The 71797-nt window shown below is 45.9% G+C and overlaps 5 protein-coding genes across 5 annotated transcripts in view; 4 read left to right on the top strand and 1 right to left on the bottom strand.

Moving 5' to 3' along the window:
• commd3 (COMM domain containing 3) overlaps positions 1–4264 on the top strand; it is a gene marked incomplete at its 5' end in the record, with an annotated part of 9042 nt that extends 4778 nt beyond the window's left edge. Inside the window, 7 exons of the mRNA XM_084457159.1 lie at positions 162–273; positions 656–719; positions 818–852; positions 1996–2056; positions 2143–2199; positions 2288–2350; positions 4037–4264. Coding sequence (XP_084313285.1) covers positions 162–273; positions 656–719; positions 818–852; positions 1996–2056; positions 2143–2199; positions 2288–2350; positions 4037–4096 — 452 coding nt within the window. The 3' untranslated portion in view covers positions 4097–4264. The remainder of the gene's footprint in view (positions 1–161; positions 274–655; positions 720–817; positions 853–1995; positions 2057–2142; positions 2200–2287; positions 2351–4036) is intronic.
• Positions 4265–5233: 969 nt separating this feature from the next.
• On the top strand, positions 5234–14029 carry bmi1a (bmi1 polycomb ring finger oncogene 1a). Its single transcript, XM_084461534.1, has 10 exons — positions 5234–5551; positions 9255–9385; positions 9760–9856; positions 10027–10082; positions 10535–10585; positions 10724–10832; positions 11531–11570; positions 11974–12072; positions 12378–12458; positions 12816–14029. The coding sequence occupies exons 2-10, from the start codon at positions 9268–9270 to the stop codon at positions 13119–13121; spliced, it is 957 nt and encodes a 318-aa protein (XP_084317660.1). The 5' UTR covers positions 5234–5551; positions 9255–9267; the 3' UTR covers positions 13122–14029.
• Positions 14030–19020: 4991 nt separating this feature from the next.
• spag6 (sperm associated antigen 6) lies at positions 19021–24583 on the top strand (the record flags this gene model as incomplete). The annotated part of the gene is made up of 11 exons (XM_084459505.1): positions 19021–19045; positions 19221–19316; positions 19485–19651; positions 21937–22120; positions 22262–22467; positions 22644–22817; positions 23008–23160; positions 23278–23469; positions 23699–23815; positions 24040–24185; positions 24538–24583. The coding sequence occupies 11 exons, from the start codon at positions 19021–19023 to the stop codon at positions 24581–24583; spliced, it is 1506 nt and encodes a 501-aa protein (XP_084315631.1).
• Positions 24584–30820: 6237 nt separating this feature from the next.
• Positions 30821–69464, bottom strand: pip4k2aa (phosphatidylinositol-5-phosphate 4-kinase, type II, alpha a; the record flags this gene model as incomplete). The annotated part of the gene is made up of 10 exons (XM_084461464.1): positions 30821–30909; positions 31071–31174; positions 31557–31797; positions 32138–32251; positions 43497–43535; positions 44130–44276; positions 47430–47582; positions 52042–52138; positions 52674–52771; positions 69321–69464. The coding sequence occupies 10 exons, from the start codon at positions 69462–69464 to the stop codon at positions 30829–30831; spliced, it is 1218 nt and encodes a 405-aa protein (XP_084317590.1). The 3' UTR covers positions 30821–30828.
• A 2293-nt stretch (positions 69465–71757) lies between these two features.
• armc3 (armadillo repeat containing 3) overlaps positions 71758–71797 on the top strand; it is a gene marked incomplete at both ends in the record, with an annotated part of 12266 nt that continues 12226 nt past the window's right edge. The window contains one exon of the mRNA XM_084451135.1: positions 71758–71797. This exon is cut by the window's right edge and continues 8 nt beyond it. Coding sequence (XP_084307261.1) covers positions 71758–71797 — 40 coding nt within the window.

Here is a 71797-nt window from a genome sequence, read left to right as displayed (position 1 = left end):
TTAGCCCAAGAGAGAGAGAGAGAATCTTTTTCTCTCTGCCTGAATGTGCTTGCTTACTGTAGGTAGTGGAGTTATTATAATAATCAGGCTTGGGTAGTAGAATTATTATACACACTTAGGAGAATGGACCTGCATAATTAGATTGTTTTCTTTGATCATAGATCAACCTGAGTTGAAGCATGTTGACCTTGCCCTGCTGAAACAGTGTCACCTGTCAGCTACCACCTGCATACTGGAGGCGGTTAAACAGAATGCTGACAAATCAACAGTGAGGTAAACGCAGTTTTGACAGTGCTGCCCATTTCTAAACCAGAATTGAAACTATTATTGCCATGGCCGCTTTTTTATGACTTTGTAACATTAACAACCATCAGAATCAATGACCATCAGAATCATCTCAGGCCAGTTTCATTGTGGAAAATCTGCACAGGTCATGCTGACATAACCAAACCCAATTCTTCATCAGATGCAAACAATAGAGAAAATGTCTATTTTAAAATTTCAAATAGCATTAAAAAAATCTTATACATGTATTAGGCTATAAATTAGGCCTACAATTAAGAGTTGCCTTTTCCAAAAGCTACATGTCATGTATTGCCAGCAATATACTAAAAGTATAACATAGACTGTGAAATTCTGTTTTTCTGCACTATAGCTCCTGCCTTGATGATGTTAGATTTGAGGCAGACAGAACTGACGTGTTCTGCAACTTATTCCAGGTGAGGCGATGCTGAGCCAACAATATCATTGTTTGCCTTGGCATAAGTATTTCAATTCATGAGCAGCCATTGCACCCATGCACTTTCTCTGTCCCTAGAAACATAAAGGTGACCTGGAAACTCTATTGTCAAGGTAAGTGAGGAAGAAAAAGTTAAACTTAAAGAGTTTTCCCCCCTTTACCAAGGGACAAGAATGCAGGATTTAGGGCTTTATTGATCTCAAGTTAAACACACATCTGTTAAGTTGCTCCCCACGCACCACACATTTAAATTTCATGTAACTCAATCAATCACATTGCAACTATATTTGTATTTTGTGTATTAAATAACTGAATTGATATGTGTTACAATACCTTCCCTATGCATTGAAACATGCCACAGCTTTCACAAGATGAGTTAATGTTAAATTCAGAAACTATGTATGTGACCTTTCTTTTAGGTTTGGTCTGTAAAGTTTAATTAAATAATATATTGAACAGTTGATGGCCGGGTTTCCCGATAAAGAACCTTCTTAAGCAACCCTTTGCATGGGAGTTAAGAAGTAGCCTACTTTGGAGTTAAGTGCTTCTTAACTCGTTCGGGAAACCCGGCCGATATCAGTAGAAGCACAAAGATTGAGATGGAGATGCTTCAAAACATAAGAAACTGTGAGGTATTTGGCATCGTGTTTTTTTTTTTTTTTTTAATTTGGGAACAAGTAGGCCTATTCATGTCTTTGTAGGCCAATTATCTATTTATTTGCAAAAGGCAATTTACCAACATTTCTGTCAGTATTTTGTCCGTCATTTGTGATAATTTAACTTAATGAGTGCCAGTGCATGTGCGACTTGACAATTTGGTTCAAACAAACAATTTAAATTGGTTTATTTTCCCTACAGGGAAGCTCTTTTACGAGTAGCATGTGTTTGTAACGCATTGATAGAAGCAGTTATTACATTGTAATTATCACGCTGATCGTCATCTTTGTTATTATGTTGACAGACAAATTTAAGAGAACAGTAATCCGTCGTTCTTTCCCCGTTATGCCCAATCTGTGAAATGGAGTACATGAACGATCAAGTAGGCTAGGGTAGAGCTCTGGAATTTAAAATGAATATTTTTGATGATCGATTAACCCTATAGGCTTTGTTTAAAAAACAAGTGCTTGTATATGCTGACTGAAAGTTTTAAGCATTTGGCATTCATTGAAGGGTCTTTATTTTCATTGAAGGGTCTGTATTTTCATTGAAGGGTCTGTATTTCCATTGAAGGGTCTGTGTTTTCATTGCACTTTCAGCATAGGAAGATGTCCACCTCATATCAATGACGTATCTTGGCGTCTAGAGTACCGCATCAAGGTATGTTGGATAATGTGGTAAACTGAAAATAAAACTAGACTTTGGTTATGGCAACACAGGCTACGAACATGTTTTCTCCATTGCAGAACGGGCATGTACATAAGGTCAACGAGCCTTCCTATCTGATTTCACTGAACGTTGAGGTGTGTGATTCATTTCAAAGAACATCTTAGTTTTGAAAATGTTTGGTATTAGCCTAGGCTACTTGTCTCATGGTCTTCTTCCTTACAGAATGGCGATATGAGAGTGTCATCGGAGGACGTTAACTTTAGTTGTACAATGGAACAATTGCAGGTAAAGTATTGTTAAGGTCTGCAGTGGGTTTGAAGACCAGAATGTATAACTAAGACAACTCCATAGACCTTTACCTCCTAATGCCAAATTATAGGCTACAATGGGATGCGAATCCTATCGTGACACTCTTTTACAGTAGCATACTTTAAGCGGCCATCTCTAGCTACTAGGCTATACACAACGTTGAGAGTTCGAACGCATTGATAGCCTATAAGTTGCTCGGCTGTCCGATTGAAGGAAGCGAATAGAAGCCTTAAAATTCGTGCAAATCACTATATAGCTTATATTTCAGGTTGACTGAAAATCTGAAATGTTAGAAAAAACTGCAACAACTTCATCAAAATCAATGCAAATCATTAGGAGGTAAAGGTCTGGAACGCACAACGAAGAAGGTTCGTTCGACGTCTTGTCAAATAGCTTAAACGTTGTATTTTTAATGATATAGAAAAATAAAACTTTATTTATTTAATTATTTGAATAAAGCTTCAGTTGGAGGACTCGGTTTTGTCACTCGGCTCATAAGGAATTTAAGATACTAACCAATACAACCCCTCTACCTGATCGGTTTTATAACGTGTATGCCTATGTCAATTTTACAGCTGTAGCCTACATGAAGTGAAATAAACTTGTGAGAGTTGCACTTGTGGCGGAGGCATCCTCCTGTCACTCATGTTCTTGGTGAAAGTCTTGTGTTAGGCTTTATGGGCTACGTAGCCTTATGCTAAATAAAATCCTTCCACCATGAAGAATTCAAAGGCAGTGTGACTTTCCAGTGAACCGGCCGTGTTTGTCAAATCTTCTGGTTCCTCTTTTTTTTTTTTTTTTTTTACATAGGCTATCTCAGTTTGTCTCGGCGCAAATGAATGAATTAGACATAAAGGGTCTTCTGGGTAGAGATGGGGCTACATTAGGCGATAGGATGTATCTCTATGCGCTACACCGTGTGACCCCTACCTCTTCGCTATCGTGTCGGATGAATATGCGCTACACCGTGTGACCCCTACCTCTTTGCTATCGGGTCGGATGAAAATGAACAGCTGCATTCCATTTTAATTCAAATGATTCTCATTGTAATCGCCGAAGCCTAAAGATGAATAACCACATGTGACCGTTTTGATTTTTTGGGGAGAGCATAATCAATAGCAGATGTATAGTCTACAAACCATCCAAATTATATTTTGTGAATGATATATAACCTACATCACTTGCAAGAAGGCTACACGATGGCTTCTATGATGTGCATTTAACCCTCGTCTGGTGTAAAAGTCAGAAGTCACTGAGATTCTAAAACGTTAACACACCTGTAAATGTAAAAGTGACTAATATGGTTGTCCGCCTGAGCCTCCACGTGTAGCCTACCTGCCTTCTCCATTAGGCTTAATAGATCTCAATCTTTCCACGTTGATTATTTTCAGAGTAGAATCTAATAGTGTATAGTCTACCCTGGCGAGAGTTGTCATGTCTTTGTGAATTCTGTAAACGCCTTATAGGCTATGTTATGTTAATTGTATTCTAAAGAAAGCCAACGTTGTTATGATTGTAGGCTATCCACTTCTAGCCTACTTTTGGAATTCTAAAGTTATGTGCCCCTGCGCTCGTCATTGTGACTTCTCTGTTGGATCGATGTCTACATGCTGGACTGTCCCCTCCGTGTGTTTAAGTGGACCGATGTGACCTTGCTTTCAGGATTTGGTGGGGAAGATGAAAGACGCGGCCAAGAGTCTGGAGAAAGCTACGCAGTTGTGATCTCGCGCTTGAAGCGTCTCGCCAGAACAGTCCGGTTTCGGAAGTGGTTCCCTTCGCCTCTGCTCCCTCACACCTCTGCTCTGCCGCAGACACCGTGTTCACCCGTTCACCCATTGGGCGTTTATATTTCCCAGGCTTTTTGTATTAGAAAAAGTAATTTCAGTCAAGTCATCCATCTGACAATTATATGCAATAAAATTATTATTGGAATAATGTGACGTAGGCTATTGCTTGCATCTTTTGTGCGAAGTGGGCTACGCATACGAACCATATTAGTCTTTGAGGTCCTAATGGTAGGCTAGACGGTAGCCTATTCAATAGTTTATAGACTGACCATCACATTGCAATAGTTTTTGTTTCACATGCTAATGCCTACCTACAGGTGTCCTGTCTAAAGGGGTGTAGCGGTGGGCTGATCCGTGACGCTTAACGGGAATGTGACACATGGAGTAGGCTAAATAACGCATTGACGAATCTTGCAATGCGAGCCAGTATTCTGGTGGATTAGGCTGCCGATCCTACACAGTAGCCTAGTTACAGTCTACACAGTATGGGTGGGCAGGCACATCGACGCTTATTCTATGTCAAAGCATCGTCCCAGTCAAACCAATACTATAAAATAGTTAAAATTCCTAAACATTCAAGACGCCCCTTCATTTTCAACTAGGCGATAGTGTTTTGGGTCGAATAGGCTACTCGGTGAGCATCGATGCACTTGCCTACAGACTAACGTTACTTTTCAAACTGGCTATTGCACAAAACAAGCCGTCAAAGTATGTAGGCAATCACAGTGACGCATTTTGGCAAGCTGGCGGTTCTGGAGATGGACGGATGAAGAGCAACGGCACTGGTTCGGGTAGAATGGCATTGTTCACCAAGCCTCGATGTTGCAGTTGGCGCCAGTGTTGCAACACCCTATGCTGTAGGCTAGTAGCATCAAAGTGTTAGAGACATAGCTTGGTATGGCCACGAAATGGTATTGTTTGTGTCATGATGCAAGGCACGGTGAATTGGCCAGATTCGAATACACCGACACTAATTTCCAGGCCACCCTTAAGGAATGAGACCACGTGACCAGAGCGGGGCGGTCGAACTACAAGCCATTTTGGGGACGGTGTCAGTTTCCATAGAGCACACAGTGCTGCATTTTTCAAGGGGCCGATTTTGGAGGCAAAGTTATCGGTGTCGAAATCCAAACGTTCGGAACGCACAGCCACAAGTCTGGAATCTACGGCAAGGATAGACATTACGCGGGCACAAAGTGAAAACAGAAGGAAAATACGAGTTTTAAGCATCTGAAATGAGCTCCGCTTTGCCTTGCGCTCTCTGCAATTGACAGCGTCTGCAGCTTGTTTCAAGATGGCGGCTCCGCTCGTATTCATTTTCTGCTGATCGCCTCCTAACTTTCATTGTCTATCAGTCTCCAGTCTCACAGTTCACCAGCCGATCCATTGGGCAAGTAATATTCGATATCTCATCTTACCAAAGGATGAATTACGTAGCCTATGGGTCTTTGGGCTCGTATTTGTGTTGTTTGTACAGTGGACCGAGTCCATGGTAGATGCGAGGCTTTGACAGTGGCTCGCGCTCACCGACGTGGAGCCCGTCCTCGCTCTGCTTTGTAAAATATCTTCCCTTCTCGCACACACATTGTTATTGCACTTTGAGGAAATGCATATCGCGTTCTTCACAATTTAATGTAATCAACCGGCATGTCTTGTTTTGGAGTCTGTTAAGTTGGCATTGTTTAGATTTCCTTAAAGTCAGTGATCTCAATCGAACACGACCGAGATTTGTGAGATGTTCACGGTGTCCACTGCTATAATGGTCCCTCTTATTGACATAGTTCCTCACAGTGTCCTCATTTTATAGAAATATGATCTATTGGATGTTTGTAACAGGTCAATGTTTTTGTTTTACGCATACGTCGCCAAGTGTTGGGTTTATTAACTTAAGTTCACAGTTGGTGGATTGGTCCTCTGTGCACGGAGAGTGATAAACACTTTCAATTATTCACCAATATTCCATTGCCTTAAGATGGTAGGCTAGGCTAGACACTGGACGAGAGACTCCTTCGAAAAATAAAGTGCGTACGCTAATAATCTTGGCACACGGTAGGCTAATGTGGAGTTCAACCAGTTTGTGCAATGTGTGGTTTTAGGCACGTTGTATTAGCTCGTAGTCCAACCATCCATAGACTAGATCATCCTACATGCCCCATAGAATTCGAATGACCTGGCTAGACTTGGTGGTCTCATCCCAACTTTGCTCTCATCCTAAATTTGCCTACATGTCAAAGCACAGATATCAGCAAGCGCGGGTTTAAAAGATGATTTTTTTCCCCCATCCACGTTGAAGCAGCAATTGGACCGCATCTTGTTGCCACAAGACTGCGTTCGCCTGTTAAGAACACTGGATCATGGTTTAATTTACCAACACCGAATAGCCTATTCCAAAAGTGGTGTAGGCTAGGCTACTGGGAAAATGCCTTTGTTTGGTCCGTTGCACCGTTATGACAGTGAGTTATGCGGGATGTCGTTGAGCTGTTGTCTACAGATGTTGAGCTAGCAGCCTCAGACATTCACAAAATGCGAATTTACAACGCCGGTAGGCTATAGCCTAACCTGGTCTCTTTCTCTGATGAAGTCTCTGACTTGGAGGAATTCAGTTATAGTAGCCATAGGCTGTCCACCATTTTTCCAAGTTATCGGCTAATTTCGAACATGACTAGCGAGCGAGACCTTACTCATGCGGTTTGTCCTACCCATCAAATCCTGATTGATTATTAATTTATCTGCCTAGAGTGGGCGATCTGCTGTGAGAGAGGCAGTAGCTTATTTGTGCCTTGTTATAGGCTAGGCTATTTAAACAAGTTTCACCCAGAAGGAGGATACGACAATAGCCTATGATTAAGGTTATTTGGGGAAAATATTAAGTAAATGATTCCTCTCCTACTTGAAACAGACCTGTAAATAACCGAAGTCACCTCGATCCCTCATGCCTTCGTGTTAAATTGTGTTAAACCGATCGCTCAAGTGCCATTAACAGAAAATATAAAATCGTTGTGCTGTCAAAATAACTTTGTCTTCTTACTTGGGGTAGTGAAAATAATGGGAGCATAGACCTAACGTTATTTGGCATCATTTGGTGTATAAAGGTCAAATTGACTGGCTGATTGTCCATGCCCCGTGTTGATTCGTGATATCTATTAGGAAAAGTGCCCATTGCGATCTCTGCTGTTCAACCTTATAGTAGCCTAGGCTAGAGCAACAACAGTTGTGCAAACACTATAGCCCATCGATTGATGGGGTAACTTAGCTGTTTTTGCTACACATGATGCGTGACACTGCGACTTTACTGATGTCAATTCCCCTTTCAGCAGCTTTCTTCAGGTGGCAGTCAGGACAAGATCAGACAGACAGGCAGACAGATAAGCAGATAGATATTTAGATGGATGTGTCAACAGAATGTAGGCTGTTTAATGTAGTTTGGCTTTAAGGTCATTAAATTAGGCATTTCCATGCAAATTCTCTTCATTATCACGTTTAGAATAGCATCGATGCGGTCATTCAGCATAGCGCACCGTTACTATGTAGCCTAGATGATGAGCAGGTCGTTTGGTTTTTGTTATGCTTTTCATTATTCATGCCAGTAAAGGCAAACGGCATGCAACATGAACCATTTCGGTGTGTTTTAGAGAATGCACTGCAGTGACAACATTACGCACACGAGGTTGTCAAGGCTATGCTATAAGAGTAGGCTAGGCTGTGCCGACGTGCTTACAAAAATAATAATCTGCTATGTGATGACTTATTTCCTAAGTTTCCTTCTTGCAGTCTGGGTTTCAACTCGGGCAGCAGTCTCACGTTCCGCTGCTTTTTGGCTCTTTGGCTCAGGTCACCAGTCGTTATAGCCGAAAGCCTAGATTTGTGGTGTTTGTTTTTTTGTCGTGCGCTTTGGTCAGATTATTATAGGCCTATTGCTTCAATTTACAGAGAATGAAACTGGCGTAGACTAATCTTTAGAGGTCGAGCCATGTTAGTGCACTATGCAGATAACTTATGCTGGTTTTGCAGCATGCATAGCCTACGGAAACGGCACGCGCATCAGAAAACGTAAGGTTCGGCTATAGCCCCCCTTTTCGCTTATTTTAACCTGTGCGCACGAGATGACGTTACGGCACACCAAAGAAGATGAACCGCTTGCGTTTGTGTGGAAATCCTCCTCCTCGAAGGAAATCCTACCATTATTTTCGAGCGAGATGTTTTTTACAAAATGGCAGCCATGCTGTCGGGACTGGCGGTACCCTCTTCGCTATGCGAAGGACAGACCGCTATTTTCTGTCACATTATTCGTCTGTAGCTCTTATCATCTGCGCAATATGTGATTGTTCTCGGTGTAAACCACGTCTTCGCGCATTGGTCACTGGCATGATGCCAAATAGTGCAACCGAAGTTGCCATAGAAACGGCGAGATTTTCCCTGTGTAGTACTACACCTGAGAGCAAACGTTTTCTTTGCAACCATGAGAGGTGGACGATTAAGTCGTTTAAGAACGCACCGATAGCATACAGAAAGTTGATCTGGCCGAAATGATGTGCGTCGCATTTGGAACGCTCGTATCCTCGTGAGCTTGTGATCCGTCGTGCGTCCTCAACGCTGTCCAGATATTCGACAAAACATTAAAGTAGGCTGTTGGAGTGTTTCTTAGTTCTGTCAGTCTGCCATCAAATTCCTAAGCGCCTTGGAGCCCTAACCTTGTCGTATGCTATGAAAGGGGCTGTAAGGCAACGTGAAGGATCTGTATAACACCGCATTTGGTTTGAGATTCGCTCTCTACAAACCCTTACAATAGGTTATTACAATAGTCATCGCTTAGCCTACCCCCGATCAACTTTGCCTACCGCTCCATCATCATCTGTAAATGGCCAACATCTTGCATTGGTTGTCATAGTATTAGCATAAAGTATGGTGTTTCCTTAACGCAGAGAAAACCAAACACTTCCAAATGGCTTTGCTTGATTTAAATGACCAGTGGAGCAGCTGTGAAAGAGCCAAGCCTCAGCCTCCCGGCCATGCCTTCAATTTTGCGTCATCTTTGGTGTCATCTAGCCTATGACAACGTGTTAATTTTTTGTCTGTACTACTCTTACCGACAGAACTGTCCCCTCCATGACGATGCATCGAACGACCAGGATCAAGATAACTGAGCTCAACCCGCACCTCATGTGCGTTCTGTGCGGGGGATACTTCATAGACGCAACCACCATTATAGAATGTCTACATTCATGTAAGTTGTTTCGGGAGTCTTCATGACTGAGTGGACTTAACACAAATTGGTACTGGTCTTTGAATTAAAGCCAGTCGATTAACAAGATGTATGCTATTAAGGCTAATCTTTGCTCATTATCAGTCGTTATTCTTTAATGATTGGTATTAGGACAATATCATGTCTATAGCCTATTCTGCATGTTGACTATTTCAAGTTGCTCAGTGTGAGCAATTAATGCTTAATGGCACATATTTGCCATGGTAGAATAGGGCCGTGCATAGCAGTCTTTTTATGGGTTTCAGTTTGTAAGATGTGTATTGTCTACTACCACTTTTTAAAAATGCGTTTCAGTTTGTAAGATGTGCACTGCCATGTTTTTTTATGGGTTTCAGTTTGTAAGATGTGCATTGTGCGCTACCTGGAGACCAGCAAATACTGCCCCATCTGTGATGTGCAGGTGCACAAAACCAAACCTCTTCTCAACATAAGGTGACTACATTAATTTACAGCTGCCCACTGGCTTTACAGTGCCGTTTTGGAAAGTTTTTCTCTAAGCTATCACTCCCATTTTCATTCAAATATTGTGATTAATTACAACATGTAGTATAGAACCATGGCTGATGATCCACATCATTTATAAATCTGCTCATCTTCCCAAGGTCTGACAAAACCCTGCAAGACATAGTGTACAAGCTGGTCCCCGGCCTGTTTAAAAGTAAGCATAATATGAGAATTGATGCTCCTCTAGTGTCTTATATTATTAGATGTTCTGAGTGTGCTTTTATTTAAACCAGAGCTTCATTTGAAAACAGATAGTAAATGATAATTTTAGTGATTTTACTAATTTATTTTAATATTAACGGCCATTCAAAAGAACCGCCCCCCCCCCCCAAAAAAAAAAAGAAAGAATGAATGACCCCTTGGTATTACTCCACTGTGTTTTTCTGACCATAGAATACTTGCTCCCAAACTCTTAATTTAAGTGAGTATTCATTATTTATGAATTAAATCCAATGTTATTTGGATTAATGCAGTGGGAAATCTGATGGAATGCTGAGGGTTTGTTGTACTATCAAAAATATCTGAATGCACCTTGAATGTCAACTAGTTAGATTTGTGGAAAGACATAATTTGGCTTACTGATGAACTTTGTTTTTGGCTTTGTAGATGAGATGAAGAGAAGGAGAGATTTCTATGCAGAGCATCCATCTGTAGATGGTGAGTCTGTCCTCTTCAGAATGCTATGGTAGTATTATGCTAGGTAAACAATTGCATTTGACAGTTCCAGGACCCTCTCCAGTCCCACAAATGATGACTTCAGTGTTGGAGAAAACCTATTTTATGCATGTGTTTCAGCTACTAATGGTTCCAACGAGGATCGCGGGCAGGTCGCCGATGAGGACAAGCGGATCATCACAGATGATGAGATCATCAGCCTCTCCATTGAGTTCTTTGACCAGAATAAGTATGTAAAAAAACATGCAAATGTATCCATCTAGTCAACAAAGGCTTTACTGATGAAGGCTTTACTGATGATACCGGGAAGTACAGTTGAACTGACTAAAATAAAACATTTAACTATACTTCTGTCCATCTCAGTGACTTAAATGACAGTAAATTATTACTCTAAGTTGCTTTGTACTTGTCATAACATTGTACAAACTAATGTACAACATTAACAATGCAATTGGAGACATACTCATCACATTTGTAATTGTTTGCTAATCAAAAAGAGAAATAATTCTAGAAACATGTTACCATACAACTTATGAAGCAGTTGCTACATTTGATCAAGTTTGGTGCAAGAATAGTAGTGCGAACATCCGGTGTGTTAATATTGAGTTGGTGTGACACAGGTGCTCAATATATTATTGCTGTAGTACCTTGATGTAAGATTTTCACTCAAATAATTTGACCATATTTTCCACAGATCCAGTGCTGCTATAATATTTGTGTGTAACACTATATTCTAAGAGTGAGGTGTGGAAAGTCAAACATTATTTTGGTAGGAGCTTATTGTCTTAGACCAAGATGTAAAATAAGTGTTGCATTTGTGACTAGAGTCACCAAACGGGAGTGGCTGAAATTCAGACATGTCAATGTTGAGTTAATGTTTTTGTCAGTAACTTGAACTTGTGTTTCTCCTGATGCTCTCCTTACCAGGGTGAAACAGGCCACAGAGGAGAAGCTGACTAAAGAGCAGGTATTGTCCAGTTTGATCTGGTCACCTTGAGCATATTGTACCTAGTGGACACAGTGTCATGTTCTCTGTGCTTGAGTTCCCACACTGAAGAGTCTAGAGTCTGATAACAAAAATGGGCATGTTATTTGCATGATCCTATCATGTCATTTAGTTTCTTAAACATAGTCTTGAATGTGCAGGGCGTGGTTATGTGCAGTGAAACTTTCAAACAGAACATTTCAGTGTATGCTTCCCTGTCTGATGGAATTTGACTTTTAGTTGATAAAATATTAGCTTTGCGTTTTAGTCCTTGTATGTTATTGTTCTGACTTTTTGCAGTGGAATATTCTTATGTTTTCTTAACTGGATCAGTACTTCATGTTTAGATTGCATTTTATTCTTAATAATGTCCCATTTTGTGAAGGTCAATAATAAGAGGTACCTGCAGTGTCCAGCAGCCATGACCATAATGCACCTGAGGAAGTTCCTACGGAGTAAGATGGACATACCCTGTACCTACCAGGTAGCACATCACATTTACCTGTTTAGATCACATTTACCTGTTTAGATCACCTGCATGCTTGAACTGTGATCCTGTACCTACCAGGTAATAGATCACATTTCACTGCTTAGATCACCTGCATGCTTGAACTGTGATTACCATCATCGACTTTCAGTCATGATATAACAATTATCTAAGATTCACCTTATTTAAATATTCAGCTTCCCTGTGGCCATGTTTGCATGTTTAGGGTTCATCAATGACTTGTTTTGCTCCTCAAAACTCTTAAGAATTTTGCTGTCATTTTGCTGTTTTGTTTGCTGTAGGTTGAAGTGATGTACGAAGATGAGCCATTGAAAGATTACTATACATTAATGGACATAGCTTACATCTACACTTGGAGAAGGGTAAGATAAATTGAAGAATAAATACAAAGTATATATGTAGTTATTGGTTTTGTTTTTCATGTATTTCTTGCACTTTCATAACAACATTCATGATAGCATCCAAATTGGTCAACAATTAAGGATTTCATAACCATCTGCAAGTTTCTAGACAAAAGTAATACGCCTATTGAGTTGGTTCTGAATTTGAAGTTGAAGAGCATATCAATTATATTGGCTTAGTCCATGTGTCTATAGTACATGTCCCAGTTAATTCTATTGATTATTTTTGTCAACCGGGAAACACCCTGGTATCTTTGACATTGCTTTGAAGAAGCTCTTTTTTTTCTTCTTCATGTCATTTTCCCCCTCGTCTCCCAGAACGGGCCTCTGCCCCTCCAGTACCGTGTGAGACCCAGCTGTAAGAAGATGAAGATGAGCCACCAGCAGCAGGGCCAGAGCAGCGCTGTGCGCTCTGGGCCGGAGAGCGACTCAGCCAGCAGCCCCTCCGGCGTCCCCTCCACGTCCTCGTCCCTGCCCAGCCCCGGGACCCCGGTGCTGTCCCCGCACGCAGGATTCCCCGTTAACGGGGCCTCCACCTCCGCCCCGGCCCAGAGCCGGCCGTTCTCCTTCGGCACCAAGCCACGCAAGGCGTCTCTGAACGGCTCCTCGGTGTCGTCTGGATGACGGGACCCCGCCCCGCCCCCCCCCACCGCCAACGCCAGACCGCTCAGCTACTCTCTCCATGCCAATGTAGTTTCATTGTTGTTAGGCTCTCTTTTTATTACTGTCGTATAACTATAATGTATATGTAATTTACATTATATATGTAATTTTAACGTAGTGGAAGTGAAGCATTTCAATAGGAACAGGGCAAGGATTCCTGATGAAGGCAAAGTTGGCAGTATGACAAATGTGTGAAAGGTTTGACTTTTGAGAGTGGCTGAGGTTTTTAGCCTCAAAGCTGCATTTTATTTTACAGATGTGACTGAAGATAGCCTTTATATTTTTCTTCTCTTCAATGATTTGTTCAAATCAAATGAGTATACTATTTTAAGTGTGTATTCCAAACTATTGTCAGTCAGTTTAAGCATGGTCATGACTTTTTATTCTTAGAGATGTTTGAAATGGTTTCCTCTCTAATTCAGTTCTATCCTCTAATTCAGTTCTATCAGTTGGTAATTGGGTAATTGAGAAGCAAGAAATATGCCTAATTGACTTGATATGAAAAAAGAATAATACATTTTGGGATACAATGTTTTGGGACTGGTAGAGGTACAGACCTAATTAAGCCTAAGTGTACTGTGCTTTAATTAGCCTATAGGCTACTTGACTTTTATTTTTTGTAGCTGCAGTGGAATCAAATCGCTTATCCTGGATGTATAGGCTTATCTTTAAATCTTTAATCCTGTCATCAAGTCGCTCATAATGTACATACCGATACATATTTAATCGATTATGTCAAATGTTGTTCTGTCCCAAGGGAACGGCGAGGCTCGTATAATTATAAACACACCTCACCCCATTTCATGCTCTATGACAAATGTTTTGATGTCTCCCGTGTCCTCCGTATTTGTATCGCTCGATTGTATGGACAACTATTGTGTTGTTACTGTTGCACAGTATAAAAACATCTAAATAAAACATTTTACACTTAAAGCAGTTGTGTGTGCTCCTTTGTGATAGAAAAAATCAAAAAAGTATTAGGCCTATCTTGCATGTGCCGTCATAGATTTTATTTCAAGCTAATTTCTCTGGTTGCTTTCTTGCCTTTTTAAAGTTGAATATTTACCTATTTGTTGTTCGAATAATTAGATTTTTCAAACAAAGCGGGGCCCCAAATGGCGAATACACAGATGTGTCCTGCACGCGCACCATTGATTTCACCCCACTGAGCAGACGTGACGTCATACAAATGAACCTGGAGCCCTGCTGCTGTTTTGGGGACTAAATATCTACTGGATGCTTTCAGAATGTTCCCTACAAATATAACAAGCCGATAATCAATTAAAATACTAATGTAGCAAGCAAACTTTAGTTACAAGCACCTTCCGAACAACGCACGTGACTTTGTCGACTCTTCAATTGCATCTTTGAGATTAAATATCTTTGACAGTATTCAATTATTTTTACGCATGAAATACACATTTCGTGAAAACAGATAGCCTATTGTGAATCGTTATATTTTTCTTTTTTTTCTGTTTTGCACAATCACGGATTGCACACGTTTTTTTTCACGGTGAATGTTATCATATTCCAAGTGTTAATTGAAAATATTTTAAACTAGGCTATATTAAAACCTACATTTACTGCATAAACAAATCCATAGCCTATAATAAAATGTATGAAATAAACTTTTAATTAGCCTACCCAATTCTATATTAAATTCTTATTTTTCCTGTAACAATGTAGCCCACATGATTGAGGCTCGAACTAAAGGTTACCACTGTTTGGCTTTTAGGCTATTTCTTGGTGACACATTATCAACATAGCATCCTATTGTTCATTACAGGCTATTCTGGATATTCAAGAGTGGAAAAAACAAACAAACAAACATACAAGGAGCAGCAAAAAATCCCAAGCTTAGGCTATCACTAAACTGAAAAATCGGAAAATCGGTTGTAGCCTATAGGTCTATTTGGTTAAAGAATACAATTTGATCCATCTATTAATCGCGATCAGATTCTGAAACGGCTTCAATTGAAATTAACCAAATAGACTAGCAAATGTGCGCTCAGCTGACTGACTCCTGATTGTGGTGAAGCAAATGACTTTTCTAAACGCATGCTCGGTTTTTCCCGAGATTATCTTTTGTTCTGTTTTTCTTCGGGTGTAAAATGACTAGTCTATAATTTCTCAGCACCAGCCAGCGTCAAAATCAAATTTCAGATGCACATTTTTATTTATTTAGGCTGACTTACTGTAATCAAGTTGCCAACAAGACACCGATTTGGAACCTAATAAACCCTAAAGCCTAGGCCTACCTATGCTATTTTTTTAAAAAAAACATTAATTTAGCTTTAAAACTGTCAGTCCTTCAGACACGTGCGTCTACATATCAAGTAAAACAAAGCATAACCTGTATTGTTTTGCAAATATCTTTGCTTATTTTCTTAGATATAATCTTTGTAAATGGTCCATAGGCTAGCTTATTCTTTTCATCGTTCCAATATTTGTCATCCGTAAACCCGGCCCATACAGTATGCTGCTTATCAAGTTATTGATGGGTCTGACGTTTTCACAAAATCACATCAGGCAAATGGCCTAAGACAACAAATGTATTTATTTATTTACTTCAGAACCAACAAAGGCGTAAGTAGGCTATGTACTGTATATGCCCCCCCTCTCAATAAATACATAAATAAACCAATAAATGTATTGCAATATCATTATCTACACATTAGCCTATAGGTTTTCATTTTGGAAGTCCAAATTTGCCTTTGACATATTCATGAGATAAATATTTTTGATTAAATCCACCAAACAGGCCAATAGACCGTGGAAATGCATGAAAATATTTAGGCTATAATATTTACCAACAGATCTAAATTGAGGATAGGCTTCTGCGCTCTTCAATTGTTCTAGCATTGTTACTGCTGGTAGAATTTATAAGCTGACGATGATCGGGGTACAGTTAGGCCTATCCTACTCTTGATAAATGTAAGGCTACTTAGCTATTCGCTTTAGATAAAAGCGTCTGCATTAATGACTAAAATGTCAAATGTAAATCTAATGATTCCAAATATCAGACATTGCTAGGACTGTGTTTCAACTATATCAATTAGGCTACATTAATCTAATATTTTAAGATAACCTGTTGGTAGGCTTCACCACGTAGCCTATGGGGGCAGACCAATCAAATGATTTTGAATCTTATTTTACTTAGCCTACAGAATGCTCTATAGGCTACCCCACGGAACTAAATGTTGTTGGAAATTGTTTGGGGATATTATAGGGTTTGGGGATATTATATACACGTATACAAATATAGCCTACGTAGCCTATACACCTACATTATCCACTGTAAAATAATAAATTGTAGATGTCCAAGACACAACAGCGGTTTTATAGTGTTTTACAGCATTTTATTTAGCCTAATTGATGGAAGTGTTTAGAAACGCTCCTCCAACCAACAAGCCTTCAAAACCCGCACATTTCGGTTTGCTCATCGGTTTTGTTATATTTTCAATGTAGGACAAGAGCGTAATGTTCATGATGAGATAGGTTATTGTAACCATGATTATAGGCAAACCAAAATATAGCTTGTGTGGGCTCGCCATACAGATAAAACATTAGAATACAAATCAATAGACTATAGGTCAATATCTCAAATGAAGATCACCCGTCAAACTACTGCAATTCTATTGACCCTCTAAAGTAGTCCTGTATAGCCTAACTGGGTAGACCTGTCTAGGCCCGTGCTACTGTAGCCTAACCTCCCTGGGTAGACCTGTCTAGACCCGTGCTACTGTAGCCTAACCTCCTTGGGTAGACCTGGGATCCGTGCTACTGTAGCCTAACCTCCCTGGGTAGACCTGGGACCCGTGCTACTGTAGCCTAACCTCCCTGGGTAGACCTGTCTAGGCCCGTGCTACTGTAGCCTAACCTCCCTGGGTAGACCTGTCTAGACCCGTGCTACTGTAGCCTAACCTCCCTGGGTAGACCTGTCTAGGCCTGTGCTACTGTAGCCTAACCTCCCTGGGTAGACCTGTCTAGGACCGTGCTAGCCTAACCTCCCTGGGTAGACCTGTCTAGACCCGTGCTACTCTGGAGGTTTGCTTGCTTCTCTTCACTGGGTCACTTTCACTTTTTGGTTTGGGAGCAAAGACCTACAGTATACAGTCTGCTGGACATCAGCTATATAGAACCATAGGTAGCCTAATCAGACTCATATAAACTAATTAGACCTATAAGTCTGCTGGACATCAGCTGTATAGAACCATAGATAGCCTAATCAGACTCATATAAACTAATTAGACCTATACAGTCTGCTGGACATCAGCTATATAGAACCATAGATAGCCTAACCAGACTCATATAAACTAATTAGACAGTCTGCTGGACATTAGCTTTATAGAACCATAGATAGCCTAATCAGACTCATATAAACTAATTGTGGGCTACTACTTTTCTTAATTGACGCTCGTGTCAGAGCCTACTGTTAGCCTACTACTATCAGTTAATCTACTGTTACTAGGCCCATCAGGGAGGAGTGTAGGCTATCCTGGTGGGATGTGAGTTACAGTCTGTACATTTAGGCTAACACATAGGCCTAGAGGCTTAAATGTGCAGATGTAGGCTTTTCGAAGTAATTGGATATGCATATGTTAAGAAGTGAATTAACTTAGTAATTTCGTCTTCTTTCTTCGTTTCTTATTAGTATTAGCCTATCTTATCTCTTATTATTAATTTAGTATTTTAACTAAATTGGAAGCTTAGAGTGTTTTGGGTGGTTAATTGCTTGTAGCCTGCGCCATAATGATGAGGCAAACCTCAAGCCAACCTCCTATTACTCTTCCTTGAACATCACATTTCATAGACTTCTCTTTTCAGACAGCTGTTTTTGCATTAGTGTTCTGTTTTCCATTTAGGCATCCTGTTTACATCTGCCTCCAGGGGGATCTGTTCTTATAGCCAAGTAGGTTAATCTTAGAAGTGTGATTTAAGCAGGATTTTGCATAGCGTTTTGAGTCATAATAGGCAGCCAAATTAAAAGCATGCATGCATGCTTGCTATAGCCTAGGTCTAGCCTACTTGTGACATTTAATGGGGCTGCTTTAAGTAGGCTTACTGGAAAACGCGTGTCTCCTGTAGGCTAATATTTGACAATTTGACAGTGGAAATGTTTTGAGTGACTTTGTTTAATCTCGCCTACAATAGCCTACCTTCAAGCAGTTATCAATTGGCTTCAATCAACCGTGGTGCAGTTGAGCCACCGCCGCATTAGCCTATGTTCAAAAGCCCTTTTGTGACTTTTTAATGAAAACAAGCTGCCTGCCTTCTCTCAGACTGGCTAATTTTAATATGGCAAGCCTACCATGTGTAGTTCATTGGGCTATGTGATGAGAAGATAATCTAAAGACGTTGGCTTTTCAAAAGATTGTTGTCTAAACTGCTGCAGCAGCCGTCTGTACAGGCTTGTGTGGGAGAAATTCACCCATGATTCTACAGGCGAACCTACAATGTGGCTTCATACAGTTGTTGGGTACGCGTTGCCGCTCAGTGGTCCACAATTTGTTTCCCAAGAATGTGAAAATTGCTATTGTTTGCATTCTTGTGTCAGCCTGGATCATTCGTTACCTTCAATCGGATAGAGACTTTGCTGGTTTACTTCACCTCTATGTTTTTTTTGTGTTTTCTTTGCGGGAACTGAACTGAACACGAGACACGCGCATGTTTGCTCAATGCCTTCTGCTTCCGGATTGTTGCCAGGGCAACTGTAACACGCCAACCCAAACTAGCGACTGCAACACAGACGAAGCAGCATCGCAGAAGCAGTACTTTTTAGGGGGAATTCATAACAATAATATTGTTGTTAAAGTGAATTATTATTTTGAATAAGTATTTCGATTCATAATACGTAATTATGAGTCAAAGACAGATTTTGCAAGGTAAGATCATTCGAGAAATACCCTAACCCTCGGTCGACCGTTATGTTATGATTTGTATATGGTTGAATAAGCTACTGTTAGGCCCTACTAGTGTGTCAAATATAGGCTAGGTTACTTTAGTGATCAAAATAAGGGATTTCCATTCTTCTCACTTAATTTTTTTTCTTTTTTTCAGTGTTTGAGCAGTATCAAAAAGCAAGGACACAATTTGTTCAAACGACAGCTGAACTTGCAACCAGGCCACAAAACATCGAGACGCTACTAAATGCAGGTGAGTCACAGAAGCCAACTTCTTGGTTAAGCTGGGTTCACATACAGCCAAGACAGTTTTAATCAGTTCTAGAACCCCCCCCCCCCCTCTCTCTCGGCTGGGACCAATCTGCCCCCCCCCCCCACACACACACAGACACTCACACACTCTCTCCTCTCTGGCTCCCAGGGGTGATGTCTCTGCTGCGGCCCCTGCTGCTGGATGTGGTTCCCACCGTGCGGCAGACTGCAGCGCTGGCTCTGGGCCGGCTGGCCAACTACAACGACGACCTGGCCGAGGCCGTGGTGAAGGGAGACATCCTCCCACAGCTCGTTTACTCCCTCGCTGAGCAGAACGCAAGTGGTCACTTACATCCCATCCATAGGTCCTGTGTGTGTGTGTGAGAAAGAGGGACAGGCCCAGGAATGGGAGGGTCTGACTATGTTAGGGCAACTTTGGTTTCATGTAGGGATGCACGGATATGAACATTTTGGCAGATACAGATAACATATTAATATTGCTATCATGGCCGATAACTGATATTAACCAATGTTGATATGATCTGTATTAAAACAAGTTTCTATGATAATCAAATTTTATACATACTGACAAACACATGTAAACCCCTGTCTCTATTTCCAAAACATTTGGAAAAGCTGACAAATCATAGATTGTTTCCTCCTAAAAAACAACACACACAACAGCAGCTTGACAGAAATAACTATGGGTTGTTCATTTGGGCCCTGTGAAAATGGCTGATATGATTGCCGATACATTGGGCCCCTAGTTTCATGGGTGCTGGTTTGCTTTGGTAACAGTCTCTCATTTCATGCACTTTGTTTACACAGATAAACTCTTTCCTTTGCATTGGTTCACACGCAAATTGTTGTCATTTTTGTTTTTGTAAGTTGCCTACAATAAGAACTTCTGTTTGATCATGTCTGTGTGTCCTTCTCTCCTGTGCGTGAATGTGTGTGTGTCCTTCTCTCCTGTGCGTGAATGTGTGTGTGTCCTTCTCTCCTGTGTGTGAATGTGTGTGTGTCCTTCTCTCCTGTGCGTGAATGTGTGTGTGTCCTTCTCTCCTGTGCGTGAATGTGTGTGTGTCCTTCTCTCCTGTGTGTGAATGTGTGTATGTCCTTCTCTCCTGTGTGTGAATGTGTGTATGTCCTTCTCTCCTGTGTGTGAATGTGTGTGTGTCCTTCTCTCCTGTGTGTGAATGTATGTGTGTCCTTCTCTCCTGCGCGTGAATGTGTGTGTCCTCTCCTGCGTGTGAATGTGTGTCCTTCTCTCTTGTGCGTGAATGTGTGTGTGTCCTTCTCTCCTGTGCGTGAATGTGTGTGTCCTTCTCTCCTGTGTGTGAATGTGTGTGTGTCCTTCTCTCCTGTGTGTGAATGTGTGTGTCCTTCTCTCCTGTGCGTGAATGTGTGTGTCCTTCTCTCCTGTGTGTGAATGTGTGTGTCCTTCTCTCCTGTGCATGAATGTGAGTGTCCTCTCCTGTGTGTGAATGTGTGCGTGTCCTTCTCTCCTGTGCGTGAATGTGTGCGTGTCCTTCTCTCCTGTGCGTGAATGTGTGTGTGTCCTTCTCTCCTGTGTGTGAATGTGTGTGTCCTTCTCTCCTGTGCGTGAATGTGTGTGTGTCCTTCTCTCCTGTGCATGAATGTGTGTGTGTCCTCTCCTGTGCGTGAATGTGTGTGTGTCCTTCTCTCCTGTGCATGAATGTGTGTGTGTCCTCTCCTGTGCGTGAATGTGTGTGTGTCCTTCTCTCCTGTGTGTGAATGTGTGTGTCCTTCTCTCCTGTGTGTAAATGTGTGTGTCCTTCTCTCCTGTGCATGAATGTGTGTGTCCTCTCCTGTGCATGAATGTGTGTTTCATCTCCTGTGCATGAATGTGTGTGTGTCCTTCTCTCCTGTGTGTGAATGTGTGTGTCCTACTCTCCTGTGCGTGAATGTGTGTGTGTCCTTCTCTCCTGTGCGTGAATGTGTGTCCTCCTCTCCTGTGCGTGAATGTGTGTGTGTCCTTCTCTCCTGTGTGAATGTGTGTGTGTCCTTCTCTCCTGTGTGTGAATGTGTGTGTCCTTCTCTCCTGTGTGTGAATGTGTGTGTGTCCTTCTCTCCTGTGTGTGAATGTGTGTGTGTCCTTCTCTCCTGTGTGTGAATGTGTGTGTGTGTCCTTCTCTCCTGTGTGTGAATGTGTGTGTCCTTCTCTCCTGTGTGTGAATGTGTGTCCTTCTCTCCTGTGTGTGAATGTGTGTGTCCTTCTCTCCTGTGTGTGAATGTGTGTGTCCTTCTCTCCTGTGTGTGAATGTGTGTGTGTCCTTCTCTCCTGTGTGTGAATGTGTGTGTGTCCTTCTCTCCTGTGTGTGAATGTGTGTGTGTCCTTCTCTCCTCTGCGTGAATGTGTGTGTCCTTCTCTCCTGTGTGTGAATGTGTGTCCTTCTCTCCTGTTTGTGAATGTGTGTGTGTCCTTCTCTCCTGTGTGTGAATGTGTGTGTGTCCTTCTCTCCTGCGCGTGAATGTGTGTGTGTCCTCTCCTGTGTGTGAATGTGTGTGTGTCCTTCTCTCCTGTGTGTGAATGTGTGTGTGTCCTTCTCTCCTGTGTGTGAATGTGTGTGTGTCCTTCTCTTCTGTGTGTGTGCGCGCAGAGGTTCTATAAGAAGGCGGCGGCGTTTGTGCTCCGGGCGGTGGCCAAGCACTCCCCGTCCCTGGCGCAGGCGGTGGTGGACTGTGGGGCGCTGGACGCCCTGGTCCTCTCCCTGGAGGACTTTGACCCTGGGGTGAAAGAGGCTGCAGCCTGGGCTCTGGGCTACATCGCACGGCACAACGCACGTAAGGACACACACACACACACACACCGACACACACACACACACACACACACACACACACACACACACACACACACACACACAGGGATCAGCAGGGATATATTCAAGTCTCCAAATAAACAAATAAAATGTGTTTGTGCAGACTTGTCTCAGGCCGTGGTGGACGCAGGCGCTGTGCCCCTCTTGGTGCTGTGCATCCAGGAGCCCGAAGTGGCCCTCAAGCGCGTCTCCGCCTCGGCCCTCAGCGACATCGCTAAGCACTCCCCTGAGCTGGCCCAGACCGTGGTGGACACGGGCGCCATCGCCCACCTGGCGCAGATGATCCTCAACCCGGACGCCAAGCTAAAGGTGGGGCCCAGCAGAACGGATGAGACACAAACATTCGCAATATTCAAAATCAAGGAGATGTTCTTGGCCGGCCTGGTGGCTGAAACGAAAGGACAAACCGCTGACGCTAGAGGATGTCATGTCATAATGAAAACAGGCTGAATGTTGACCGCCCTGTTCACCTTGTCCCCTCACAGAGGCAGGTGTTCTCGGCCCTGAGTGAGATCAGCAAGCACTCGGTGGACCTGGCGGAGATGGTGGTGGAGGCCGAGGTCTTCCCGGCCGTGCTGGCCTGCCTACGGGACCCCGACGAGTACGTCAGGAAGAACGTCAGCACCCTGATCCGGGAGATCACCAAGCACACGCCCGAGGTGACCGGGGGACACGCGGCCCACACGCGGCTCACACGCGGCCCACACGCGGCTCACATGCGGCCCACACGCGGCTCACACGCGCTTACTCACAAACACATGCAGGGGCAGCGGAACCCTGTCTGTGTGTATACTCACGCGTACTTGCCCTTACCTAAATGTCTGAATGTGTGTGTGTGTGTGTGTCCAGCTGTCTCAAATGATTGTCAACGCGGGTGGCGTGGCGGCAGTGATCGACTACCTGGGGGATTGCCATGGTAACGTGCGGTTGCCAGGGATCATGATGCTAGGATATGTGGCAGCCCATTCTGAGAACCTGGCCATGGCTGTCATCGTCTCCAAGGTGTGTGTGCGTGTGTGTGTGAGAGAGAGAGAGAAAGTCCATCTCTTATCCCCACCTCCACTCCTTGTCTGACCCCCATCTGTGGGCCTGTCCACCCGTGTGCTGGTCCTCCTGTAGGGTGTGCAGCAGCTGGCCCTCTGCCTGTCTGAGGAGCGAGAGGACCACATCAGGGCGGCCACGGCCTGGGCGTTTGGCCAGATCGGACGCCACACGCCGGAGCACGCCAGGGCGGTGGCCACGGCCGGCGTGCTGCCCAAGCTGCTGGCCCTGTACATGGACACAGCCAGCTCCGAGGACTTGCAGGTCAAGGTAGGCTCAGGCGCGGCCTGGCCGCGGGCACCCAGGTCAAAGGATGTGCCTTGGCCGTACGGATGTGATCCCTATAGCCCAAGACTGACAGACTCGCTGTGGTGTGTATTCACTTTGTATGGACAGGATGTTGAATAATGCAGCTTACTATTACATAGGAATGGATGTTTGTTGACTTGTATGCTGTGTGAATATGGCCTAGTTAAGATCTGTCCGTTTCCTTACCCAGGCTAAAAAGGCTCTGAAGAGCATCCTCCAGAAGTGCACCTACCTCCCCGCCCTGGAGCCGCTGCTCAGCGAGGCACCGAGCAACATCATCAAACACGTGGTCTGCCAGTTCAGCAAGGTGGGGGCGCATTCAAGAACACCGCCTGCTTCCCCCCTAGTCTGATCCAGCGGCCGCTCACAGAAGCAGCTGTGCTGTTCGTCAGCCATAGCAGTGTGAGGGTGTGGGCTGCAGCCACACGCTGTCTGAACTGTGTTATCTGAGAATGCAACATTGGTTAAGCCAGGCGACCCCACCCAACTGAACCTGATCCTGGAGCGCTCTCTCTCTCTGCTCCGGTTCAGGTTCTGCCCCACGACAGCAAGGCGCGCCGCCTGTTTGTGTCCAGCGGAGGACTCCAGAAGGTCCAGCTCATAAAGACGGAGCCGGGCTCGGCCCTGCAGGAATACATCAACTCCATCAACAACTGCTACCCGGAGGAAGTAGTCAGGTGCGACACACACACACACACACACCAAAAACATCTTGCCATACAGATATCCATCCATCACTGCTGTTCCAGGCGTGCGTGTGTGGAGATGCTACATCTCCTCTCTGGGGCGGCTGTATAGCTCAGGGGTAGTGCGGGTCGTCCAATGATCGTAGGGTCGGCGGTTCGAATCCCGGCTCCTCCTGACTGCATGTCGAAGTGTCTTTTGGGCAAGACACTGAACCCCAAATTGCTCCCAATGAGCAGGCTAGCGCCTTGCATGGCAGCTGCCGCCATTGGTGTGTGAATGAGAGGCCATTGTATAGCGCTTTGGATAAATAAGTGCAGTCCATTTACCATCCTCCTCTTGCAGGTATTATTCTCCTGGCTACCCAGAGAAGCTGCTGGAGCGTTTGTAGACATACCCGGCTGTCTGAGGGTCGGAGCCTCCTGGAGGACATGAGCTCACATCCCCTATTACTAATTCTGAGCATGCTACATCACCATTATTGCTTTACTGTGAGCAAAGCAGACTGTCAATATTTTTAATTAAAGTGCTCTTATTATAGAATTGATTATAACTGTTTTTTTTTTACTAAACGCTTATGCATTATCAATTGATGTACTACAGATGTGAGTTGACATAGCCTACCAACCATTTATAAGTGTTATTGATAACTGATTATGTGTTTTTTTAAATGATTGAATAGTATCATATAAAGGTCTAGACCTATTCTTTTGCCATCATTTTGCATACATCTGCATGTATCTTAAATCATGGTCTGGTTTGCTGAATATTTATGTGTAAAAAAATCCATTTGAGTTGACAAGCCAAAGATAGGGTAATATTTTGAGGCGGATTTAGGCAAGTCATACGCTACTCCTTCTAGTGTTACGTTAAAGGACGTTTTCAATAGCGACTTGTTTTGGTAAATAAATGATACATTATTTTTCACTACTTTTTTTGGTTATCTGTTTCCACCTTAAAATAATGTTTCCTTTGGGGAACGGAATGGTTGATGAATTTTCATTCGGGAAACGTCTTCTTTCATCGTTTCAATCTAAAGCAGGTTATTATACAATGTGCAGCATAATCATTATTTGGATTAAATGTGATATCAACGATTATATTAGGCCGAAGCATTTTTTGTCTTAATTTCGCCGTGTAGTCTATATTGAGGAGAACTATATCACCTAGATAGACCTGTCTCTACAAGGGGTCTCGGTCGATGATGTGACGGTGTTTTCTGCCCCCTGGCGGTTGTAGGCTGCTCCTCCCGTCTTAGGTTTTCTCTTTCACAACAGCTGTGCCGCACATGGCGACCCCCTTTGTTTATTGTTTCCAGCATGGCTGTAGACCAGGCGGCTCAAGACTTTAATGACGGCAAAGATATGTTTCAGAAGCGCGTGATCTTTTCACCACTTAATCTGTATCATAGGCTAGGCTACTCTCTGGATTAAACCATTTTGACGTAGCCTACGAGCTACATTATTCCCCAGTCCTCTCATAGTTTATGATGTTAAAAAGAATCATACATAAATTTGAAATGCATTGTGTAGGCTGCCTTTAACACTGTGGAGTTAACGAATGCCCACGTTTTGAGTGTGCGGGAATTAATCAGACTATTAACAGTAAATAGGCTTCATTATAAACCTGGTTGAAGATAATTAGACAACTGAAAGAAAATTATTCACCACCCCAAAAAGGTAACAAGTTGAGATAACAGCCTAGCACCGTTTGACTAATTGATAAGTAACCTAGACTAGGATAAAGTAGGCCTTTTGAATAAAATCTTCCTCTCTACGTTTACTTGTCTAGACAATATATTTGATTGACTTCCATTTAGAATAGGGTTTAAAATACATGAATTAGCGTAGGCTATATTAATAGGCTGAGATGAACAGTGAAACATTTTCAGTGTCTTTAGTAGTCCGTTTGAATGTTAGGCGGAACAGTTTGAGGTGTAGGGTCAATATTGCCAAACGAAATTAATCAATTTATAAGCCATATATTTTAGTTTAAAAATTAATTAGCGTAACCTATACATCGATCTTGGTCAACATAAAGACTAATTTAGTGCATAGCCTACATCAAGGCTTATTTTCAAAAGTTAAGAATTAATTCATACGTCATCCATTTTCTTTAACATGGTGTAACATGTAGGGATTTCCATGTTTTCTCAGGTGGTGCTTGGAGATAAAACGCTCCAGTCTCCTTCACCCGGGTCCATAATCGGTCGGCCACCGGTGGAAATCGACTTCCTCAGCTATAAATAAATAAGTAATATGCTGCGGTACACAGGCCTATTAAACTGCCTGCAGTAGTTTCAATTAAACTGGCTATATAATTTCTTTGTTAACGAAAATAATGAGTAATATCATCTAGGCCTAATCTTTGCCCTACACGAAGAAAGGTGACCTTCAAAAATACCGCTGGAGAATCGTGGAGGCCTCCTCGGCACTGAAAAAATAGGAAATGATTAGTATGACATTTTGCTTGAGATTTTCTTTGTGTGCTGTTTTTACACTTTCCTGTTGACCCGGTTCGTGTGTGCCTCTAGTAGGATGAAAGGACGACGAACAACAAATGAACACAAAAGTAATAAAGGCAAAAGAACAACGCAGTGAGATTTTAGCAAACCAAGTGCTTTATTGGTTTGAGTGAATGCTTATGGAATGGCGTGTATTACTTTTATTATTATCATTATATGTGTAGAACAATAAACATCATAGAACACGAGTTAGCCTCTCACAGGAGAGCGAACTCCCAACGAATGTCTGACAGCAATACACACACACGCACCCCCACACACACAACGCATAAGAAATGCTTAAAAAGTATTGTAGGTTATCCCTACTCAAGACAAGATGGAATCTGCAAGGGAGTTCTCTGACCAAAACATCTACAGCTTTGTGTGCAAATTCAATGGAGAAAATTCCAGAGGTTTTCTACAATTATAATATGGATTAACTCAAATATTTCGATTTCTAAAATAGTCTAAGGGTTCATGAAAAATCCTGCCCTTGCAGATTCTGTCTGTCCTCTAGTCATCATCACAGGTTCCCTTAACACTTAAAACACCACCTATAGAAGTCTGTCTCCACAGCTCTGAACATCACATCTGTGTGAGTGAAACACCTCCACCCGTCCAATCCAAGTCCCTTCTCCCAGAATTCATACGCGTAAAAAAAATACACTTTCCACCAAAACTGATACATAAACACAGTCCAATGATCTTGAAGCTCATGGAGGATGGTCTGACTAGAGGGTGCAGAGTGAGGAGCTCCGCTTTGGGCAAACCGGTGGTGCTGGGAGGGGCTGAGCGTCAGGGAGACACATGGGATGCATCTCCCCCTCCCTTTAGAGGGGCTCAGGGCTCATATCTCCCCCTCCCTTTAGAGAGACTCAGGACTCATATCGCCCCCTCCCTTTAGAGGGACTCATATCTCCCCTCTCCCTTTAGAGGGACTCAGGACTCATATCTCCCCCCCTCCCTTTAGAGGGGCTCAGGGCTGTTATCATCCAGTCCATCTAGTTTGTGTCCAATTCTGTGAAACCAAAACTACATTCTGTTCCTCATTTCACCTTCCCTCTGCGAGTCACTCTATTTTTGCATGTGTGTGTGTGTGTGTGTGTGAGGACAGAGAGTTAGCTGGTTTAGCATAGAAGTTACACATAACCACTGACACTATGTCAACGTCTGACCCCAGGTCTGTGGTTAGCCAAATGCAGGGATGATGTGAGAGGATGATGGAGAGAGAGGCACGCACGCGCACGCGCACGCACGCACGCACGCACGCACACACACACACACACACACCTCCTCAATGAGGCAGCACTGGAGGGGCTAACAAAGGGTTTAATGTCAGGTCAGGTCTACGCTGTGGAGGGGGTAGAATGTGCCTGTACACACAGATCTGGGGTCAGATTTGAGGTTTCCTTCCTGATGGTTAAGTCGAGTTAAGGGAAGGTAAAGTGACCACACAGCTGTGCCTAAGGGCATGGAAGCCAGACTTCCTCACAAAAAAGGTTTCGCGATAAGTCAGGCTTCGAGGCTACAATTTCTAAATGGAGAAGCCACATTTTCTGGAGTAGTCAATAAAGTTGAACCTGTTTGACTCAATAACAACTATATACTTGTAGATTTAAACACATACAGAGGCAGGGGAGAAAAAAAACATAGAAAATAAAATTGGGGATACATTTGAACGTAAACACTATTATTAAAATAACCATTTACTTTCATTTTAAAAAAAGATTAAAAAATACAAAATTAAATAATTTGGAGTATAAAGGCACACCTCTTGCACAGTGTATACAATGAAAACACAGTTTAAAGCATGGCAAAGATTGACTGGTTTAGTGGAAGAAAAAAAACAGATTTATGGTTAAGTGTGGGATAGGTGACCCAATGGGCCGGAACAGCCAGAACACAGCAGGAAAAAGGAAACATGCATTTGTTTTGATTTTACAGTACATACAGTAGAAGCCTTGTACAAAGTCAAGCAGTATCATTCTTCATTTGAACACAACACTGTCACACACTGAAAGGGTGGAGCATTAAAATACAACTATATTTCATGACTAAAATGTAATGTAAAAATATATGTGAATATAATCTACTCATCTAAATAAACAGACCGCATGGAAGCTTTTGCATGGATTAGTATAGTCAAGGAGGACAATATTACTCATCTTAGTCGGTTACCCAAAACTGACACAACATCACGCACAAACTCTTCACACTTGGTACAGGTATATTGCGTTTCCCTTGTTAAGACCATGTCAACCAATTGGGATCGAATGCATAACATTTGGTTCCTTTTGTCTTGTGCAAAATATACAAATTCACCACGTCAATTCAAAACCCGCCAAATTCAAACACAGACGACGACAACAACAACAACAACATCAACAACACAAACAACTTGGAGTAACCCGACACACAACAATGTTAAAAGAGAAGCGGACATGTTGGCGTGACTTAATGACGTGAAAACGACAAGCAAGAGTTTGTTTCCATCCCAGTCTCTTCCCCTCACTCCTGGAACACAAACACACCGGCTTCTCCCGGGCTGGTGTGCAGGAACGATGCCAGAGGTCAACCATCGCCTGCCCGTCTGCCCACGCCGTCACTCTGCTGCTCACAGCGCCCCCCCCCTGCTCCCCAAACACACCCCAGAGCCCCTCTCACAGGGCTGGGTCAGCGTCTGGAGCCTGGAGGCCCAACCCAGCCAGCCCTGCTCTACTCAGACATCTAATATTGCAAATAGGAAGCATCCCCTGAGGGGACTGGCTCTGGGGTGGGATCTCAGATCGGGCCCTCGATGGGAGGGGCCTGCGTTCCAGAGCTACAAACAGTGCTTTTGTCGTAGCGCATGTAACAGAACAAGAGATACTATCTCAATCAAATGAAAGTGCAACGTTTCGGTTAAGGTGCTGATGGCAGCGGAAGGTCAAAAGTTAATGAAGTTTCACACTGACACCCTTGTCACAGGAAGTCTGCAAGCACCACTTATATAAAATGTCTTGGATTCCTGCTGGAATTATATGAACACAGGATTGGACAGCGACTGGATTCATTCCTTCCCATTTGGTGAATGGAATTGGATGAAACTGACCAATCGGTTCATGAGAGAGCCTGATCTCTTCTATGATGACATCTCTGTCTAACACTTCTCTAGCTGGTTCCAGCTCCCCTGAAGCCCCGCCTCCCTCCATCCCTCAAGCACAGACAGGCTGCTAGGAATCTCTCACACACGGGTACACACTAGACAAAGATGGCTTCTCTGAGAGAAATATGTGCAGTGAGAAGGGAGAGTTAAATAGTGTGTGTGTGTGTGTGTGTGTGTGTGTGTGGCAGGGGGATAACGCACTAGCCTAGTTTTGAAAAGTGACCGGTGAATGGGGAAGAAGCACGCTTCATCAGGGGGAGGAGCTGACTGGATGAGTGATGGGTGACGGAGCCAATAGGAAGGTTGGTTTGGCTGGGTACAGATATGGCGAGCGGATGGTCCGGCCGTCGGCCTATTGGAAGACTGCTTCCGACTTCCTGAAGCCGAGCGATTGCATTGGACGAGCCTGAAGGCACACTTCCTGTTTACTACCTGCTGAACCCCTAGTGTGACCGGTCATTAACCTATCACTGAACTCCATTTGACCTCACACTAAACCACAACACCCCTCCCCACCTCCCCCTCACCTTGGTAGGGAAAGCTGAAAAACAAACACACACACGCACACACACACACACACACACACAAAAGCAACAACAAAAACAAGCAATTAAGGGTGGGACGTTGCGTAAGTAAGAAGCAGTAAAAAAACAAAAGCCATAATCCCAAATTAACATACAAACCAAAAAATAACAAATTATAAAAAGCAATGACAAGAACACCTGTTCTCTTTTCACACCCTTATGGTCCAAAGTAACAAAGAAGGAACCAACCGAGGAGAAGTTAAATGTAAACGAATGATGGTTCTAGCTGCAGAGAGGGGGCCATGAGGAGGGGAGAGGGAGAGGAAGAGAGAGACGCTGAAGGAGGAAGAGATATATGCATATCTACTCATGTCCTCTTCCTCTCTCTATTGGCTTCCCTCCTCTTTCTCCCCTGCCCCCCCCCCCCGCCTCCCCCCCATGTGCCCCTGTGCTGCCCCAGGGGGCTATGACAGGATAGTGGTGATGAAGTCGTAGAACCTCTTGGAGTACTGCTCTGGGTTCACAGTGGAGATCTCAGCTCCGGCCTGCAGGGGGAGACAGAGAGCAATGTATCGCTATGCTACGCTGCTCACACAGCAATGATGCACAGTGGTGCTACAATACATTCTGTACATCAGCGAAGACGTACACACACACACACACACACACACATATATATATATGAAAGCACATAGAGCTGCGTTACCCCGTGCTTGACGGTCTTGGCCGCGTGGGCGGCCTTCTTCTTGGCGTCGTAATGCTGCAGGATGTCAATGACCGCCATGAAGTACACCTCCTTCCTGGGGGCATCTGGAGGCAGGAGGACACACACACACGCACACACACACACGCACACACACAGACATTAAATCCAGCTCAATACAGACAGCAAGAGGGCTACTGAAGTCAGTCAGTTGCTCAGGCCCATGTAACAAGCCTCAGTCACCCTCTCACAATAACTGATTCAGATGCAGCTATTCTGATATTCCATGTTCTCAGGATGGAGAGGGAAGGAGCACTGCTTGGCCAAACGCGTTAGTGTTGTTTGTTGCTAGTGTTGGTTTGTTGTTTTTGTGTGTTTTTAAAATTTCCACATGGATATGCCATTTGAATACAGGGCTTAGAGTGCCTTGACCCCTCTCTTTTGGAATCTCATGCCCTATTCTGCCCCCCCCCCCTCCGCCCTACTGACTGTCGTGGCTCTTGATGGCGTAGACGTCGATGGTGGGGTCGAACTCCCCGGGCGAGAGGGGCTTGGCGCTGTCCAGGGTGTTGCTGGGGCTGTCCGGCGGCGTGCCCAGCCCCCCCCCGTCGCTCTCGCCCTCCTCCTCCCCCTCGTTGTCCTCGCTCTCCACCTCCTCCTGCTCCGCCCGCTCCACGTCGTGGATGCCCACCAGCAGGCTGTAGTCCATCAGCTTCAGCTGGGCCAGGAACTGACCGGGGAGGAACCTGGTTTATACGACCGCAAAAAACACCCGCACGCGCGCACACACACACACACACACAATCTCCCCTGGCCCTGCGCGCACGGGCACACACACACACTCCCCTGGCCCTGCGCGCACGCACACACACACACTCCCCTGGCCCTGCGCGCACGCACACACACACACTCTCCTGGCCCTGCGCGCTCACACACACACACACAATCCCCTGGCCCTGCGCACACGCACGCACGCACACGCGCACACACGCACACACACACACACACACACACACACACACACACACACACACACAATCCCCTGGCCCTGCACACACACACACACCTACCTCGACATCTTTCCTCAGCTTTTCCAGGAGCATCTTCTTGTTCTCCTCGTCGATGTAGATCTTCTGCCCATCGTTGATGAAGTCGTTGTCCTTGTAGGTGGGCAGCTCCTTGGCCTGGCGTCCGGTAGGGAGGGGACCACACAGCCGCAGTCAGAGCCCAGCTGGAGGGCGCTACACGCGTAGCCTGCTAGCAACCCACCCTGACCCAAGTCAGACTGCTCCCATTGTGCATGTGTTTACATGCACGTACAGATGTGATGATAATTGACGTCATTAAAGGGATCATTAACCCAGATTTAAACATGAATTGAAGGCTAGTGTATAGTCTAATTGCTTATATAAACAAAAAACAATACTGTTTTTTTTTTGTTTCCCCTTGCCTTACAGACTGTTTTCAAGACGAAGAAAAAAACACATTTGGGTGAACTATCCCTTTAAAAGACACTTTTTCAGCCCTCATGATTACATCTTCTGTGTGCTGTGGTGTTCCTCTGTGACCCCCCCAAAAACAACCAGCCTTGTAGCAGGCAGTAAGAGGTCTAAGTGGGGGTTCTGCTTCAGGTTCTGCTGGCTGCAGTACCAGGAGTGGCCTGTGGAGGGCAGCGGGGTTCTGGGAGGCAGGGAGGGGGGCGTACTCTGGGCCTCAGAGGAAGTAGTGAGCAGGAAATGAGGAAACGGGCAGAGGAAGAGGCTGCTACCCAGAGAAGCGTTTCTACACAAGCGGGCGAAAAAGCAGCTACACACTCTGCAGCACTACAGTGAGCAAAAAACATGAACACACACACACACGCACGCACAAGCAGGCACACCCATGAGGCCACAGATGACACCACAAAGCACAACAAGTCTCACGTACATAGCAATAACATTGATAGACACAAGCGTACACATATAAGACCATGTACATATATACAGACACAAGCGTACACATATAAGACCATGTACATATATACAGGCACAAGCGTACACATATAAGACCATGTACATATATACAGACAGACGACCCAGTGTGGATGCAGCGGTGGCTTCTGGGATCATCTGGTTGAAGCCGAATCACACGTAGATCTCAGCAGCTAAATCACCCCGTATGACGGCGGGACTGAAGGAGAGCTGAGGCCCGGGGGTCAGCGCTCAACCACACGCCCCCGCCAGGGTCGCTCAACCACACGCCCCCGCTCCCGCCAGGGTCGCTCAACTACATGCCCCCGCCCCCGCCAGGGTCCGCTTACCACACGCCCCTGCTCCCGCCAGGGTCGCTCGACCACACGCCCCCGCCCCCGCCAGGGTCGCTCGACCACACGCCCCCCACAGGGTCCGCCAACCACACGCCATGCAGTCTCTCTCCTGCATCCTCCATCTACTCCTGAGATTTTGTCCATCCGCCAACCCAGCAAGACGTTCAGTTGTCATGTTGGTTTTTAGTTTAACCCTACATTCTGAAAGGTGCTCCTCCCCTAACCAGGCACTGAACACAGCAGAGAAACTGCATCTTCAGATGGGTTCTGAATGGGATTCTCATCAGCTGTGGCTACTGGGAAGACTGGGAGTGAAGGGTCCATCAGCAGCAGGACCAGCAGTGCTCTGGAGAGAACACCCCCCACGACCCCACACCTGATCCTGGCCTGTCCACTCAGCCTCGTCCCTGAATCTGGGTCTGCTACAGACCCTGAGACAAGCTAGAGAAAGAGGCTGGGGAGAAAGGTGGGTGTGAGAGTGAATTATAGATTGTGCTGTGTTTGTGTGTGTGTGTGTGTGTATAGTATGTGTGTGAGAGAGAGGGAGACGGTGTGTGAGGGGTGGGTCTGGCTGTGTGAGGGGGTGGGTCTGGCTGTGTGAGGGGTGGGTGTGGCTGTGTGAGGGGGTGGGTCTGGCTGTGTGAGGGGTGGGTGTGGCTGTGTGAGGGGGTGGGTCTGGCTGTGTGAGGGGTGGGTGTGGCTGTGTGAGGGGGTGGGTCTGGCTGTGTGAGGGGTGGGTGTGGCTGTGTGAGGGGGTGGGTCTGGCTGTGTGAGGGGTGGGTGTGGCTGTGTGAGGGGGTGGGTCTGGCTGTGTGAGGGGTGGGTCTGGCTGTGTGAGGGGTGGGTCTGGCTGTGTGAGGGGGTGGGTGTGGCTGTGTGAGGGGTGGGTGTGGCTGTGTGAGGGGTGGGTGTGGCTGTGTGAGAAGTGGGTGTGGCTGTGTGAGGGGGTGGGTGTGGCTGTGTGAGGGGGTGGGTCTGGCTGTGTGAGGGGTGGGTGTGGCTGTGTGAGGGGTGGGTCTGGCTGTGTGAGGGGGTGGGTCTGGCTGTGTGAGGGGTGGGTGTGGCTGTGTGAGGGGTGGGTCTGGCTGTGTGAGGGGTGGGTGTGGCTGTGTGAGGGGGTGGGTCTGGCTGTGTGAGGGGTGGGTGTGGCTGTGTGAGGGGTGGGTCTGGCTGTGTGAGGGGTGGGTCTGGCTGTGTGAGGGGTGGGTGTGGCTGTGTGAGGGGTGGGTGTGGCTGTGTGAGGGGTGGGTCTGGCTGTGTGAGGGGTGGGTGTGGCTGTGTGAGGGGGTGGGTCTGGCTGTGTGAGGGGTGGGTGTGGCTGTGTGAGGGGTGGGTGTGGCTGTGTGAGGGGGTGGGTCTGGCTGTGTGAGGGGTGGGTGTGGCTGTGTGAGGGGGTGGGTCTGGCTGTGTGAGGGGTGGGTGTGGCTGTGTGAGGGGGTGGGTGTGGCTGTGTGAGGGGGTGGGTCTGGCTGTGTGAGGGGTGGGTCAGGCTGTGTGAGTGCGTGAGCTGCTCAGGGAGAAGAGCACTCTCATCTCATCTTTCCATTCCACTAACAGAATAGATGAACCCGGGCTGATGCTGCTCTCTCCCTCACTCCAGCCCACTAGGGGGCAGTAGCACCGCGTACGGTTCTGCCATACGCCCATTTACTCTGTTCTTCAACCAGCCCCGGGTGGATCAGAGTGCATCGTGGGTGGTCTCGTTCATTCCTACACCGTAGGCAGCGTGTGATCGGACTGTGTAGGTGTGACGCCATCACCCTGTCTTTCACCTGGCCTTTGAAAGGATAGCCCTGTCTCTCGGAGGCCATATGCGATGCTCTCTGACTGACTAGCCAAGTAGAACCCAGGATTAGAACTAAGGATTCCGTTTCACAGACTTTGATAGAAACCGCTTTGCACTTTCGTCTTGATTGCGCTTCTTGTATACTGCTGCTGTAGCTCTGTCATTTCCTTGCGGGTACTACCTACCTACATTCGCTAGTACTACCTCCCTACGTTCGCTAGTACTACCTACCGGCGTTTGCTAGTACTACGACCTACGTTCGCTAGTACTACCTCCCTACGTTCACTAGTACTACCTACCTACGTTCACTAGTACTACCTACCTACATTCGCTAGTACTACCTCCCTACGTTCGCTAGTACTACCTACCGGCGTTTGCTAGTACTACGACCTACGTTCGCTAGTACTACCTCCCTACGTTCGCTAGTACTACCTACCTGCGTTCGCTAGTACTACCTCCCTACGTTCGCTAGTACTACCTCCCTGCGTTCACTAGTACTACCGACCTACGTTCGCTAGTACTACCTACCTGCGTTCGCTAGTACTACCTACTTGCGTTCGCTAGTACTACCTACCTGCGTTCGCTAGTACTACCTACTTGCGTTCGCTAGTACTACCTACCTGCGTTCGCTAGTACTACCTACCTGCGTTCGCTAGTACTACCGACCTGCGTTCGCTAGTACTACCTACCTGCGTTCGCTAGTACTACGACCTGCGTTCACTAGTACTACCTACCTACGTTCACTAGTACTACCAACCTACGTTCGCTAGTACTACCTGCGTTCGCTAGTACTACCTACGTTCGCTAGTACTGCGACCTGCGTTCGCTAGTACTGCGACCTGCGTTCGCTTGTACTACCTACGTTCGCTAGTACTACCTACCTACGTTCGCTAGTACTACCTACCTACGTTCGCTTGTACTACCTACCTACCTACGTTCGCTAGGACTACCTACGTTCGCTAGTACTACCTCCCTACGTTCGCTAGTACTACCTACCTACGTTCGCTAGTACTACCTACCTACGTTCGCTAGTACTACCTACCTACGTTCGCTAGTACTACCTACCTATGTTCGCTAGTACTACCAACCTACGTTCGCTAGTACTACATACGTTCGCTAGTACTACCGATCTACATTCGCTAGTACTACCGATCTACGTTCGCTAGTACTACCTACGTTCGCTAGTACTACCGACCTACGTTCGCTAGTACTACCTACGTTCGCTAGTACTACCGATCTACATTCGCTAGTACTACCGATCTACGTTCGCTAGTACTACCTACGTTCGCTAGTACTACCGACCTACGTTCGCTAGTACTACCTACGTTCGCTAGTACTACAACCTACTTTCGTTAGTACTACCTACGTTCGCTAGTACTACAACCTACTTTCGCTAGTACTACTGACCTACATTCGCTAGTACTACCGACCTACGTTCACTAGTACTACCTACATTCGCTAGTACTACAACCTACTTTCGCTAGTACTACCGACCTACGTTCGCTAGTACTACCTACGTTCGCTAGTACTACAACCTACTTTCGCTAGTACTACCGACCTACGTTCGCTAGTACTACCTACCTTCGCTAGTACTACAACCTACTTTCGCTAGTACTTCCGACCTACTGTACGTTCGTTAGTACTACTGACCTACGTTCGCATAGCTTCTAATCTAGGGAGCTCTGCTGTCGTTCTAGAGGGCGGGGTGGGGGGGGCAGACTAGGGTGTACATAGATAGATTAGTCATGCCTGCTCTGCTCTCGTTCTGGAGGGCGGGGGGGCAGACATGGGGGTACATGGAAAGAGAAGTCATGCCTGGTATATATGAGCCCTGGTTCCTCGTTCTGGAGGGCGCGCGGGGGCGGGGACAAACTCGGGGGTACATAGATAGATAGATTAGTCATGCCTGGTATATATGAGCCCTGGTTCCTGGTTCTGGAGGGCGCGCGGGGGCAGGGACAAACTCGGGGGTACATAGATAGATAGATTAGTCATGCCTGGTATATATGAGCCCTGGTTCCTCGTTCTCGAGGGCGCGCGGGGCGGGGACAGACTCGGGAGTACATAGATAGATAGATTAGTCATGCCTGGTATATATGAGCCCTGGTTCCTCGTTCTGGAGGGCGGGCGGGGACAAACTCGGGGGTACATAGATAGATAGATTAGTCATGCCTGGTATATATGAGCCCTGGATACTCGTTTTGGAGGGCGCGTGGGGGCTGGGACAGACTCGGGGGTACATAGATAGATTAGTCATGCCTGGTATATATGAGCCCTGGTTCCTGGTTCTGGAGGGCGCGCGGGGGTGGGGACAGACTCGGGGGTACATAGATAGATAGATTAGTCATGCCTGGTATATATGAGCCCTGGTTCCTCGTTCTGGAGGGCGCGCGGGGGCGGGGACAGACTCGGGGGTACATAGATAGATAGATAGATTAGTCATGCCTGGTATATATGAGCCCTGGTCCTCTTACGTCTCTTACGTGTTTCATAGCGCAGTAAAAGCGCGTGGCGATCCGCAGCGTTTGCAGCCTTTGCTGAACATTAGATTTGGGCCGCGGGGGCGTTTCCTCTGGCGGCCGCGGCTGCTAGAGAGAGAAGGGGGGGGCAGGAGGAGGAGAAGGAGGAGGAGAGGAGAGAGAAGGAAAGAAGGAAGTTGGAAGGAAAGGCAAAGTGTTTAAGAAAAATACACAAGTTAGAGAGCGGCAGAGAGAGAAGAGGTTCTTTAAGGGGGAGTCTGACATCTCAGCTGCCTTCAATGCAGAAAGGGAAAACTGACTGAAGGATTGAGGTGAGAGCGTGCCCATACATGCACTGCTCAAAACCGCAAAATCGGTCCAGAACAAACAGCAATCCATCTTCTCCAGGGTCTTTTTGACTGCAGTCAGTGTGTATCGGAGTGAAACTGACTCGAATGGCGGCCTAACACCAACCGACTTCTCACCTGATTTTACCTGTCGCAGACAAATTTACAACGTCGGAATAAAATCAGGAGGGTTTTGTCGTAGTTCGCTGCCGTCTTCTCGATCGTCCCAGCGGTCTTAAGTCAGTCTTTTTCTCATCTTGACGTTACGATAAAATCAAACACATTTAATATAATCGAAAGTTTTTAATTTTGGCTCAATGTAAAAGACCCTGCATGATATACCAGTCTTTGCAAAATCGTATAGTCTGTGACTTAAACTGGACACATTGGACCTCATTCCTGAACGCAGTTAAGAAGAAGTTAAGAAGAAATTTCTTCTTAACTCCACTTACGAAGTTCCCGGGACAATTCTGGCATTCCTGAATGGTTTCTTATCTCGGATTTGTTCTTATCTAGGAACAGGATTTAAGAACGCGGAAATGCAGTCGTATGTAGGCCAGATTTGAGTGCGCCCGTTCGCAAGGGCTGAATTTATGAGAAATCCGAGGTGATTGCGTTCTAGTGACATCCTAGGCTTGAATTATAATCATAATCATAAATACGAGGATATTTGTATCATTTCCAATTACGTTTCACATTCATGAAGGCATCGCGGTGTCCTAAAATAAATAAAAGCACTACACAAATTCGGCAAATGGCAGTGAATTAATAAATAAGCACTAAACTCAGTCGCTATACTCAGACTCAGCACCTTATATTCCATAGTCGTCAGAATGGACACATCTACATTCTGTAAATACTGTAAACGTGAATATCCATAACTAAAATATATCATATGGTCCTACATAATATAGGCCTAGATATAGGGCCTATCAAGATCCATAAATAGCCTACTCATGCATTTAACTAAACTGTAGGCTACAATTCAATATGCTCTCAGCACATTCCATCCGTTTCATGTAGGTTAGGCCTATATATTTTGCATATTGTATTAAAAGCCCATATATACCGTCTTGTTTTCTTTTGTTATTTTGTATTGGTTTGTTTCACCTTGCTTAAGCTTAGTGTGCACAAAGCCAGCTGAGAAACATCTCACTGCTCATTTTACTGGTATGTTGCATGTGACGAATAAAACGTCGAATTTGCACGTGACCTTGAACATCAAGCATGTCAATTGGGAACGTCTCAACTTTTTCCGCGCTGTCTGGGGATTCTGTGTGCACACGACCCTGTAGTAAGGAGCTGGCAGGGCGTTTATGTTTGCAAATTCAGGTGTACGAGAACGCGCATTCAACTTAAGAAGGGGAGCACAGCTGAGAACACTTTGGCGGTTTAGGAACACATTTCCACCCATTCATGAATCCGGCGGGGATCTTTCTTAGGGTTGGTCTTACGAAGTTCGTAAGAAGACATTTAAGAAGACACTTAAGAAAATGTTCAGGAATGAGGACCATTGTCTTCAGATGGGACAGAGTGTCAGACTTCAGTCTTCTAAAATTCTTTTTGAAGTCTTCTAGCGTAGGCTACTGGAGGCATAGTTTTGTACATTTGTTATGCTTGTATTTTGTGCTTTTTCGTAATGCACAGATGTGGCCAGATCTCTGAATATAAAAGGCATCATCCATCTCAAAGACATGACCTACATACCTCTACACCTAGTAAGTGTCCTCCTGTGTGTGACTCTACCTACATCTATCCGTGTGTGTGTGTGGCACTGTCGTCTCCCTGTCCATGTGTGTGAGTGTGTCTCCCTGCAGTGGCGTTAGGCTGTGGGTGGTGGTGATCGACTCGTTTTTAAGGTTCCTCGTGTGAACATTGGACTTACGACGCTCCCTGTACGTGGAACGCCCTCCAACAGACTTTAAAGCTTGAGGTGCTTCCTACTATGACAGACTTTAAATCTATGGCCCTTAGCCTTTGCACTTCATCCTGCAATTGTTTAAAATGATTCTATCTGTAACACTGTACATTGATCCATGTTCTTTATTATTGTTTGTTTATGATTGTGTTAGCTCGTCGACACCGCAAATGAGGGAAACCTCAGTGTCTAACGAGTTGAAATAAAGGTTTGAAATGAAAAGTGCTGAAGCTGGCAGCAGAAGACTGGCCAGGCTGGAGCTCCCCTACGGACCCAGGCTCTAGAGGCAGAGCGGGACGGACACTTGGCACACGCCTGTTGCCACGGTCACACCGTGCCCCCCACCCCCCACTAGGCACGCCAGCCGGTACTGCTGGCATGAGGGGTGCAGGGAGCGTAAACAAAAAACAGCATAGGGCTGCTACAATAACAACAAAAACAACAACAACGGTGCTAGCAGAGAGAGCTAGCGTGCTTGACTCTAGGAATGGGCCAAGTGCTATTTCACCAGACAGACTTTTTGAAATACAAGCCTCCCAAAATGCTTCAGTTTTTCCTTCCTAGCAAAAAAAAAAAAAAAAAGCTGATGGCTTATGGAGCATCATCCATATTCCCATGGAGAACACCTATTACTGTGCATCACCAAGGGAATGGAGTCCTGGTATTAGATAGCAGTAGCCTTGACCCTGGCTTAGTGAGGTGATGCCCAGTGAGGTCGTCTGCGGAGTCAGTTCCGGGTATCGTGGACCAGCCACACACGACACCAGAACCCTGTGGAACCCTTGATGTTCACGTCCGAAAGAGAGAGAAGAACACAGGCTGTGAGGAGAACAGGAGGGTTCCCGCAGCATGCGCTGCAGTGTGGGGTTTATGTTGGAGGCTGGGGGGGCGGGGGGCACCATGCAGACGCATGTGTTGGAGGCTGGGGGGGGGGGGGGGGGGCGGGTTGCTCCGTGCAGACGCATGCGCGAGGAAGAGAGATGAGGGGGCGGGGCTCATGCAGTAGGACGGCGCTCATTTGTGTGTGAAGCGACGGCACACACTTCAACCTTCGCAAAAACACACACCTAGTATACCATACAGCACCATACTATACCATAGTACCATATTATACCATAGTATAACACAGTACCATAGTATACAATAGTACCATATTATACTATAGTACCATATTATACCATAGTATACCATAGTACCATATTATACCATAGTACCATAATATACCATAATATACCATAGTACCATATTATACCATAGTACCATATCATACCATAGTGCCATATTATACCATAGTACCATATTATACCATAGTATACCATAGTACCATATTATACCATAGTATCATATTATACCATAGTATCATATTATACCATAGTATACCATAGTACCATAGTATACCATAGTATACCATAGTACCATAGTATACCATAGTACCATATTATACCATAGTACCATAGTATACCATAGTACCATAGTATACCATATTATACCATAGTACCATAGTATACCATAGTACCATAGTATCCCATAGTATACCATACAGTACCTCTGTATTGTACCTAAACCACACTGAGCCTCTGTATCCAGTAGAGTGCAGTGAAAGATGGCCCTCTCTAGCGTGCATCCCTCTCTAGCGTGCATCCAGAGGAGGACTTGGGTGCTTCTGCTGCTGTGGGTTTGGTGCAACGCCATGCTCATTCAGAACAGCTAGAGCAGTGCACACTGAGTGGGTGGCTGGGACATGCTTATCTACAACTTACTGAGTGACCAAATCTATGTGGTGTGTGTGTGTGTGTGTGTGTGAGAGAGAGAGAGAGAGTGAATTAAAGTATTGTATTGTGTGGAAACACCAGCTGTCACACTGGTCAGTTGTACGCCTGTGTCCCGGGTGTGGTGTGTTTGATCTCTGTCTCCTGGGTGTGTCTGATAAATCCTGCTGGCGTGAGAGCGTGCGTGAGATGAACATGGGCCTGGCCCAGTTAAGGACAGAACAGACACACAGAGATGATTGGAGGGAAGAGCTCTGAGGTTTGTGACGGCTGCTCAGAGCTCTCTGAGGACGTCTGCTTTCACTACAGAGGACAGCAGAGGGGGGACAGCAGCAGAGCAGGACAGCAGCAGAGGGGGGACAGAGCAGAGGAGGACAGCAGCAGAGGAGGACAGCTACAGGGACACTAGCAGGTATGGAGGTCGGAGCAACAATCCAATCCATACTTAATCCCTAATCTGATTAATCTCCATTGTTCATCTGCACAACACACACACACACACACACACACACAGCCAGCCACACAAACGTACAGCAGGCACAGAGTGTGTGTGTGTGTGTGTGTGTGTGTGTGTAGCCGCTCCCCTCCAAAGAGCTTTGCGTTGTGTAGAGGTCAGTGTCTCCCATGGCCCAGAGCTCTATATTTAGCGAGCGGACTCTGCGCTGCGAGGGGACTCTGTGGGGGGTCTGGCTCTACACCGTGCTAAACCCCCCCGGACCGCCAGGCCCCTGGAAACACCCGGCCTTTCAGGGTCAAATGATGACTGTCCAAACAACGGTGCTGTGGTCTCACACAACGCACGCACACGCACACGCACGCACGCACACACACACACACACACACACACACACACACACACACACACACACACACACACACACACACACACACACACACAGAGTCTCACACAGAGACTCAACTCAGGCCCTTCTGAAGTCCACTAAACCTACCGGCCGGAGAAAGGTTCGGTGTCAGAATTCCAAAATTCAGTTTCTACAGCTACCAATCAGAACGCAGGTCTGGAACACAGCATCACACTCTACCTGGACAGACGGCGCCATGGACCACTCTGATCCGCTCGCTCACAACATCTGGTACAATCCTGCTCACAGACGCAAAGACAAAAGTCACACGCACGCACGCACACACACACACACACACACACACAGTCTCCCACACCCAAACAGCAAGCAGGGGGAACTGATGGATCTGCAGAAGCATGTCAGGTAGGAGGGGGGGTGAGGCAAACTGAGGCCACAGAGAGAGCGTGCAGGGGGGCAGGAGATGAGGGACATGGGGGAGGTGGGGGGGGGGGGGGGGGGGGTCACCGAGGGGGGGCTAAGAGGAAGATGGATGGCCACCAGTGTCACTGTCATCCCCAACGCAGGGATAAACACAAATAAATAAACAAAAACCGCTGGGTTGGTTCTGCCGTGTGCCGATGACAGCAGGGCAGCAGCTTGGGCTGGTGAGGACCAGTAGCTGTGTTGACCAGTAGCTGTGTGTAACCTGGCGTTGGTACATATGGTGTTGGTACACATGGTGTTGGTAAATATGGTGTTGGTACATGCAGCTCAATCTGTCTTGCTCTCATCCTCCACATGGCTTTGAATGGACATGGAGTGGGACACAACTGGTTGGCCTTGAATGATAACCGGGAACCTACTGGTCAGCGGCCAATGACCACTCAGCGGCTAGTCTGTTTTTAGGTTACGCCAGTGGGCGGAGTAGACCCAGGAATCTGTGGGGGTTCTTCTTAGATGTGTGTGTGTGTGTAGGGTTGTTGAAAGGTCAAGTTAAACTCTGTTTGATGTACTAGTAGAAGGGTGTGTGTGTGGACGGTACCTTTTCCTTGTCGCTGGCCTCTCTTGCCACAGTGGAACCCTGAGAGAGAGAGGGAGGGAAGGAGAGAGAGAGAGAGAGGGAGGGAGAGAGAGAGAGAGAGGGAGGGAGGGAGGGAGCGAGAGAGAGGGAGGGAGGGAGGGAGGGAGAGAGAGAGGGAGGGAGGGAGAGAGAGAGGGAGGGAAAGAGAGAGAGAGGGAGGGAAAGAGAGAGAGAGAGAGGGAGGGAAGGAGGGAGAGAGAGGGAGGGAGGGAAAGAGAGAGAGAGAGGGAGGGAGGGAGGGAGGGAGAGAGAGAGAGGGAGGGAGGGAGGGAGGGAGGGAGGGAGAGAGAGGGAGGGAGAGAGAGGGAGGGAGAAATGATTTACCGCTTTGTTCCGTTATCACACCAGGAAGTGACAACACAGTTAAGAGGGCCTGGAGGAACTTAGTCACTTTTATCTTTCCCTCTTTCTCCCTCCCTCTCTCTCTCTCTCTCTCTCTCTCTCCCTCTCCTTATCTGTTACAACGCCCCCCCCATCACGTATCTCTTCCAACCTCCTTTTTACTTCAGCCTCTCCCAAACCCTTCCTCCTCTTCCTCTCCTGTTCCTTCTCCAGCCTCCCCTCTGACCCCCGCTCCCCTCTGACCCCTCCTACCTTCAGGTCGTATTTGCGGTAGACGGACAGGCGGTGGGAGAAGACGTTGCGCGTGACGATCATGTAGGTCTCGTCTCCGTCCACCGTGAGGCGGTACATGCCCAGGAACTGGGGCAGCAGCGTGTTGCCATGGCACTCCACGATGAACTTAGAGAGACAGAGGGGGGGGGGGGGGGGTTAAAATGGGATCACTGGATCTGAAACAGTCTGATGAGCTGATCTGAAACAGTCTGATGAACTGTTTGCGGGTGTGAGTTTGCACTAATGGGTGTGTGAGTATCAAGGTTATTATTATTATAGTAAACGAAAACTAACTAAAAAAACGTAAAAATATTTTAGTTAACAAATAAAAATAAAAACTAGGCTTTACAAAAAAAAGATAACTAACTAAAACTGTGTTGTGTGTCCTTAGTTTTAGTCTTTTTCATTTTATACATAAACCTAGTATTTTGGGTGGATATGAAATCTATCCTCCATTTTTTATTTAGCTGTGCTCCTGCGCAGAAGTAACCTGACGTGCGCCAGATGGTTTGTTTTGCACAGAATGAAACAACGTGAGCTCGCGAGATCAGGATGGTCTCATGAGGCTAGCGCAGATGAAAAAAAAACTAAAACTAATACTGAAAGTAATAAAAAACGAAACTAAAACTAAGCATTTTCAAAAAATAAAAAATAAACTAAACTAGCAAATCTGCTTTAAAAACGAATTAAAACCAAACTGAAATTGAAAACAAAAAGTTGAAACAATATAAAAAATAAAAAATAATGAAAAAAGCAAAATTATTATAACTTTGGTGAGTATGTGCGCATGAGTCTGTATGTGAGATATATATATAGAGAGAGAGTGTCAGTGTGTATATACAGTAGGCACTCACGAGGTAGACAGTAGAGTCTTTAAAGTTTTAATGGGCAAACAGATGCGTTTGGGCTTTAAGCTGATTGATGCTGCTGATGGCTTAAGGTCGAAATTAGTCTGTTTTTGCCCATTAAACCTTTAAAGACCAGACTGTCTATCTGGTGAGCGCTGTTCTAAAGACCAGACTGTCTATCTGGTGAGCGCTGTTCTCTTCTGTATCTCCCTACCGGGCGCCGTGTTCATAGCAACTCTCACACTTCATGGCGTGTGTACAGGACCTCAGAGAGGACTCAGTTCAGAGAGTAATCATGTGCATGTGTGTGTATGTGTGTGTGTGTTAGGGATGAGACGGTATGGATTTTTGCATTACGGTACGCAGGGCTCTAAGCTAACATTTTTCACTAGGAGCACATGTACTCCTAAATGAAAAAAATTAGGAGCACAGAAAGAAATTTAGGAGCGCAACGGAAAATTTGAAATAACACATTTTTATTAGCAACACAAACATTAGGCCTACTGCCAACAACAATAAACAATAATAACCTGCTCACCATAGGAGGTATCATCCTCTCCTACTATACTATTCCCACACACTTCATCAGGTGCATTGGTCCTAATGAAGACTATACTATTCCCACACACTTCATCAGGTGCATTGGTCCTAATGAAGACTATACTATTCCCACACACTTCATCAGGTACATTGGTCCTAATGAAGACTATACTATTCCCACACACTTCATCAGGTGCATTGGTCCTATTGAAGACTATAGCCTACTATTCCCACACACTTCATCATGTGCATTGGTCCTAATGAAGACTATAGCCTACTATTCCCACACACTTCATCATGTTCATTGGTCCTAATGAAGACTATGGCCCAATCCCAATACCCCCCTTAGCCCTAGCCCTTGGCCCTACCCCTACATTTTGCACGTTCACGCGTAGGGTAGTGTGTCCCATTCCTTTTAGCTTCTAGGGCTAGGGAGCATATCGAGGGCTAGGGAGCATATCGAGGGCTATTGGACGTTCAAACAGTCCTCCAAAACGAGGGTTTTCAGATGCTGACTTGAAACCGAGGGGTATATGAAAATTCACACAATGCTTTGCGAACTTAGGCAGGGATATGAAACATAGCTGTTGGTGCCGTGAAAAAACGTGGGAAGAAAGCCCAATATCTTCGCAAATAATCGTTAAAAAATCGTAAAATCCGTGGAAAAGCTTAGTTTAATGTAGATGCAAAGGAACATGTCATTGGATCGTTATGACACGCATTTCAGGAAAACGCTTTTTACGATGTCGGCATTTCATTGCGTTTTGATGTGGATCCAGTAAGTTACTGGTAGGCTACGGTGCAATGTTGAATCTAATCGAATCAATAGATTTTTGAGTGACAGTTGATTCGACTCCCCCGGGCCTCACCGAATTCCTCTCTCTCCTTGGTTCCACTTTGCCTGGCAAAATACGATTGAATGGGCTTCATTTTGTTAACGTTACTGACAGGGGCATTCGGCGCCTGCACAGTCGTTTTTGAGTGAGTGCAGCTGAGCTGTCATCACGAGAGTTCTGCGCGTTGCAGGTTCCAGTCGTGGGACTTGTAATAAAAAATAAAATAAAAAAAGTTGTGGGACTTGTAGTTTTATATACGGGTGCGCAAAACTTTGACTAGTTTGATCCAATTTGCATGGATTTATTTTAGGCAAAAAATGCGAGTGAAATAGTTGAAAACAGTACTCGCACAGTGTGCTCCTAAATTATTTTTTCTGATCGCACAAAACTATTTTTAGTCGCAAATGCGAGTAAAATGGTCGCACCTTAGAGTCCTGGTACGGTATCTAGTTTCACGGTACGGTTTGCGGTATTTCACGGTATACGGAATTTCACCTCCCCAACACACATAAACCAGGCCAGGTCAAGCCTGGCTTATGTGTGTTGGCTGGCTTGTTTCTGTGCGGGACTGGTAGGACGGTAATGTTTTCTCCATATGTCAACATTGTCTCCATTCCTCAATAAATCCATCCATTAATCCATTGATCCAGAGATGAGTTGACTGTTGCTCTTTGGTCACGTTTATTCACAAAAATAAATATAACAAATAGAACATCTTAAATGTTTGGCATGAGGCCGTGCCTGCTACTAAGGCTGAGGTCAATGACGGTATCGGCTGCATCCGCCTTCTCCATGCTGCGCGTTGCATGCACCCCTATATGCGGGAGCGCTCACCACCTACAGGGGGGGCACACTGACACACAAAAAAATAAACGCGGCTCCTACAATAAGGGTTAATATATTTTGTATCGAACGGCGACAGTGTGCGGCATCTCATCTTTCTTTGATTATGCCGTTTTAGTAACTAGAAGTCGGGAATTGATATAGAAGGGCCCAGTCTACTACCTGGATCAAATAATATAATTATTTATTTATTTTTAATCCACTGTGTGTACCTGGTGGTATTTCTTGAGGATGTTGTGCATCTCAGCCACGTCCTCGCTGCTGATGGTCTTGATGACGTAGCGTTTGTCGTAGGAGGTGTGGAAGCGCGCGCCACTCCGCCCCTGGGCCTCACTGGTCAACGGGGCACTACGGGTCAGAGAGTTCTACCAGAGAGAGAGAGAGAAGAGAGGGGAGAGAGAGAGAGGAGAGAGAGAGAGAGAGGGAGAGACAGGAGAGAGAGAGAGAGGGGAGATGAGAGAGAGAGGGGAGAGAGAGAGAGAGAGAGGAGAGAGAGAGGAGAGAGAGAGGAGAGAGGAGAGAGAGAGGAGAGAGAGGAGAGAGAGAGGAGAGAGAGAGGAGAGAGAGAGGAGAGAGAGAGAGGAGAAAGGAGAGAGAGAGAGGAGAGAGAGAGGAGGGGAGAGAGAGAGAGAGAGAGAGAGAGAGAGAGAGAGAAAAAGGAACACAAAGGAGGTTTATCTCACACATCCTCTGATGCTCCTGTTTCAGAATGTGTGTGTGTGTCTGGATGAGTCTACACATTGCCTCCGTGTGTGTCAGAGTGTGTGTGTGTCAGAGTGTGTGTGTGTGTGTGTGTGCCCAACTGCAGCTGTCTCTGCCAGTCTCGGCTGCCCTGCCTGTCCTGTTTCACAGCCTTCCACAGAGGGCCAGACACACGCACTCACACGCGCGCACACACACATGCACACACACGTGCATGCACACACACGTGCACACACACACACATGCACACACACGCGCACACACACACACACACACACGCACACACGGACACGCACACACGCACGCACACACACCAAAAGGCTGGGCCATACCTATTGAACCCCTGGTCACCCCATCTCCCTCCCCAGTCATAATGTAAACAGAAGAACAGCTGCAGAGGGACAGGACAGACTGACCCCCCTTACACCCCCCCCCCCCCCCCCCCAGGGACAGGACAGACTGACCCCCCTTACAGCCAGCCCCCCCCCACCCCCCACCCCCCCGGGGAATAGGGCTTTAACTGAGAGGGGGAGGAATTGCTCCAACAATTCAAGTTACTGCGCTTATGCCAACAGCAGTATTGAGTTTCGAAAATTTGGAACGCTTTCGATTGGAGTAGAAGTATGCTCAAGAAGCAAGAAGTATGCTCTTGTTTAGAAAGGAGATGCACTTGTGAGTTCTGGTAGTAGTAGTAGTGTGTATTTTATTCAAAATATATTCAAAAAGTATTCAAAATAAACTGTCCTTTTTTTCTGGGTGGTTATATTACTATTGTATTGAAGGTTGAACTGGGGCCTAGTAGCTCATTGTTTGTGGTTGGTGTCTACAGGCCTCCCAAGGCTGAGGTCAGTGCTTTTGACAGAATCTCTCATATACTCTCCTTGTATTCAAATTCAGAGATGATAGTGATGGGTGATTTTAATCTGGACTGGCGGAGTGTTGCTTCTGGTTACCTGAAGGAAGTGAGTGGTAATCTGGGCCTTTCTCAGTTGGTCAGTTGGTCTCAGTTGGCTTGCGTTGGTGAAAACACGGCCACATATTGTTTTGAGGAGAAATCTTAAAATCCTTCAATGCTCGAGCCTTTTTGGATGACAGTATTGATTAATAGTTTATGCTCAGTTGAGTCTGATGACGTGCAAGTCGCCCTTGATTCTTTTGTAAAAACATTCAATCACTTTGTAGATAAACACACCCCTTCTAAGAAGACTAGGATTAAAGATCGAGTTGCACCATGGTTTTCTAGTGATCTGTCTGACTGTCTCCCTTGTTTAATGAGAGGAATTGTGCCTGGTCCCGTGCCAGACGCACAAGGGATACCCAAGACTGGCTTTCTTTTAGACAACTCACAAATAAATGCACAACAGCTGTAAGGAAAGCTAAATCTGATTACTTTTTAAATTTAGTTTCTAACTCCTATTCAAATCCTGCAACGTTCTAGGGTGCAGTGAATTTAACTAAAAACAATCCCTCAAGTTCACTGCATAGACAGGAGTCTCAAACTCAAATTGTCTTGGGGCCACTGCTGGTATCGTCAACTCATAGGAGGGCCACTTCAATGTCAACTTCAACTACTACTAATTAAAGAAAGTGCAATATTTCTGAAAATGTCATTTTTCATTTCCATAACTAGACTCACAACTCAGTCTCTAAATGTTGCGAGACTATTCCATAACTAACATTTTCATCATACAAATTCAAACCGGTTTCCATTCATTTTAATATATTTTAAGAGTTAGTGCTGCAAATCATTTTTACTTACTTTTATTTTATCTTGAATAGCCTACATTTGTACTTTATTCTATTTTAGCTGCAAGATGCATCACTACTGTAAGCCTGCCCTGGACCTGTACTTGCATTTATTAAAGTTCAAGTTTGTTTCCATTTCTTACCAGACACTTGAATACATCTGTAGGCTACAACTCTATTTCTTCCCAGACACTCATCTTGAAAGACTGCTGAGATGTTAGCCCTCTCAGCTGTGTGGCTCGTTTTTTCCTCTCGTCTCCCTATGACACTGTTCTCCATGTGTAGTAATGAATAGCTCTTGACATTATATTCCTTTAGAACGGCGACTTTGTTCTTGCATATCAGGCAGGTAGCATTTCCATTGAACTCTACAAAAAATAATGCAATGTCCATCTTTCTTGAAACTGTCTGTGTTCCTAACGTTAGTTAACCATGAAAACAGCCTCTCGGTGGCGAGCTGCATTCTGTTCATAGTTCATAGTCGCGTGCGGATTGATTGCACCTGTGACTGTATGCAGCAATCACCTGGCGTGCTACGCACAATAACAGAATTTCGCCCCACATTTGAGCGACTTGAATATCGCATTGTAGGCCTGCCTGCTGGCGCCGTTTACAAGAAATTATTTTGTGGGCCGGATTATATGATATTTCTGACATCATGTCGCGGGCCGGATGGAGCGGTGTGGCCGGCCGCAAATGGCCCGCGGGCCGCGAGTTTGAGACCCCTGCCCTAAGTGTTCTACTGGTGAGGAAAATCTTGATTTGTTTTTTATATAACTGGCAGCCACAGTCATTAGTGAGCCGTTGAGATGCATTTTTAATCTCCCCATTGCGTCAGGTATAGTTCCTCAAGTTTGGAAATCTGCCCGGGTAGTCCCGTTGCAAAAAGAGGGTGATTCCACCGGCGACCCCCAAAAAGTTGCATGTGTGTGTGCCGTGTTGCCACTCACTATGTAATGTGTGTGTCACTGTGTGGCGGATTAAACTCCTGCTTACCATCTACAAATCACTCCATGGACTGGCCCCCATGTATCTGACCCAACTCTTGCGTCACCACACTAGGGCTGTATATCATCTTGGATTTCGCGATACGATACGCATCACGATACACAGGTCACGATTCGATACGTATCACGATACAGAGGTCACGATACAATACGATACGATACGTATTGCGATACACACATCATTTACTGAAAGATTTTAAGTGTTCAAGACTGAAAACTGAATGGCTCAAATGCACTTTATAGATAACTCAAACTCAATGACTGGACAGAGAGCTAGCTAATAAATATTTTACATTTGATATCCATGCTTTTTAAACTGTCAACATTGTAGTATTTATGGTTTTTCAAAATTATTTATATGTATGCTTTTTTAACTTAATATTGTAGAATATGCTTTTTAAACTGGATTTAAAAATGTAAATAAAAAAAAATAAAAAATAAAAAAATAAAATAAAAATTACAGCGCCCGGCTGTATCGATACTCCGGGCTGAAAGATCGATACAGTATCGCGAGACTACGTACCGCGATGCATCGTTGTATCGATACAATCCTACAGCCCTACACCACACCCCAGACACCCCAACACACCCACCACACCCCTCCAGAGAGTTACGGTCAGCCGACCAACTGCTGCTGGAGGTGCCCAGGTCTGGGCTCAAGACCAGAGGGGACAGGCCCTTCGCTATAGCAGCCCCCAGACTCTGGAATACCCCCGCCCCCCACATTAGAGCAGCCCAGACTCTGGAATAGCCCCCCCCCCCACATTAGAGCAGCCCAGACTCTGGAATACCCCCGCCCCCCACATTAGAGCAGCCCAGACTCTGGAATACCCCCGCCCCCCACATTAGAGCAGCCCAGACTCTGGAATACCCCCGCCCCCCACATTAGAGCAGCCCAGACTCTGGAATACCCCCGCCCCCCACATTAGAGCAGCCCAGACTCTGGAATAGCCCCCCCCCCCACACATTAGAGCAACCCAGACTCTGGAATAGCCCCCCCACATTAGAGCAGCCCAGACTCTGGTAACATTCAAGTCCCTCCTCAAAACCCATCTCTTCTCCCTTGCCTTTGATTAGTTCCTGCCTGCCCCCCTGGTAACCCAATTATTGCCATTTTAGTTCCTTTTACTTTATTTTGTAATTTGCTGCACTTTTTATTTCCATTTTATTTTGTTGTCTGTGTCTTTGCACGTATCCGTATTTTCACTATTCTTATGCTTTTGTATTTATATCTTTTGCTTTTATCTGTACAGCACTTTGGTTCAGCCACAGCTGTTTGTAAATGTGCTATATAAATAAAATTGACTTGACTTGACTTGACTTGGTCACAGTATGATGATGTCATTCTGTCTGCGTCCGGCGCCCCCACCTGGAAGTCCTGGTCGTCGATCCCAAACCTCTCCCGGAGGTTGCGGAACACCAGGGGGCAGTACTCCTTGAACTTGAAATGACTCGGCATGTTCTCCCTGCACACAAGACACACACTGGTCAATGATAACAATCACACACACACAATCACACACACACAATCACACACACACAATCACATACACACGTACACACATACACACACACACACACACACACACACACACACACACACACACACACACACTCACTCACAAACACACTCACTCACTCACAAACACACACACACACACACACACAAACACACACACACACACACACACACACACACACACACACACACTCACACTCACACTCACACTCACACTCACACACAGAAGTGAGACAGAGAAAGCGGAAGAGCCGGACAGTGTGTACGAATTTGACAGTGTGTACAAGCATATCTCATTTAGCTATAAAACACATTTTTCCCCTTTTCTTTAGCGTGTGCACAATCTAGGAGCTAACAGAAGGACATTTCCCTTCTCGTTGTACCTGTACAGCATGATGTAGTATGTGACAAGTAAGCCTGACATTGCCTTTGACTTCGGTGTGTGTGAAAGTGAGGAAGAGTGTTTGTGTGTGCAAACTCACTTGTTGAAGAGGTGGTTGTCCACCTTGATCTTGGAGTAGGCCTTGAAGTCATCAGGCATGAGCATGATGGGGATCTGAACATGGCTCAACTCGTTAATCTGGGAGAGAGAGAGAGAGAGAGAGAGAGAGAGAGGGAAGAGGGGGGGTGGCATGGAAAGAAAGAGTCAGTTTCAGCAGTTTGACAGTGATGTCTTGCTGTAGTCCTGTCTCTGCAGCCCATAAAGGGACCATTGACAAGGTCAGTATGACCTTCATCCTTCCTGGTTCCGACCACACCAAACCCCCATCTGGTTGACCGCACCAAACCCCCATCTGGTTGACCGCACCAAACCCCCATCTGGTTGACCGCACCAAACCCCCATCTGGTTGACCGCACCAAACCCCCATCTGGTTGACCGCACCAAACCCCCATCTGGTTGACCGCACCAAACCCCCATCTGGTTGACCGCACCAAACCCCCATCTGGTTGACAATGCAATCTAACCCGGAACATTCCTTTACAGCGCATTGTACAAAAACAACATGACCTCACTTAACCCCACACGGCAGATTGCACGCTATTTCAAGGGTAATTATTGGAGCTACAGTAGGTAGCCGAGCTCCACGTTGCTGGAATGGTCAGAACTGGCCTCCACGTTGCTGGAATGGTCAGAACTGGCCTCCACGTTGCTAGAATGGTCAGAACTGGCCTCAGAGGATTGAGTCTGGCGCAGCTTGTGTCACATATTAGACAGACGATCCCAGCTCTCTTTCACACAAACACACTCTCTCTCGCCGTCCTTCCCTCCCTCTCCATCTCTCTCTGTGCTGGCAGGTTGTGAGGGTCTATTAATAGACCACAGCCTGTCTTCGGTTTTATGAACTCTTTTGCACAGCAGGCTGCCACCCTCAATCATAAACAACCTGCTAGACGCCCAGCAGTTTGAACCTTGAACCAGAGACTAGTGTGTCATTTTCCGCTGCCTTGCATTAAGACAGGTTAATGTTTAGACAATCGTATTCACGGCATTGACAACAATCACAAGACCGTTTTTAGTGTGTGCACCATTAAAGACGGTGCCAATGTGTCCTAGTGGCATGTGGGAGCGAGTCCTTGCAGATGCCCCCTAATGCGCTAGGATCTACACAACAGATGGCTTGGGGCATGGGGGGAATATGGGAGTCAGTTTGATTTCACACCACCTTTGAGTAATGAAAGCATCTGGCTAAGTTTGAACGTTCGGTGTGCTTTAATCTTCCTGGTCCTTGAGAGTTGAAAAACAGCGTAGGGCTTTACTGCAGCACAGAAACAGCGGTTGAATTATAGTCCACTCTGTCCCCTAGCAGCCTGGACGGTCTATAAATCTTCAGGTCCAGGGTTGGTGAGCATTTGACTGAAACTCTGGGGAGACAGTAGGAAGATCCAGGATTCCAGCGCCTAGTTTCTGCCATATTTTAGGCCTGGATTACACTAATGCTACGTATTCGAACCATGAAAACGATCTGCAATCACACGGGCGTTTGGGCACAGTACACTACAACGCAGCTCCGGGCTTCTAGCCCGAATACGCAGCTCAGGGCGTATCCCAAGGCATCTGGGTTCCAGGGTTCTTTTCGCCGGGGTAGTGTAATGGGTAGTGTAATTTCTAGGTGCAAACGAAGGAACATGTATGCTTTTTTTCGGCGAATACACATTAGTGTAATCAAGGCATATTAATGTAATCAAGGCGTGGTGCCCTGTTGTGACTGGCACAGGCACCACGTCACACACAGCGCTGAGAGATGCATTCTGGGTCCTCTGAGAGGAGATGTCCCCTCATGACAAAGCTCTGTTTCACACAGGGAGGGAGACAAGACAATGCCCCCCTGCAACCTGTCTGTCTGTCTCTCTCTCTCTCTCTCTCTCTCTCTCTCTCTCTCTCTCCCACACACACACACACACACACACACACACACACACACACACAGACACAGACACAGACACACATTAAACGGCTGCGTTGTGCCCCTGGAGGGAAAACGGTTACACACTGGCACAGCGCGTAACTGCAGGAGAACAGCCACAGCCAGACAGACACACAGATGCATTCTGGGGGCTTCTAGTGATGAGTGATGACAAACACCCCTGGAGCATACTGCTCTCTCTCTGTCTAATCACCATTCCCCCTCCCCTCCTCTCCTGCTCCTCGGTGCGCCAAGGCTCTGGCGCCTCCTCTTTCCACACATCCTCCCCTAGCCCTGTCCCTGGGACACACCCTCCCCTAACCCTGTCCCATAGAGGACACACACCCTCCCCTTGCCCTGTCCCATAGAGGACACACACCCTCCCCTAACCCTGTCCCATAGAGGACACACACCTTCCCCTAGCCCTGTCCCCTAGAGGACACACCCTCCCCTAACCCTGTCCCATAGAGGACACACACCCTCCCCTAACCCTGTCCCATAGAGGACACACACCTTCCCCTAGCCCTGTCCCCTAGAGGACACACCCTCCCCTAACCCTGTCCCATAGAGGACACACCCTCCCCTAACCCTGTCCCCTAGAGGACACACACCCTCCCCTAGCCCTGTCCCATAGAGGACACACACCCTCCCCAAGCCTTGTCCCCTAGAGGACACACACCCTCCCCAAACCCTGTCCCCTAGAGGACACACACCCTCCCCTAACCCTGTCCCATAGAGGACACACACCTTCCCCTAGCCCTGTCCCATAGAGGACACACCCTCCCCTAACCCTGTCACCTAGAGGACACACCCTCCCCTAACCCTGTCCCCTAGAGGACACACCCTCCCCTAACCCTGTCCCCTAGAGGACACACCCTCCCCTAACCCTGTCCCATAGAGGACACACCCTCCCCTAGCCCTGTCCCCTAGAGGACACACCCGAATACTCTTGAAGACTGCAGACGCATTCCAGACAGCGTGTAGACGTATGCATACAGCACACTCATCTCTTTCTGACGCACTGCTAGAGGTCAGTGATGCTGAGCTAGCTCACTCTGCGTTTGGTTTCTGAGTGCGACAGGCTGTTATCTCTCGGTAGCTATCTGGAGCTTCACACTACCACTTCCTGTTTGTCACCATGGTGATGAGATCTGGGTTTCCGCCCCAGAGTAGAGAGAGAGAGAGAGGGAGAGGGGGGGGGGGTGGAGAGGGAGTGAGAGAGGGAGAGAGAGAGAGGGAGAGAGAGGAGAGAGAGAGAGGAGAGAGAAGGAGAGAGAGGGAGGGAGGGAGAGAGAGAGGAGAGATAGGAGAGGGAAAGAGGAGAGGGAGAGAGGAGAGAGAGAAGGAGAGAGAGAGGAGAGAGAGAGAGGAGAGAGGAAGAGAGGAGAGAGAGGGAGAGAGAGAGAGAGAACTGGCCCCCGTGGCCCCGGCAGACAGGAAGAGGAGTGAGCAGGAGGAGGAGTGAGCCGGAGGAAGAGTGAGCAGGAGGAGTGAGCAGGAGGAGTGAGCCGGAGGAGTGATCAGGAGGAGGAGTGAGCCGGAGGAGGAGTGAGCCGGAGGAGTGAGCAGGAGGAGGAGTGAGCCGGAGGAGGAGTGAGCAGGAGGAGGAGTGAGCCGAGGAGGAGTGAGCAGGAGAAGGAGTGAGCAGCAGGAGGAGTAAGCAGGAGGAGGAGTGAGCAGGAGGAGGAGTGAGCAGGAGGAGGAGTGAGCCAGAGGAGGAGTGAGCAGGAGGAGGAGGAGTGAGCAGGAGGAGGAGTGAGCCAGAGGAGGAGTGAGCAGGAGGAGGAGTGAGCAGCAGGAGGAGGAGTGAGCAGGAGGAGGAGTGCTTGCTCAGTCAGCGCTGGGACTGCATCAGGCCTTCCATCTGATTGCTCAGAGACCAGGAGATTAGAGCACTGCCCACAGTAGTCAGTCATTTGGCCTATTAGTAGCTAATTACCTTTATTACCACGTACAGTTGTACTGTATTAGTGTGCGACCTAATTGTGTCTGTCCCCAACCATGTTATTTGTGTAACTGAGTCTGTGCAAGAGGGTGTAACGCAGTCTAATGCTATTATTCAATCATGCTCAGTGTGTCTGTGGGGGGGGGGGGGGGGTGGATTACCTGTTTTCTACCAAGATTACTGCCTATAAACGGGCCTTGTAAATGCGGGACCACCAGGAAGAGACCCCCGGAGAGCGATTAAGACCCACCCATCAGGGTGCCGTCCCGTTGATAGTCTGGTGTCAGCTTGGACATCACAAGCGCGTTGGTGGGCGAGAGCTGGAGCAAGTGGTGGCTTGTTATGCTGGACTACGGTTTGGGGGAGTGCAAAAACGTTTTTTAAGCCATTTCGATTTGGGTAGGCTATTATTAGCCTCTAGTTTATTGTAGTACAAAATAGATTTTTTAAAGCGCTCAATCCGCTCAATCTGATCTCGTCAGCAGAGGGGTATAGAGGCATGCTAGAACGCTTATTCTCAGTGGTATTTTCAGCAAAAATACTCAGACATGTTTTGGGGACCCCAAAGACTTATATTAAATTGTCTAAAATTAGCATAATAGGATCCCTTTAAGTATGAAGTTAACTTGCATGTGGGGACTTATGCCGGGTGCAGACTAGAAGATTTTAAACCCGATTTTAGCTCCGATTCACCCCTCCCGACAATTACCTGCCCAAATTATCTTGTATGTGTGAAGTGTTTACCGACCTAAACTTAACGTTCCCGACTGAGTCTCTCTGATTTTGAATCGTAAACATCAAACATGTTTGATATTTATCCTTGGGACAGCGATGGAATACTGAGCGGAAACCCACATTAGCCAATAAGAGAGCTGACTGGGAAGCGTCACCAAGATTTTTTGTAGCTAGGCGACAGAAACATGGCTGCCAATAACAATAACAAGAGCTGTGTCTCCCGAGCTAGGTGGACAGTCCAAATGGAGGATAGGCTTGTTGAGTTGTGGAGAGAACATGAGTGCTTGTTCAACGTATCCTGCAAAACATACCATAACAGGACTGACAAATAAAAGAGTTAAGCTGAAATATCCATGGTTTTGGATGTACCAGGTGAGCTAGCGAAAATGCTAAAGCTAACGTAACGTTGAATTTGAATTTCTTTATTTGTAAAGGGACAGTGTACATTAATTAACATGTTCAAGTCATGTAAATGTACCAGCAGGGCTAATTTACATCCGTAGTCCCAACATAATAACACGATAAACAAACAACATAAAAACATGAGTGCAAATAACAGTTTGTTCACACATAATAGCCAATTCGGTATAAATATAAAATTACAATATAAAATTATAAGTGATTGCATGTTTGACTGTCTAGTAACCATTGCTTTATAGATTTTGTGAAGGTGTTCATGTTTGTAATGTTCCTAAGTTCTGTAGTGTCATAGAAATTATAGTTTCATCACCTACTTTTGTAATTCACCACCTCCCTCAACCTTTCACATAGCTGTGCTAACCTAATTCATGACAGGATGACCTCCAGGAGGTCCACACATCTAGAAATCTGTCTACTCCAGAATAACCATCCTTTGTCCCTTTGCCCCTCTTAGAAATTACCGCCTTTTCTCATGTCACATGTCTGTATTCTCGACCACTGTTGATGATGCCTGCCATTTAAAATTACGTACAATGGGTTAGCCAATCACATCCCGGAGTGCCATACCTGTGTTTTGGTTGAATATGAGGCAGCGCAAGACCAGGGGCGGCACTTCTTGGGATACCACTCATGTGCGTTGTCCGGAAGTCCTTGCGCTCGTATGTTTTCTCAATAAACCAGACTTAACCTGTTTGAGCGAATCTTGGTAAATCCTTTTTGACTAGATCAGTTGAAATCCATCACAGTAGGCTGTAAACGTTTAGCGTGGTAACGTTACACTATGTGTGGTAGAGAGACATTTGTGTAATGCCTTTATTAGAAAACATTTCATTGCAGTTCAGGAAGTGAAGACCATGTTTGTTTTGCTCTGAAGTCACGTTTGATCACGCAAGTTTCTGTGAGATCACATTTCCCTGGAATGAATCGCCACTCTGAAATCGTGGAGTGCGCGTTCTTACGATTAAAATATTTAAAAATTGGTTAAGATTATCGTTGTCTGTGGTCTCCCATGTTTATAAAATCGGTTAAGATTTGAAAATCCTCTAGTCTGCACCAGGCATTAGGAATGTATGAAAATGTCATGGCTTGTAGCGTGTTAATAATGTAAACTAAGCTCTCAGTGTAACCTACTTTAGTAAACAGTTCCAGTGTAACCTACTTTAGTAAACAGTTTCAGTGTAACCTACTCTTATAAACAGTTTCAGTGTAACCTACTCTAGTAAACAGTTTCAGTGTAACCTACGTTAGTAAACAGTTCCAGTGTAACCTACTTTAGTAAACAGTTCCAGTGTAACCTACTCTTAAACAGTTTCAGTGTAACCTACTTTAGTAAACAGTTCCAGTGTAACCTACTCTAGTAAACAGTTTCAGTGTAACCTACTTTAGTAAACAGTTTCAGTGTAACCTGCTACACGTTGTTCTGCTGCTGTAGACATCTCATTTTTGGCTGGGCTGATGGCCAAGCCCTCAATGTTGCTTTGTTGTATTGAAAGAAGAGAGGCATACTATCGATGGAGGGAAAAGTGTGTGTGAGTGAGTGAGTGAGTGAGTGAGTGAGTGAGTGAGTGAGTGAGTGAGTGAATGAATGAGAAAGAATTATAATGATTTCAGTGTGTATAAGTACTTTTTGAACATTTTCACCATATTTTAACAATACAGCGATAATACTGATAACCGTGGTAATTTTGGTCACTATAATCGTCATATGAAATGTACATCCCGTTACTCCCCAACTCCCCAAAATTCGTTTTTCTGTGAACAGCTGAGATAATACATTTTAAAAGGTCACATGGGCTGTGCACATGGGTCAGATTATGGGTCTAGACTTCTTTTGACCTTCCCTTCTTGTTTATTAACAATGCAATTACATCATATGTTATACAGGCCTATTTATTGGAGGATGTAGAATGGGACCTATAGAGACAATAAATTCAAAATGTCACCAGTATTCCTGAATGAATAATACCGTATTACCATGAATATGAGGAACCCTGTGCTTTCAGGTCTCTGCTTCCACCTGATCAGAGAAAACGTGAAAATACAGCCCCACTTTACACAGTGCTCTTATTCCTTTAAGGATCACAGCAACACTGTATCTTTACGGCTTAGTTTGCACGCTACTTGTTGGCGGCAAGCTTTCCAACGCCGTTCCCCAACACTGCAGCCACGTTAAGCATCTCTCCGATATGAAGAGGCTGGTGTGGGTTGGGAGAACGACTGACGCTGTCTTTCTAACATGCTCTGCTAAATTAGTAGGCTCCTCTTGCCTCTCTCTCTCCCTACTCATCTCTCTCTCCCTACTCATCAGTCTCCCTCTCCCTCTCTCCCTATCTCCTTATCCCTCTCTCTCCCTACTCATCTCTCTCTCTCTCCCTCTCCACTCATCCCTCTCTCTCCCTACTCATCAGTCTCCCTCTCTCTCTCTCTCCCTCTCCACTCATCCCTCTCTCTCCCTACTCATCTGTCTGTCTCTCTCTCTCTCTCTCTACTCATCCCTCTCTCCTCATCATTCCCCATTCTCATCCAGAGGTCAGCCTTAATGAGGACACAGCGATAGGGCGCAGGTGTACACACACACACGCGTATGCTCAGCCATGCGCACACACACACACGCGTATGCTCAGCCATGCACAGACAAGCACACACTGCTGAACACCAGTGTCACACACAAAACACACAAAGGGCCTATTCCATTCTTCTATTGTATTCTAATCTAATCTCATCGATTCCTAACAGGGCCAGTGCACAAACCAAATCAATCAGTGCAGCTACAGCACATGCGAGTACATGGCTGAAATTGATAGCCATTTGATACTAGCAGCTACACGGGGGGGAAATGTCATGCAATGTCGCAGCGTCTCCTGTTCAATGTTCAGCTCCCCTGTGTGTTTCCCACATGCATGACCAGCACTTCCACACAGAGAGGTAGAGCACACAGGAAGGGGGGGTGGTGGTGTCAGTGTCATGAGAGAGAGAGAGAGAGAGAGAGAGAGAGGGAGAGGGAGAGAGAGACAGGACAGGTCCAGACCGAGCATCAAACGTCACCTCTCCTGCAGAGTCAAGCTGCTGATCCCCGTCCGAAGCCAGCCACCCTGGGCTGCACTGGTACGCACACACACACACACACACACAAACACACGGGCGCACGCGCACACACACACACACACACACACACACACACACGCACAAACACACATATGAGGCACCCACACACAGGCACGAGCAAACACAAAGTGTGTCTTGGCTGATCGCCTGGGGAAACTGGGTCCTTTTGTCCCATATTTTCTATCATTCTCCACCCATATTCATCACATATTAGCTGCAGGTCTCTCCTGTGGCCATTTATAGCAAAGCGCTGCGCCCGTACAGAGACAGCCTCTCTGACTCGGGAGGGAAGGAAAAAAGAGAGAGAGAGATTCAAGAAGAATGGTCTGAGGGGAGAACGGGGAGACAGAGAGACATGAAGAAGGGCTTGTTGGCACCATTATACAGTACTTGAGCACCACGATGAAGGTGATTTTCAAAGTTAACTATTAGAGAATTATTTGGTGTTATATTGAGTCAATTAGACTACATACTGTATGACCTTTCTGATTCAGATGTTCTGATGAATTAAACCATTGCTCCTCGCTGATTTGAAGCCATTTTCCTAAAGCATCCACCCACTTGATGAGACATGACTGTGTGGTCAGCTAGCCTATACCCTAACATACAGCACCAGCCTACTGGGGCTGGCTACTGTGACGAGTTTGAAGTCACATGGGACCTGTACCAGTCAATGACAAGAGCTACACCTGGGCTACACCTGTGACCTGACCTGCTAACTGCTCGCGGCCTATATGCATAATTCAACCAGCGCTGCGGGGGACTGGATGGAAGAGAGCAAAGTATCTGATACAGCTCTACTGGACCAACCACACCATCTCTACTGGACCAACCACACTCCATCTCTACTGGACCAACCACACTCCATCTCTACTGGACCAACCACACTCCATCTCTACTGGACCAACCACACTCCATCTCTACTGGACCAACCACACTCCATCTCTACTGGACCAACCACACTCCATCTCTACTGGACCAACCACACTCCATCTCTACTGGACCAACCACACTCCATCTCTACTGGATCAACCACACTAAATCTCTACTGGACCAACCACACTCCATCTCTACTGGACCAACCACACTCCATCTCTACTGGACCAACCACACTCCATCTCTACTGGACCAACCACACTCCATCTCTACTGGACCAACCACACTCCATCGGCAGGAGATGCCAGAGATGCTGGACCCTTCTTGTCAAGACTGATTTCATTCCAACAGTGGGGGTCTGTCAGTCTGACAAGTGAGGCAATGTCTTCAACAGGGTCTTAGAGTCCGTGGTGTTGGTGGTAGTGTGGGCCCAGATGCAGTGTTGTTTAAGCACAGAGAGCTCTAGCTAAGGTATATTCATGTTCTTATGCTACGTTCAGTGCGCAAGCTCAAATTTCAAATACAAATTTTGTTTTTTTTGTTTGGCTGTTTACTTTTTGGGGGGGATCAAAATTGTATTTTATTAAACAAATGGTACAATCAATTACATCTTGCATGCAATACAAAACAGCACAAGAACCCCCTCCCCCACTCCAGACCACCCCCCCTATAGACAGTTATCCTAATGAGCTTTTGAGGTTCACAGAGTGAGAAATCCACATCTCGATCGTTGACTCCTTTGCCCCACACTCCCGGGCTCCGTGGTTCTAGAGACACTAGATCCAGGTATGGGAGAACCCAGACACTAGATCCAGGTATGGGAGAACCCAGACACTAGATCCAGGTATTGAACAACCCAGACACTAGATCCAGGTATGGGAGAACCCAGACGCTAGATCCAGATATGGGAGAACCCAGACACTAGACCCAGGTATGGGAGAACCCAGACACTAGATCCAGGTATGGGAGAACCCAGACACTAGACCCAGGTATGGGAGAACCCAGACACTAGATCCAGGTATGGAAGAACCCAGACACTAGGGCTGTAGCGATTATTACATAATCGTCAAACCGCGATTATTTTTTGTGACCGCGATTGTTTTTTTAACCGCGGTTATGAAAAAAAATTACAAATAAAAAAAAATATATATATATTTTTTTTTTTTTTTAAATAAAAAATAAATCTGTTGCACTGTTAATATGGTAGCAACCTTAGTTCAATGGAATTCTTCAACTTGTTGGCACTTGTCCTATTCGTTCATAGCAACTAATGACAAGAGACACTGTATTAAAGAAGTAAAGAAGCACTGATGCATTGTCCACTTCATGTGCTATTTGTATACTCCAAATTTAATTTCATCTTTGTTTTTCTATGCTTTTTTTTATTGAGGAGGATATATGTTCTATGTAAATGTTGTTAACATTCATGATATTAAAGAGGCGTGGTTTTAAACCACAGGTTTACTTCATAGGCTGAGTACTTGTGTTATTAGGCTAAAAATGAGTCAGAACTCGGAACCCACCCACCCTCACTCACTCACTCACTCACTCACTCACTCACTCACTCACTCACTCACTCACTCACTCACTCACTCACTCACTCACTCACTCCCTCTCTGTCTGTCTGTCTTTCTCTCTCTCTCTCTCTCTCAAACACACACACTCTCACTCAAATCACACGGACATGAGCATCAGTGCCAGGGCCGGCCCGTGGCATAGGCAAAGTAGGCGGCCGCCTAGGGTGCCAGATTGGCAAGGGGCCCTAGTGGTGTGATGCGAGCCCCCCCCCCGCCCCCCGGTCAACAACTCTGACAATTATTGTAATAATCGCAATTATTTTTCTGACAATTAATCGTTAAGCAAAATTCATAATTGTTACAGCCCTACCAGACACTAGTTCCAGGTATGGGAGAACCCAGACACTAGATCCAGGTATGGGAGAACCCAGACACTAGTTCCAGGTATGGGAGAACCCAGACACTAGATCCAGGTATGGGAGAACCCAGACCCAGCGTGAGAGGGAGGCTTCCAGGGCGTCACTACTGTAAACCCGGCTAATACTGCTGGCCTTTTGATCAGGGTTAGCTCAGGCTGGACAGGTCGTTTTGATCAGGGTTAGCCCAGGCTGGACAGGTCGTTTTGATCAGGGTTAGCTCAGGCTGGACAGGTCGTTTTGATCAGGGTTAGCCCAGGCTGGACAGGTCGTTTCGGATGAGTGTAACAGGTGAGGCTGTTCACATTATTTTTTAAATGTGGCCAATATCAGATTCCAGTGTGAACTGGTCACGGTCCTAAACAGACCCGAATACGCAAAATAACAAAGACGTGCACACTGTCATACGGAGGAAAACATGGAGGCAGGGCTGAAAATGAACACCTGCCACCGGCCAAATGCAGGTAAAATTTCCAATTGGCGACTAGATTTCGGAAGGCTGTCTGAAAAATCGATATACTTGTCCGGTAGATGTTTTCCTCTCCAGTCCCCTTGGCAGGTGACTCACCGTGAGCCAGACAGTTAATTTCCCCCCTGCATGGGGGCCAGGGACGTTGGTGTTTGCGCTTTCCTTTTCTGATGTGCAGTGGAAGTTGACACATTCATGAGCAGATGATAACAAGGACGAGGAAGAGGAGAGAGACATTTTCAATTGGGGATTTTAGTGGAGTGTTGGCTGCTACTTGTGCGTGTGTGGAGGCAGCAGCGGAGCAGGGAGGGTTGGGATCGAGACGTGAACGTCTTCACGGAAACAGATTCAACATTTCAGGATGTCAAGGGCTATTTTTAACTACACCTGTCAGCGCCTTTGCATTGCAAATTATCAGACATGTATCTGATTTAGGACCACATATGGAAGTGGTGCAAATCCAAATGGAAAAGATCAGATTCCATTGTGCTGTTCACACTGTTATGAAAACCCCACAGATCTGAGTCACATATGAGCAAAAAAATCTGATTTGGGCCACATCTTGCAACAGTTGAAATGCAGTAGTCAAATTACAAATCACTTTAACAACTAACATCACTCACAACCATATAACTTTTCTGTCCTTTCAAGCAAAGCATCGGGCCTAGACCTACTGGTATGGTTGCTGGACCTGTGGAGCCCTCACTGGTTTCCCATGATGCTCTGGTGGTAAGAATGCGGTGACATGGCAGGTCTCCAGGACGTGCCAGTGAGTGGATGGGTTTGATTGATAGGCCCCTTAGGGAGATAAGGAGGGTTCTGTTTTGCTGCCTGTGTGCGTGAGAGAGAGAGAGATAGGTTGTGTGCATGTGTGCGTGAGAGAGAGATAGGTCGTGTGCGTGTGTGCGTGAGGGAGAGGGAGAGAGAGAGAGATAGGTCGTGTGTGTGCGTGTGTGCGTGACAGAGAGAGATAGGTTGTGTGTGTGTGTGCGTGAGAGAGAGAGAGAGAGAGGTTGTGTGCGTGTGTGAGAGAGGTCTTGTGCGTGTGTGTGCGAGAGAGAGAGAGAGGTTGTGTGCGTGTGTGTGCGTGAGAGAGAGGGAGGGAGAGAGAGAGAGAGGGAGAGAGAGCGTGCGAGCATTGCCTCTGCAGTGTTTCCCTGGTTGGCCGCATTCTCCAGACTCCCCCTCTCTCCATTCCATTCCAGTGCTCCATCGTTAGCAGACATTCCATATGACCCCTACTCCAACCTGGGGCCTGCGCTCTGAAACTCACCCCTCATCAACACTATCAACTATTGCCTTCACACTCTTCCCCTGCCACTGTCATTTCCCCAAGCATAAATTACCATTAGGGTAACCTTTGTCCACTGTGAGTAGTACAGCGGGGGCGATGAAAAAAAGAGACATTTGGAACACCTTGAGAAAAACCACGGCCTAAGTAGCTTCAGGATAAATAAAAAAAAAAGGAGTCAATATCTTGGTTGGTATGGGGGCCGCGTAATGCAAGTCAAAGAGAAGTTTCAACATGCAACTCTGGTTCAGGATGAGACCTGAAGGCTGTGTTTAGCCAATTCGTTGCTCTGGGGAGGTAAAGTAGTTTCAGGGGGTTGGACACAGCAGCCTCCGCCATGAAGAGTTTAAGTGAAAGAGGCAGGAGGATAAGTGAACAGCACATGGAGACAGATCATGATAGATCAGCTAGGGCTCGGATTAGGCCGCTGCTCGGAAGCTGAGTGAAGCTGTATAGTGGACCATCTATACTCTCATTGTGTATAGTGGACCATCTATACTCTCATTGTGTATAGTGGACCATCTATACTCTCATTGTGTATAGTGGACCATCTATACTCTCATTGTGTATAGTGGACCATCTATACTCTCATTGTGTATAGTGGACCATCTATACTCGCATTGTGTATAGTGGACCATGTGAATGAATTTCAAGTCTCACCAAAGTGTTCTGTTTTCCTACTTGACTGTTGTTCTAACTTTGTAGTTCGTTCTCATAGATCAGTCTGTTACAACTACAAATTCTTCCTGTGTGACATCACTTCCCTGTCCTCTTCATCCTGAAACTATGTCACTTCCTTTTTCACTGTATAACCTATCGACCTCGTCCACATCTGACTCACTCTGCCCGGATTCACTTCCTGTGCTAGAGTCCGACTCTGCAGAATCGTAACAGAATAAAACTATTGCCTTTGTTTAAAACCAGCTTGACCGACCACTCAGCGTGTTCTTTGAAATCTAAACTAAACCAAGTAAGGTTTTTCCTTTACAACCATCTATACTCTCATTGTGTATAGTGGACCATCTATACTCTCATTGTATTGTGTAATCACTTCTTCGGTTCCTTGTCCTGGTGGTTCTGGTGCGTCCAGATGTTCTGTGCTGTACCACAAACTGCCTTTCAGAGGACATTAAAAGTTTGGTAGTGACAATTTTTACGGTGGCTGGAAATATTGATTTCAAGCATTTTATCCATCAATACCTTACAGTGTATATTTGGGTCATGGTTAGGGTTGAGGGTAGGGATGGGGTTAGAGTTGTTTATGTTTTGAAACGAGAAATGGCCAAAACAAGATTTAGCGCCGCAAGAATAGCGGGCGTGTCTATTCTTACGGCCGCTGTGATTGTGAGGCAGCAGATAGAGCGTCGTAAGAATAGCGGGGAATGCTAACCTTACGCCCGCCATAAGAATAGACTGTGCCTTAGAGTTTTCTAAGCCTGAGTCTAAGACTATGGCACACACTGCCACTGCTCCTGTGCAGCTTTGCTTCGGTTTACTAGCACAGATCTAGGATAAGCTTATCCTCCCTGCAGCCCTGATCTTAACAAATGGGAAAGAATATCACAGAACTGACCTGAGACCAGCTGAGGGCAACAAACTTTTACCATTACAATTCACTCTAGCCAGGCCCCTGTAGCACCACTGGGGAGTAACACTGGCTATTCAACAGACATGATTATTGAAGGCATGGTAGTAGTATCGAGAACAGCCTCTAGTAAAGCAAAAGCAACACTAAATATATATGCCTCAACCAGGGCTGAAAATTAACACCCGCCACCGGCCAAATGCAGGTAAAATTTCCAATTGGCGACTAGATTTCCGAAGGCTATCTGGAAAAAATATATACTTGGCCGGTAGATTTTTTCATCTACAGTCCCCTTGGCAGGTGACTCACCGTGAGCCAAAAAGTTAATTTTCACCCCTGGCCTCAACTGTAACTATTTTTACTGTCTGCATATCACTGTATACATACACCTCACCTGTGACTATGCCTGCTGTCTGCATTAGGAAATAACAGAACCAAATTCCTTTGCCTGTCTTCAGTTTACTCCACTAGCAGGGCTGACGTAGTCTTAGTCTCAACGCCAAACCCATGAGAGTTCTTTTGCTGTTACACTACGTAAGCTATGCCCGCAACACAAATCAGTAACGACTTTTGTGATCAGGCGCTCCTACCCATAGATATGCCCCGCCCATCTAACCTGGGCTAGCGTCTCTCATTTGCTGCTACGACCTGTCACTCTTTCAATTTTAACCCGTCGATACGGCCTCAGAACACCAGCTTTGGCGGTGAAGTGGCACAGACTCTATTATGTAGTATGCAGAGCGCAGCGATTCAACATAATATTTGAGTCTGGAGAGAGACTAATGTAGTCTATGCTAATGTGCACTGAATAACCTCAGATCCCTCTAACAATAAAGCCCTATGTTTACATTGAGGAGGTTAGAGTTTCTGATTGCCTTTTTTGAAGGCCTGTACAGCTTCCCACATAGTCTCAGGGTAACATAAAACATGACATACCTAAACATGATGCTTGCTTCTGTCATCAACGGTCACAGATATCAAAGGTTGGAAAGTTCAGTTTGAAGTTTAGGATATGTAGTTGCAATGTTGCAAGCTGAAGTGAGTGTCAGTACAAGCCTAGTCTGGAGCCAAGAGCCACGCGACGTGGGCATGGGGAGGAGCCAGCGCATTACCTTTCAGATCCAGCTGCATTTGAACAGCCAATGATCCATCCTCCCCTCACAAAACCCTACTGGGTTCCCATTTGAACAGCCAATCATCCATCCTCCCCTCACAAAATCCTACTGTGTTCCCATTGGTGTCTAGGGAGAGGTGGAGGAGAGGTTCTCGCAGCAACCAACACCTGACAACACTTGAACACTATGCACAACTGTATACTTGATGATTATTTAATTCCACTGCCTACATCATGGACACAGACAGTCATCCATGATCGGGTAGGAAAAGTAGATGAGGATGATACTGCTAGACTACAGATAGTATAGTAGATTGACAGTTTGGGAACCTTTAAATGTCTAGCTGAGTACCTAGGACTGGAATGAGAAACTGATTAGTACTGATAAGATACTGTAAGGACAAGCGATTACAAGAATTCCAATGTCCCTGGCGTACTCGTTACACATGGCAAATAAACGCCCTATTCTAGCAGCGAGAGATTCTGGGAACTTAGATTAGTATAAGCTTAACACTCTAGTTCTAAGAATGTATAGAGTTATTGATAAGCTTTGGTGCCAACATGGAATAGGTACATTACATTACAGTCATTTAGCAGATAGTAGTAGTAGGTGACTAAGTAGGTGACTTGCAGTTTGCAGAATGTCTGGGCGGGCTGTAAGCAGGCTCTGTGTGAGCACTGTGGGTGTAGAGCGAGGAAGAGACAGGGAGCAGCGATAAGCGCTCTCGCATGGGAAGATCTGACATAAAGCCCTGAGAGCTTTATCCTACACATACACAACAGGAAGCGACAAGGCCCTCTGACTGACTGACTCTTACACACACACACACACACACACACACACACACACACACACACACACGAGAAACAGAAGGGGTTTTAAACAGTTTGAATGGACATGATAAATCCAACAGCATAGCCTTGCTGCTGATCATCTTGTATACGCGGGTTAGGTCATGCTGGCTGTTCCACGAAGAAACGGCATCTCTGAGAAATGTACACTTGCGGTAGAAGTGTTGCCAAACCGCCAACTTGCCAGCTAAAGCAACCTCAAATGAAATGCAGAGAATAGCACACATTTGCATCTAACAGGACGTTGCTAGCTGTCATCTCAGATTTGCGTCTGGATACCAGCCAGCCCCATGCAGTCAGTTCACAGCGAGCAAGGGTCGCTTATTTGTTTTGGTACAGTAAGGTTAGTAGAGGTGGTGAAACACTGATTTGATCGCCACGATGGACAGGCTGACTCACCGAATGGTTGACTCCCCACATCAGAACGCTGAGCAGAGGGTCGCTGGCACGGAACAGCTTCACTTTCTGAGCGACGAAGTGTTTCTTCTTGGTCTTCGTTTTGCTCGCAATAGATGCGGCAATGCTGCTCGCCGCCGTGGCCATCTTTAGCAGTAGTAAACTGGCCGAATATCAGTGACAGTTCGCCGTGTAGCTGGCAATGACCCACCAGCTATCGTCTCAATGATCACAGATACCCTGCATTTAGCCAGCTGGCAATCCGAAAACACCCGTCTGAATATGATCCTCTATTCACCGATTGTATGTTGATTAACTCCTTGGCAATGTAACGTTATCATTAATGGCTATTTCCTTAGCAGCAGAAACTGCGAGCAGATATATATTCGACTATTAATCACTAGCTTGGTCAATAATCCATCACTTCCCCCAACATCGCAAATCACCTCTCCTTTCCAAGCTTCCAGCACCCCGCCAACCCTCGCTTAGCTTACGACGCTAGCATAGCCAGCAAGCTAGCTTGCTGCCAAAAACAACAGCGCTCTGGAGACTCGTTTGGCATCCAGTGAAAAAAGAATACCTAATACTGCAATGTAAAAACAGTACGTACAATTTCATACAGCCTAGTCAAATAAATATAGCAAGCTAGCTGAGCACAAAGCTTTAGGAACGGTCGCTAGTCCCACCAGTACAGTCCGACCTTCGCAGGCTAGCTCTCCCACACACACACACACACACACACACACGTAGCTCGCGCACTCATGCGCGCACTGCACAACACTGGCCAGCTGTCAAGCTAGCTACGCTAGCCCGAGCGGTCGTCTAGCGATGTGTTTTCCACCTCTCTTGCACAATCGTACAGGTCAGCCCGTAGAGATGTCAGCGTGGCAAGTCAAACTGCTACGGAGGCGCAGAAATAATAAAAAACAACAACTTATGGTTGATCAAATCTGAGGTTCTAGCTTCGAGCTCAGTGCTGGCTGTCAACTGACAGCTCGATTGAGTGAGGTGACAGCCCATGCGACGTCCCCTCGTGCGTGCACATTCAACGTTCTGCCCTGACTCTCGCTCTGATTCGCTGCAGTAACGTTACAGTCCCCTCCCTCCCTTCTCCCATGTCTGATATTATCACCCATTATTCTAATATCCAATATACATTGTTGGATATTAGTAAAGGACTTGCAGTGTTGGTATCATTGGGTCATTAATCGTGCATGTGTGTGTGTACATGTTGATGCAATGCCCTTTTGCAACCCCTAATACTGTTTAAGTGGAATACCTATATGAGCCCCATCCCCCCACCGCCAACTTGCTTGATTTGAGATTAGTCTCGTCAGCCAGGCCCGTGATAACGGGCAGTGTGTCCCTTCCCGGACCAGCGGGCGTAATGCCTTTAGAGGTCATCTGGGTGTTTGGTGCAGAGTGCGCTGTTTCCATCGGCGCGCTGCTGTGTCAGTGCCTCTCCAGAGCAGGAAGCCTCTGAGTGAGTGCACTGATGCTCATTTGTTCTGTGACTCATCCTCCTCGTGCCGAAGGGCCCTGTGCTGCAAGAAAAGTCGGACCACCTCTTAAAGGCAAAGATCTCTCTTTCTTTTGCCAACCTTTTCCAGTTCGTTTCCAATTGGGGTAACGTTACCCTTGCCTTTAAAATGAAAGCGTAGAAGCTTGTTTTCTCTTAACCTGAGTCAGGCCTCAGTATACAGAATGACCATAATTAAACGTTCCAATCTAAATATTGTTACAGGTAGATAGTGCAGGTTGTACTTGTGAAAATTAATATTATGTGAATTTTAAAGGAAAAGCCCCTGACAGCTAAGCGAAAGTATCACGTCAGGAGTCAGGCGGGTGAAGGTGCAGGAAAAGTGTCCATGAGGAACGTCCCCCACAAGACAGACTGTATAGACTAATATTTGTTGATAAGAACAACAAAACATGTTTGAAAATGCATATTTTCAGACTCTACTTAGAAGTAATTTCACGTGTCACTTCTCTTAATCTAAAAATGCAGCATATCTATCTCAAAACCGAGATAAACTGGTCTCCTAGTCCCTCTCACCGTTCAACAGGTTCTGCTCCACCACGCTTTTCAATGTGCCATTCGTTGCTTAGCAACGCAATGTCAACCTTCCTTCTTTCCAAAACATTGCGAGATGCTTGGCTCGTATTAGCTAGCTGAAAACTTGGGACTGCCGACCGTTGTGTGAGTTGAAAACAGGTGGAATTGTTCAAATGGAAATTTAGACATCATTAATGACTAAATCCTCGTTTGGATACCAAATCAGCAAACTCCTCGTGCAACTGTACTAGTAGCTCTAGGCTTTGGGAACTTTGTAAGTTAGTTAGCTAGGCCTATCTCTAGCTAGCCTAAAATGCTCAAATTAGCTGGCTATAAAAGAGTAATCTTGTTAATTTGCTGTACTTTTTAATTTCTAATTTCAGAATGGGGAAGAAAGTGAAGAAAGACAGTGAGCCTCCCTCTA

Source organism: Borostomias antarcticus, assembly GCF_949987555.1.
Source record: "Borostomias antarcticus genome assembly, chromosome: 2".
Taxonomy (NCBI): Eukaryota; Metazoa; Chordata; class Actinopteri; order Stomiiformes; family Stomiidae; genus Borostomias; species Borostomias antarcticus.
The sequence above is the reverse complement of the archived record's forward strand: the minus strand, read 5'-3'. Positions and strand labels throughout refer to the sequence as shown.

Bases quoted from the DNA above. Each gene is read 5' to 3' on its own strand.
- bmi1a (XM_084461534.1), top strand. From the start codon at position 9,268: ATGACGATGCATCGAACGACCAGGATCAAGATAACTGAGCTCAACCCG. The intron at 9,857-10,026 runs GTGACTACATTA...CATCTTCCCAAG, and splicing joins AAACCTCTTCTCAACATAAG to GTCTGACAAAACCCTGCAAG. The intron at 12,073-12,377 runs GTAGCACATCAC...TGTTTGCTGTAG, and splicing joins ACATACCCTGTACCTACCAG to GTTGAAGTGATGTACGAAGA.